Source organism: Ascaphus truei, chromosome 18 (genome assembly GCF_040206685.1).
Source record: "Ascaphus truei isolate aAscTru1 chromosome 18, aAscTru1.hap1, whole genome shotgun sequence".
Taxonomy (NCBI): domain Eukaryota; kingdom Metazoa; phylum Chordata; class Amphibia; order Anura; family Ascaphidae; genus Ascaphus; species Ascaphus truei.
The window spans coordinates 9276201-9348289 of record NC_134500.1 but is presented as its reverse complement, the minus strand read 5'-3'; the positions used below and the strand labels follow the sequence as shown (position 1 = coordinate 9348289).

General features: G+C 49.4%; 2 protein-coding genes across 13 annotated transcripts in view; both read right to left on the bottom strand.

Annotated features, from left to right (window-relative positions):
* PIAS1 (protein inhibitor of activated STAT 1) overlaps positions 1-2246 on the bottom strand; it is a 31181-nt gene extending 28935 nt beyond the window's left edge. For 2 of the 11 annotated variants that reach the window (XM_075575408.1, XM_075575419.1), the window contains exon 1: positions 561-1607. In XM_075575408.1, coding sequence (XP_075431523.1) covers positions 561-632 — 72 coding nt within the window. In that variant the 5' untranslated portion in view covers positions 633-1607. Of the gene's footprint in view, positions 1-560; positions 1608-2139 lie in introns of those variants that run through there. The other 9 variants (XM_075575411.1, XM_075575414.1, XM_075575415.1 and 6 more) reach the window with 9 other exon arrangements.
* Positions 2247-46005: 43759 nt separating this feature from the next.
* SKOR1 (SKI family transcriptional corepressor 1) lies at positions 46006-69731 on the bottom strand. Of its 2 annotated transcripts, none has more exons than XM_075575407.1 (9): positions 69316-69731; positions 64358-65941; positions 60640-60739; positions 59830-59940; positions 58646-58717; positions 56799-56873; positions 55849-55923; positions 54678-54743; positions 46006-46794 (listed from the first exon to the last, which is right to left on the bottom strand). In XM_075575407.1, the coding sequence occupies exons 2-9, from the start codon at positions 65930-65932 to the stop codon at positions 46697-46699; spliced, it is 2172 nt and encodes a 723-aa protein (XP_075431522.1). In that variant the 5' UTR covers positions 65933-65941; positions 69316-69731; the 3' UTR covers positions 46006-46696. The 2 variants fall into 2 exon arrangements, with proteins under 2 accessions (XP_075431522.1, XP_075431521.1); XM_075575406.1 differs by having other exon boundaries at positions 46006-46759; positions 69316-69730.
* Positions 69732-72089: the final 2358 nt, after the last annotated feature.

Genomic DNA, 72089 nt, shown 5'->3' with positions numbered 1-72089 from the left:
ATCTGTGATGTCATGTGGAAAGAAAATAATATTAAGACAAATAAAGTCAGGCATCAATCAGCAAGCGTTGTGTTGTAACTCAAAGTCTGAGGGACAATTAATAATAATAATTAATATCAACATATTCTATACACAGATGAAATTAAATATATATATATCTATACACACACACACACACACACACACACACACACACACACACACTAAGATAGGAGAAAACAAAATAAATTTAAAAAAATAAAAAAGGAAGCAATTGTGAGTCCCTAAATAACATGCAATCTAATGCTATCTGAGGAATAAAGCATCCATATCCAATGTCTAATGCTGTAGTGTAATATCTCCCACTTCAGACTAACATTTCCGCTGCTGGAGGGGTCAACTCCAATGCCCCATCCTAAAGTTCGTCTGTATTTTAATAACGCACACTGCAGCCTCCTGCGCCAGGACACACCTAGTACACGTGCAGCCATCTTTTAATGCGACCATTCTTTCAGAATTGTTGCTTTTTTTTTGTCTACATCCTGAAAAGGGGATTTTAACAAATGTTGCCCTAAACTTACATCAGCAAGTGTGGATCTGCTCTGCTCGTCATTACACCTGTCCCAGGCGTCATCACAGCAGAACTCATACATTTGGTGCGCTCATCCTGAAAATAAATATGCTGCTATATAAGGAATGTACAACAGTAATGGCAGCGGCAACTGCCTACCACTTCTATTTAACAGGACATTTCACTGCAAAAATATACACAAACAGGATTCCTGACCCCCCAATGCACCGCTTACTTTGCATTTTAGTGGTTATAATACTGGGGTAGAGACCAGATGAAGTTTGAACTGCAGAGAAGGGCAAGAAAAGAGCAGGCAGCAATTACAGCGAGAGCTACGTATAAAATTAATGACTTGACAAACAGTAATCGGTAAGGAGGAGCAACGAAAATATAAACCAACAACAGGACTGCCAACGTGTAATTAAAGACAAAGAAACAAAAAATGATGATCAGTGGGAGAGTTCTATCAACAACCTCCGGGTTTCATCCTCTTCAGCACCTGCCTGCAGGAAAACACACCAGTTTCCCTGCACAATGACAAAAAGAAATCCAAGTGACAGGACTGACAGACCATTCACCTGGTATCTGAGAGTCACAACAGCAGATCAAAGGGTCAGAAGGATTATGATCATTACATATGAACTTAGTAAAACACACCTGCTCTGAAGAGTTTACAGGCCTCAATTTTGTGCTTTAAACTTGCTTTGCTCCATAAAATGTATTATAAAAAAAGTTTTGCCAACACCGTTCTGAATTTGAGCAATACTACGGTTTTTACATCAATCCAATAAACACGCATCACAACCTGTAAAGATCACAGAGACGTACAGCCACCACAACAGCATGAGGTAAATGAGAAGCTTTGATTGTACTGACACAACACAAACACAGGGAAGACGTTACATACCGGACAATACAGAGCATCTTCTGAAGCAGCCCAGAGGCCAGACAATAGGGGGCAAACTGTCAGGTATCCTCCCTCTCCCCCCCCCCCTACAACAGAGTCCTGACAGATGGGGGATGGGGAGACCCGTAGGCCTGCTGAGCAGAGGATGGGGGAGGGGAGAGGAGGAGAGTGAAGGAAAAGGGAGGAGTGAGGGGAAAAGAAGAGAGATAGAAGGGGGAGGGGAAGGGTGTACAGATGGGAATCCCCGAGCAGGGCGATAGGACTGTGAATGTGTGAAGGGACCCCCACCACTGAGGAACAGACCCCCAAGGAGGGACATCCTGAGTCCACCCATCAGTCCAATGTCCATAAAGTAGGACCAGACCCCGACACCCCTCAACAGATTGAGACCCCAACCACCTCCAAGTCAGACTCACTACTACCATCGTTCTCCCTCACATCTACCATCGTTCTCCCTCGCATTCCTCACCCAGTGCTCTCCCTCCCATCCCCCTCCCCCCGGGCAGCACCAACAATAACAGCGGCCGCTCTCCTCCTCCCCTCAGAGTTCCCGGCTCAGCTCCCTCCGGACCCCGTCCCGCTCGGCTCCCCGGTCCCTCAGCCTCCAGCCCCGGGTTCCCCCGCCTCCCCGCACCGGGTGCAGGGCGGGATCCCGGGCGGGCAATTCCAGCTGCGCTTTTACCTTCAGTTCCGCACTGTCCGCCATCTTGCCGCTCTGCGCGCATGCGTAATAAAACCTGCCGCGACGTGGCTCCGACGCGCCCCGTGACGTCAGCGCGCAGGATTTGAATAAAGGCGCCAAAATGGAGAGGAGAGGAGAGGAGAGGAGAGGAGAGGAGAGGAGAGGAGAGGAGAGGAGAGGAGAGGAGAGGAGAGGAGAGGAGAGGAGAGGAGAGGAGAGGAGAGGAGAGGAGAGGAGAGGAGAGGAGAGGAGAGGAGAGGAGAGGATAACCCAACAATAAAAAAAATGTGACAAAAGCCTGCGCTGTGCAGTGTTATTTTATACAAGTTTAAAACTCCATTTCATTGTCATGGGCTCAATTACCCGGAAATCATTCCTGTCTCTTAAAATCGCATGTTGGATTAGCTAGGGGTGGGCAACTCCAGTCCTTAAGGGCCACCAAGAGGTTCCATGATGTCCCTGCTTCAGCACAAGTGGGTCGGTCAAAAACTGAGCCACCTGTGCTGAAGCTGGGACTGATTAAGCCACTTGTGCTGAAGCAGGGATATCATGAAAACCTGACTTGTTGATGGCCATCGAGGACTGGAGTTGCCCACCCCTGGGATAAACCCCCATTGTCGTATTCTCCAATCACATTGACGGTTCAATCCCCGATCCTGCATCAAGCGGGTGTATCGCCCTCTGCTGCTACCAGGGAGTGACCACCTCACCCCTCTGCCTCCACCTCACCCCTCTGCCTCCACCTCGCCCCTCTGCCTCCACCTCGCCCCTCTGCCTCCACCTCGCCCCTCTGCCTCCACCTCGCCCCTCTGCCTCCACCTCGCCCCTCTGCCTCCACCTCGTCCCTCTGCCTCCACCTCGTCCCTCTGCCTCCACCTCACCCCTCTGCCTCCACCTCACCCCTCTGCCTCCACCTCACCCCTCTGCCTCCGTCCTCTCTAGCAGATGGATGTGTTGATGGGAATGTCGCTGTTGGATTATCTCGTGCACGCTCCGACCCTGTAACTTGCTGTATCATTCTAATTGCAGATGGGTGTTCACTAATTAGATATGGCTGTGGAGGCGCACCCTATGTAAAAGTGATAGCATAGGCATGGCCATATGTCAATGACTGCACTAGGACAATGAATACAATGTTGCTTTCCTGTAAATGGATGTAAAACATGGCTACTATAGCAACATTGCACACATAGTTACATAGTTACATAGTTATAGTAGATGAGGTTGCAAAAAGACATGCGTCCATCAAGTTTAACCTATGTTAAATTTAGACAGATACTTGATCCTATATCTATACTTACTAATTGATCCAGAGGAAGGCAAACAAAACCCCAGTGTCATATCATCCTATGATATCTCATAAGAGGATAAATAAATCCCTTCCTGACTCCAAGAATTGGCAATCGGATTACTCCCTGGATCAACATCCTTCCCATGGTTACTTATTTGGTATATCCCTGTACACCTTTCCTTTCTAAAAAGATGTCCAACTTTTTTTTTTTTTAACAAATCTATTGTATCTGCCATCACAGTCTCCATGGGTAATGAATCCCACATTGTAACTGCCCTTACTATAAAGAACCCTTTCCTTTGTGGCTGGTGAAATCTCCTTTCCTCTGACCTTAAGGGATGACCCCGTGTCCTTTGTACTGCCCTTGGGATGAATAGTTCTTTTGAAAGCTCCTTGTACTGTTCCGAATATATTTGTATATAGTTATCATATCCCCTCTTAGACGCATCTTTTCTAATATATAGTAAAGGAAAGAAGAGAATATATACATATTTATTTATTTATTTTGCGTGCCCATCCAAACCCTTGTAGTTCCTGTGCTGTCTGAAAGCCTACTGCTGGAGGCAGTGGATCTGAGCACCAATGCATAAGAAATAATTATTGATGAGTGCAAGTTCTTGCTTGGTATACAGATTTATACCTGACATTATTAAGAATTGTTCTGAACATGAATTATTTTAATTAATGTTACTCTGTAATGATAAGAATAGAGCGTCCCAGTGATGTCCTTCAGTGCCTGGTATGCCCCCTGAGGCTCTAGAACTTGTCTTTGAAGATATCCAGCCTAGATAACCATCTTCCTCATTGACATCCATGAGTGTATGCCAACCATCAACTGATCCTCTTTGTCAGTTTAATATAAACAGTGAGCTATGGTTAGGTCCTGAACAAACAATGTCATTCTTTATTGATTGATTGATTGCTACTTAAGACAGGAACCCCATATGTTTTATGAGACAGATCTGCATTGCCAGAAGAAGAAAAAAACTTATTTTATAGAGAAGGTTAACCTCTTGGTTGAAAACAACAAAAGTCAGGGGGTGCCCAATGCTACATCCAATTGACAAAACATATATGGTAATAAGTATAACGTTTAAATACTTCAATAATAATAATTACTTGGTTATTTAGTTAAACCCTTTGGCCAAAGCGTCGTAATCCTGCATACCAAACGACAAGGTATAACCAAATGTGCAAGTCCTACACTACACTGTGAACCCTTCCCGTTACCTCTGTATGCGGGGAAAGAACCATAGTAGGTCCTGTTCTTGCAGCATTTTTTGACATAAATATATATTCATGATGTGGTGGGTGTAGGAGTTTGAGCTAGCCGGGAATGTGTGTTAACCCCTGGGTTGCCAAACTGCACACAAACTTTAACTCTTACATGGCTAAACCGGGACAGGGCTGTCCAACACTTGCTCATTTTATAAATAGGAATACATGAACAGCTGAACAATGTTTCAGAATCTCGGACTAGCATCTTGGCTACTGGAACTCTGCACTTCTATAAATAGCAGAGCAGAGGCAGTATCTCAGTGTAAAAGTATGCACTGATAAAGAAAGGTGATGCTCTCTGTGCAGTGTGTGCAGCTGATTTATTCTACATTTAAGCATTCCAAAACAGAACCGCTATTGCCCAGGACATACTTGAAAACGAGAGGTAACTCTCAATGTATTACTTCCTGGTAACACATTCTATAAATAAAATATTGGCCATAGGAAGAAACAGCCGTTTTTTTTTATATAATCCCCAAATCCAACAAATCTCACTCCTATATTATAAAGATGGGTCAAAAGCAACACAAACAACATTAAAAGGTCAATATGTTTTCATGTGTTTTGACAGGGGCAGGGGTAGCCAACTCCAGCCCTCAAGGGCCACCAACAGGTCAGGTTTTCAGGATGTCCTTACTTCAGCACAGGTGGCTCAGTCAGAATGACCTAGCCACTGATTGAGCTACCTGTGCTGAAGCAGGGACATCATCCCGAAAACCTGACCTGTTGGTGGCCTTTGGAGGGCTGGAGTTGGCCACCCCTGGACAAAGATAGCACTGATTTCCCCTTCAAGAGTTTCTGCTTCTGTACCAATGTTTATCTTCATAGGTAGCTATGGTATCTCCCCCCCATTATCCCTCCCCCCTCTCCCCCCCCCCCCCACACACACAGTGCACAATCTGATCCCAGCATCAGCAGGGCACATCATCCAGGTACCAGAGTTGCCATGGTAACTGTTCCCTGTATACTGCATCCTTTCATCAGGAGCCATTATGTGCTGCTCACAACGGGGGCATTGGGGACCTGGCGAGCCAGAGGGGAGCTGACCAGCAGCTCAATCATTTATCCCACACTGCCCCAGTTTTGTCTGGGGGGGATGGGGGGGTTGAGTGCGTTACATTTTATTTATTTCTACTTTTAAGATCAATTTTTCTAAAACCAAAAGTTTAAATATAATGTATTTTTTATTAGCCAGCAAGGGGCAGAATACGTTATGAGCAGTCACTGGTTTGTCTTCATTTATTCTCACTTTGTGTATGTAAAATAGGATGTATGCAGATAGTGACAGGTTGGAAGAGTGCCTAATGAGGTGGTGGTTAAAGGGTTAACCCTCCTCACCTAGGGGGACCTAAACAACCCCCCCCCCCTCACCTATACTTTACAAACCCATCCACCCCTCTGTAACCAAGACTGCTGAACTGCGCGCCATGGCTGATGAAGGGGGTTTGTAATTAAATCGGCTAAAATATTAGAGAATACTGGCCAAATTATCGAGCAAAATAGCATCATAGATGTTCAGAAGTTATATTATTCTCTGAAAGTACCCGGCGCTGCTCAGGAAATTCTAAGAAATAACCGGAAAAAAAAACAAAAAAAATGGATAATTCTTTTTTTTTATAGTTTCTTAATGTGAAATCCCCCCGCTAAACCAACAACCGCTCCAGCCATGATAGTTTCATTGCCTCTGAGGTCCTGAAGTGTTCGATCGAGCAGTCTAGGACGTTCCAGCGAGGGACAATTCGTCACAATGTCCTCTCCTGCGCCTGGCTGCCATCCGCTGCGCGCCTGACCCGACAAGCCAGGTCTGCCGTACCCGCCCGGTCCAACAACTGCATGTTTAAATGTCCCGCACGGGGCATTTATAGATGTGCGGCGGAGCACCCTGTCTAGGCAGTGTCGCGGTCCCACGCAGGACATTTAAACATGCAGTTGTCGGAGTGGCAGACCTGGCTTGGCTTGTTGGGTTAGGTGTGTGGCGGGCCGGACAAAGTGTGCCAGCGGCATTTTGATGGCGGCGAAACATCCCATGCCGTGATGGAGCGCCACTAATGCGTGTTTGGGAGACACTGCACCCTCATCCCAAACACGGATCTCGCACGCGGGAAGAACTTGGGCTGCTCCTGTATTTTTGCTGATGTTGCCAGTTGGATTTCCAGAGTGACCAGGATTAGGCTAAGGCCCCGGTCACGGCGCTCTAATGCGCGCCCGCGCTTTCGGCTGCGCGTTCCGGCGATTCCCCGGTCTGCAGCTCACTGCAGGAGCAGAGACCGGGGGGGCGTGCCGGAGGAGTGACGGGGGCGCGGCCATGACGTCACCCGGCAGGTTCGCCCTCATTGGCTGAACCGCCGGGGGGCGTGCCTAGCCGCTCGACGCGAGTTCCTGCTCTCAATTCTATTGAGAGCAGGAGTAGCTCTCACGCGAGCGCTGTGGCCCCCCCTCGCAGCGGGCCCGGCGCCGTTGCGGGGAGGGCTCTGGTGAGCGCAGCGTCCGCCACAGCGGACGCTGCAGCATGCAGCGGGGGCAAGGCCTTAAGTGGCAGCTCGAGCGTTGTGTGATGGGATCACGTTATTTGTGAATTGTATCCAAACATAGACAAAAACCTGTTCCTTGATCTCAGGAACCATCCTGCAAAATGTGGTTACGGCATCTTAAGAGGCGTCCAAATGCCCAGCGAACAGACAACTTTCCACAATATGTAGATTACAATTATACAGTGTTTTTCCTCTGGTTCCATGGTGTTTGCTTTTAATAATTGACTTTTAACAAGATTATTAATTCCCAGACTCACGGGCCCTTATTCCTTGCGCTGGAAGAGATTGTAGTCCCACTCAGAGTAGAGCTGATCTCCATTTTTCTTTTTTGTTTTCTGGACAATTTGTTTTATTTATTATTGCAGGAAACGTTTACCGAGATGTAGGGGTGAGCATCAGAACCTACAACCTGGAGTCCGGAGTTTGACATCAGAACCTACAACAATCTTACCTTCCCAAACCAAATACAAAACCAAACCCCTCAACATTTCCAAAACAACAACTCCAAAATGATTTAGAAAGAAAAACAAACAAAAAAAAAAAATACAGGCTTAGCTGATCTCCATTTAAAAAGAAAAATGCTTTGTTAAAGAATATTACAGTAATAAAAGTATATATAAACAAACAGAGGATACAGAAATCTAAATCTAAAAACAGACTATATTCTACATATCTGCAACAAACAATATTAAGAAACCAAGGGGGACACAAACCCAGTGTTATATTTGCTTATCATTTAAACCATTGTTGTAGCTTTTTTGAACGAATTGAATATGGAAGAGATGTCCTGTGCTAACTCTACTTAAACTAGAGCACAAAACACTGCTTTTTGTTCCAAAACTTTCATTTTCTGAATGACGCTTTCCTAAAATGATAAATGAACTATGCACAAAATGTCCTTGTTATCCCTTTCCCAAATGTCGTCAAAACAGCCCACTTGGAATATTACAGTATTTAAATGAATACTAAGCAGAGAACTTTCCATAAAATCGTACCATAACTACAATGAATAATACATTGGTAGGGGCTTCTTTTTTCATTATGCAAACAACTACAATTCTCATTCGCATCACTACAACATTTTATATACATCTTGTAGGGTGAATGTAGCAGGTTATTTTATCGGAAACAAATGTCACTTTATTGGTGAGCAGAAACGTATTACACGAAGACCAAATATTAACCAATTAAACTGAATTTAAATATTAAGCCGAAAACTACAACAGCGGGGGTTAGGTTTTCTCAAGATCTGGTACTTACACTTGTGATTTAAATCTGGGGTGCCCAACTCCAGTCCTCAAGCCCCTCAAACAGGTCAGGTGTTCAGGATATCCCTGCTTCAGCACAGGTGGCCCACTTGTGCTGAAGCTGGGATATCCTGAAAACCTGACCGGTTGGGGGGTGGAGATGGGCTTAGAGGACTGGAGTTGAGCACCCCTGATTTAAATAATACTGATACCCACTTTAATCCCCCGTGTTGGGGAGGTGCTAAGAGAGCGAAAGGCGCCTATTTTCAGAGAAGCACTCTCATGGGTTACGACTGTATTGGTTAGTACACAGGAGTTAAATGGATAGAGTTATAACTTGGCTTTTAATACACAACTTAAAATACAAGTGATAAATATACACAGTGAAACAGTAAAAAGCTGCCTAGCGCATTCTACTATGGACGCGCCCTTAGGGCGACTGCAGAGAAGCCCGTCTCTGACGGTAAGGCTCTTTTATACGTTTGTTTTTTTTAGATTTTTAAGACTGTTGCCCCGTTTTAGGATCTTTTTTGGAGATCCTTGGCTTGTGCTTCAAATTCACTTTGAGTTGAGCAAATTCGTCTCAACCTAGAGGTACTGACCGGCCGCAATACCGGCCAGGAGAGATTGCGGGCGTTGGCTACTCCATGTGAGTAGCTTGTTAGTTGATGTTTTCTTGCCAAACGCTGAGGTCTGTATGTTTGCCTTCCTTATCTTTTGTTAATTGTCAAATCTAAAAATGCTGTGCGATTTGTATTGAATTAGTCTGTAAGGCCTGGTCCCCGCTGGCTACTGCAGTGCCCGCTGTGGCGGACGCTGCAAGGACAAGAGCCCTCCCCCGCTGCGAGGGGGGGCTGCAGCGCTGTGGCAAGAGTTGCTCCTGCTCTCAATAGGATTGAGAGCAGGACTCGCGACGGAGCGCTAAGCCACGCCCCCGGCGGTTCAGCCAATGAGGGTGAACCTGCCGGGTGACGTCATGGCCGCGCCCCCGTCAGGCCCCCGCCACCCCCTGCGGTCTCTCTTCCTGCAGCTCACTGCAGACCGGGGAATCGGCTGCACGCGCCACCAGTCTCGCGGGCGCGCGTGCAGCGGAGGTACTGGGGCCTCAGCCTAAGTTTTAAATTCAAGTTGCTGTTCAGAATCTCAATGAACTCCAATAGCGTGTCTTGGTTGCCACTCCAGATTATCAGAATGTCATCTATCAATCTGATCCTTAGACCAATAGAGCTGGGGTATGTCAGTAATTCATTGGTAACGACCACCGTATCTCCCCACCAGGCCAGGGGTCTCCAAACTCAGTCCTCAAGAGCTGCCAACAGGCCGGCTTTTATGGATATCCCTGCTTCAGCACAGGTGGCTCAATCAGTGGCTCAGTCTTTGACTTTGGAGACCCCTGCACCAGCCTAAAAATAGGTCGGTGTAGGATGGGCCACAAGAGGCGCCTACGGGTGTTCCCTGGGTTTGTAAATAGTATATGTTATTAAATAAAAAATAATTGTGTCTCAGCACAAAGTATAGTAATTCAATGATACATTCATTGCATTGTTCCAGCAATGTGCTTGTAAAATAAAGGTCTACATGCATTTTAGATCAAATTCGTCTTTAATACTTGAAAATATATGTATGTTCGTTTTGTTCTTCAGATTCAATGCTCGTAAGCTCTTTAAATACCATAAGATCCTTGTTGTGGAAAATACAGATTCTGACACAGGTTTCTTGCAGTCCCAACACATTTATTCTTGAGGCAGTTTACAATCCCAGGCTTCAGTTAGTTACAAGTAAGATGTTACAGGTTATAGATGGAGAGCAGTCTTTTTGGTTCGCTATTTCTCATCTGCTGTACGGTTCTACTCCTCAAACTAGGCACGAGAGCGCTTTTTCGTAACTCTGAATTAACCTTTTCATTTTAGGCTTGTTAGTATAAAGAAACATCTGTTATAACAAAGCACAAAACGTATTCATTTTTGAAGGTCGTTTATGGGCTGCCCGTGTACTGTACCCCGGCTTATCTCCCTTCAGTGTGCTACTCCCACTTGTACCAAGCAAAGTTGTTTCATTTTGCACTGTGTGAAGCCCTGTCTCAGCATTTTCCCAGAACATGCCAAATTAACCCCTTAAATGGAAACTTCAGTGTATATACAATACATGTGTATAGTGCATCTACGTCAAGTGTTGCTTGCAGACAGTCCTTATTTGTTGTTATGCCATGTAATCTGTTCAAAGAGGCACTCCAAGCAGTTACAAAAAACAAACAAAAAAAGATTTTTTATATATGCAGCCTTTGATTACCTTTATTGAAAACGAATTACCTAAACTGCTGATCGATTCGTTCTCCCGTGATCGATCAGCAAAGATCCTGCTTCCCAGGGTTCACTAAATGGCTGCCTTTCAGTTTTAAATGAATCACTCAGTCAGACTCAGCAGCTACAATGTATTCTTACATTACTACAGCAACATTATCTGTCGTTACAGTTTTCAGCTTAAACTGCTGGGAATATTGGTAACAAATGATCACAAACAGGAAAGTGTTGCAAAGATCTCGCACCGCTGGGGAGGTGTTTAAAACCTTTCTATAGAAATCAAAGGATTATCAGTATATTAAAACTAATTAAAAATGTAATTAAGAGTTGAATAATAAAAAAAATGCAGTAAGTATTATCTAATATTACAGAACTGACTTATTTATTTTTTAAACCACACATGTAGGCTATTGTTTGAGTTGCTCCTTTAATATCTCTGTTGTGCCCTTGAGGGCAGAGCGGGAACAACAGATCTCAATGTTTTGTCCAAGTAGATACTTGCCTGTTCAGTCAGGCTGCCATTGCCTGATACCCTGTGTCTGCCTGGGGGACTCTTTGTATTCTTATGGATTTTTGGGAACGAATAAAAAGTGTCTGTCATTGGATACTTGACCTCCATGTATTCAAATTCAATTTTGTCAATGAACTTATTGTTCACTCGTTTTGGTTAGGATTGTCGTCGGTTCTTTCTTATAGTTTGCTGGTGGTGTTATTTTGTAGCAGTTTCTGTCACTGAGATTCTCTTCAAAATAGATTGTGGTTTTTAATAGGACTATATTCCCACTTTTATCTGAGAGTCTTATCGTCTTCTGAGTGTTAAAACTGCAGTTCAAGCTGTCGGGTTGTTATTTTTTTTTACATTCAATATGTGCATCAATACAATCTGCACACTGACAAGTGATTAGCTAAATTGCTGATCGATCCGTTCTACTGTAAATCGATCGCTGAAATTCAGCTCGGGGGTTAACTAAATGCATCTTGGGTAATCTTCTGCTGCACTGGCAGCCAAAGTTCTGTGGGGAAGATCATGTGATCAGGCAGGCGCTAGATTCAATTGGTTCACTGAGAGAGCGGGCGGGGCTCAAAAAGGTGATGCTGTTTCAGAAGGGGAAGGGGAAGTGACTTTGTAAATGGTTGCTATAGGAATAAAAATGCTTGTTACATTAGAATAGATAAAAAATGCCTTCACAGTTGTTTTTTGTGTGTTTTTTTTAATGCTACAAGTATTTTCTCATAGTACAGAACTGATTTATTAAAAAAAAAAAAACCCACACATGTAGGATATTCCTTGAACTGCAGCTTTAAATATTATTGCAATGTTTATCCATAAATTAAGTAAATCCCCAAATAAAGTAAGGATCGGACAATAACAAAAGTTTTATCTTGAAAACAGCCCTGCAATAAAAGTAAAGAACCAATTGGAAGATCACAAAAAAAAAAACTGCATACAGTATACCTTCGCTGTACCTGGAGCAGAAAACTCACAGACAAATAACTTTATTTCATATAGCACTTTTCTCCTAATGGGATTTAAAAGTGCTTCACAATTATTAGTGTAGCAGGGCCGCCAACAGGGGGGGGGGGTCTGCCGGTGTTGGCGGCCCGGGCCCCTGCCTGGCTGTGTCCGGTTTATTAAGTTAGGAGTGTTTCTATAATCCGTCCCGACTTTTAAAAGTCGCAAAAGAAGACGCGTTTGCTTTTAAGTTGTAAAACTGTCAGCCCGGGCTGATCGATGACAGGGGTTTCAATGGGGAAAAAAATAGTACATACAGTGAGTCTCACCAAGGTAATATGCAAATCAGAATTCAACAAGAGGTGTGTTTTGGTATCAGACACGTGAATTCTCTTCTGCGCCAGTGACCTCGCTGGGAAAGGGCCTATGATATATGGTATCGTGCTGTATAGGGATTTCTGTTTGTTTATCCTTTTATTTATTTATTTTATTTATAAAATGTGTTACCAGGAAGTAATACATTGAGAGGTTACCTCTCGTTTTCAAGTATGTCCTCAGCACAGAGTTATGATGACAGATAGATGGTTAGAAATACATGGTTACATAGGAGAACAGGGTTATACATTATATATAAAGACACTGCATTACATTAGGTGAACAGGGTTATACATTAAATATTAAAGACATTGCATGAACAGTTGAAAATAAAGTCTGTTATAGGCGTATGTAACAGTTACAGACCACATAAAAATGTGAGACAGCTTTAGATGGTCTGCATTTATTATAACTGTATGTTCTTGTAATAATCTTTTTCTGTAACCTGTATTTTTTTATCTATTAAAACAAACCTTTAATAAGTGATGCCTGTGCTCTGAATGAACTGTTGCACGCTTTGTAGAGAGTATTTATATTTTCGGACACCTTTTAGCTACAACAGATTTTTGTGTGTTGAGTGCATAGTTTTTTCTTTAATAAACAGACCAGAGGCTCTGTATGTTTTTTTAATATATTTTACCTTTGGGGGTGGCAGCGGATCGATATCATTGTAATCGAGTAAGGGGTAAATATTAACTCATTGAAAGTACAGGAGACAGGTGAGTTGGCTAGAGTAGCCGTGTGTGTTAACCCTGGCTGCATATCTAAGTTGTGAGCTGTTCGTGACAGATGGTATATTGGGACGGAGTGAGGGGGAGATAGTATTCATTTGAGGAACTTTTGAAGAAGGTGGAAAGTGGGTCAGCTAGAGAGCTGGGTATTAACTAGTGTTGTACCGAGTCCTGAGGATTGCCGGGTACTGGGTCTATGGGCCAATTTGCAGGCCGGGTACCCAGCCTGGTAGCATTAGCTTACCTGCAGCCGGCGGTGGAGGGTGAGGAAGACCGCCGCGGAGTGTGAGGACCGCAGCGACATCGTTGAAGCAGCAGCAGACGTCCTGGTGGCGGTGGCAGCAGCAGCAGAAGTCCTTGTTCAGCCGGCGGGAGCAGCGGAACCCAGCACACAGCTAATGCTGGTGGGAGCCGGGGAACCAATGTACAGCCGGGAAGGAGCTCCCAATAGTAACGCTACTGCTCTGGTCACATGGTTCTCCGGCTCCCAACAGCATTAGCTGTGTGCTGGGTTCCGCTGCTCCCGCCGGCTGAACAAGGACTTCTGCTGCTGCCACCGCCGCCAGGATGTCTGCTGCTGCTTCAACGATGTCGCTGTGGTCCTCCTAACCCTCCGTAGCGGTCTTCCTCACCCTCCATCGCCGGCTGCAGGTATGTGTTGAAGTCTTTTTCAGCTGCACTGAAATTACCCAGCGCCGGTTCTGACCTGGTGCCGGTCCCAGCCCCCTGTTGCCGGGTCCTGGTAAGTTCCGGGTAGCGGAAAAAGCGCCGGGTACCGGGTAATTTCCCGGGTACTCGGTACATCACTAGTACTAACCCTTGTCGCATATGCAGGTCACGTGCTCACAGGTGTGCTGTACGTCAGGGGAGCGCAAAGTGGGGAGCGCAAAGTGGGGAGCGCACCCCCCCCCCCTGATATTTTCGAGGGGTGGGCACGGCGGTTACAGAGGCCCTGTCCTTCCCTGAAGGCATCTAAATTAAATGCGGGGGATCGCATGAGGCCTCTGTAAAAACTGCCTTACCATCCAGCGACGCATCGTCATGGCAACGTGATGTCACATGACCCCGCGGCATCATTTGACACCGGAGCCGAGCAATGGGGGAGAGCAGGCAGGGGGGGGGGGGGGGCGCAGGGAGAAAACTTTGTGCACCCCTGCCCTACGTGAAACAGATACCTAGAAAACCAATCATTGTATTTCTTTCTCCTCTCCTGCCCGGCACTGTACCTGGGGCCTGGTCTCTAGTGATGTGTGTCTTGTATGATAAGGCACATTGGTCATTAACTCCGGGAGAGGCCTGAAGTGTGCTCACCTGATGGGCCTCCATGGCTCTTACTTCAAAACACTACCACCCAGTGGCCAATTGTGAGATGACAGGACTATTTCATGCACATAGGATGCAAAGGCTTCAAGTTTTGAAATCTGTAAAAAAAAAATATAATATATATATATATATATTATAGAATACTAAGTGCGCAAAAAGATACAATTTACATCCAAAATATTAACAGTTGCTGCCTAATGTTCAGCTACACACAATAGCATATATATGGGGAAAGGGGGGAAACAACGGCGCAAATGACTGCTAACTATATAATAAATTTGAGCATAAGTAGAATTTAAGCTATATTTATATCCCAGCACCAACAGGAAAATTGTTTTAATATGCATCTAAAGTTTTTAACTCTATAGTTTGTGTTTCACAGGAGGGGGATCTGGTGAGGGGGAGTGGGGTTCTGCATTTCATATTGCACTATTCTCTACTAGAGACTCTTAGGCATGTGGAGTGTTACTAGGCATAGCTATATATTGCGGCATGGTTCTTTATCGGGGACGACAAAATCCTTCCTTAATTTCTCTGTTGACTGTATGTGTGGTAGTAACTTGAGAAAGGGACTGTCACCTTGTTACATCGGTATTAGGAACTAACAAAACACGTTACAGGAGTGAGATACTGTAACAAGCTGTGTGTCACAGAATGTCACAGCTACACACAATGTATCTGATAAGGCCCAGTGTGTGCGGACAAGTGGCAACTGTAATATGTGACATTTTAACACTGGAGCCAGTTAGAACAACGATTCTGTGCTCTGATACAACACTGATCATGTTCGCAGGAAACAATCAAGTCTCGCCCACACAGCTTACACTTTAATATTTCCTGTGTAAGACAAAGATAGCTACATCAACTTGCCCAAGGTCAAGAACTGCCACGGGGTGTTAGAATCTCCCACTTCAGCAGCTTCTCTTTCTGCACTGGCATATCGCAGGATTATCTCGTGTTTAGATTTGTGACGGATTTCACATCGCTTCCCTTCTCCAGTCCCAATCACGTCAATTAATTCCTAGCCTGTGTGATAGCTCCCTAATTTCTAGGATATTAAGCACTTAATAAGTTGTGTCATTTTCAAATCACATATTAAGTTTGGTAAAGTGCCTTTTAATGAGAGTTAAGTGATGTGAGGATGGCAACACCACAGACTGAATTCTTGCGTGCTACACATTGTCTCTGGCACTGAGCTTGTGCAGAGCCTGCACTCCCTGGTACTTGGATGTAAGCTGTGACAGCGGTGGCGTGTCTGAAGGGAAGAGAGCAGGGCAACTTTTAGACATGGGGCAAATACAAATGGTCCATGCCCTCGCTTTTCCAAGGGGACTTATATTGGTTCAGCGCAGTGATGCTATCGCAAATGCCATTAACCCTATTTAGCTGTGATGCTTTATCACGGGGTTAATTGTAGTTGTCATATTATGACAGGAGTGAGTATAACAAGATCTCTTAACCCTTTAATTACCAGCTGATGGCGTGGCTGAGATGAGACTTGTAATGTGGGTTACTTAGACACTGGTTGATGTTTTAGCCAGTGGTCTGGAGCCGCAGTTCTTAACCTTTTGCATCTTACGTCCAGTCAACCATTTTATTAAAAAAAAACCTTGTCCCACCACGAGGAAAACAAAACCCCACTTTTTCCAAGTAGTGTATTTTTAAGTTTCAATTTTTAAAGACATCAGTGCCATCAAAACCCCCTCTCCCCCCCCTTGCTCTCCTTCCCCTTATTACGCCCCCACCTTCTCTCCCCCCCTTGCTCTCCTTCCCCTTATTACACCCCCCACCTTCTCTCTCTCCCCCCTTGCTCTCCTTCCCCTTATTACACTCCCCACCTTCTTTCTCTCTCCCCCTTGCTCTCCTTCCCCTTATTACACTCCCCACCTTCTCTCTCCCCCCCTTGCTCTCCTTCCCCTTATTACACCCCCACCTTCTCTCTCCACCCCCTTGCTCTCCTTCCCCTTATTACACTCCCCACCTTCTCTCTCTCTCCCCCTTGCTCTCCTTCCCCTTATTACACTCCCCACCTTCTCTGTCTCCCCCCCTTGCTCTCCTTCCCCTTATTACACTCCCCACCTTCTCTCTCTCTCCCCCTTGCTCTCCTTCCCCTTATTACACTCCCCACCTCTCTCTCCCCCTTGCTCTCCTTCCCCTTATTACACCCCCACCTTCTCTCTCCCCCCCCCTTGCTCTCCTTCCCCTTATTACACTCCCCACCTTCTCTTTCTCTCCCCCCTTGCTCTCCTTCCCCTTATTACACTCCCCACCTTCTCTCTCTCTCCCCCTTGCTCTCCTTCCCCTTATTACACTCCCCACCTTCTCTGTCTCCCCCCCTTGCTCTCCATCCCCTTATTACACTCTCCACCTTCTCTCCCCCCCCTTGCTCTCCTTCCCCTTATTACACGCCCCACCTTCTCTGTCTCCCCCCCCTTGCTCTCCATCCCCTTATTACACTCCCCACCTTCTCTCTCCCCCCTTGCTCTCCTTCCCCTTATTACACTCCCCACCTTCTCTCTACCCACCTTGCTCTCCTTCCCCTTATTACACCCCCCACCTTCTCTCTCTCCCCCCCCTTGCTCTCCTTCCCTTATTACACTCCCCACCTTCTCTCTCCCCACCTTGCTCTCCTTCCCCTTATTACACCCCCCACCTTCTCTCTCTCCCCCCCTTGCTCTCCTTCCCCTTATTACACTCCCCACCTTCTCTCTCTCTCCCCCTTGCTCTCCTTCCCCTTATTACACTCCCCACCTTCTCTGTCTCCCCCCCCTTGCTCTCCATCCCCTTATTACACTCCCCCCTTCTCTCTCCCCCCTTGCTCTCCTTCCCCTTATTACACCCCCACCTTCTCTCTCCCCCACCTTGCTCTCCTTCCCCTTATTACACCCCCCACCTTCTCTCTCTCTCCCCCCTTGCTCTCCTTCCTCTTATTACACTCCCCACCTTCTCTCTCTCCCTCCCCTTGCTCTCCTTCCCCTTATTACACTCCCCACCTTCTCTCTCCCCCCTTGCTCTCCCCCTTATTACACCCCCACCTTCTCTCTCTCTCCCCCCCCCTTGCTCTCCTTCCCATTATTACACTCCCCACCTTCTTTCTCTCTCCCCCCTTGCTCTCCTTCCCCTTATTACACCCCCACCTTCTCTCTCTCCCCCCCTTGCTCTCCTTCCCCTTATTACACCCCCCCACCTTCTCTCTCTCCCCCCCCTTGCTCTCCTTCCCCTTATTACACTCCCCACCTTCTCTCTCTCCCCTCCTTGCTCTCCTTCCCCTTATTACACCCCCCACCTTCTCTCTCTCCCCCCCTTGCTCTCCATCCCCTTATTACACTCCCCACCTTCTCTCTCTCCCCCTTGCTCTCCTTCCCCTTATTACACTCCCCAACTTCTCTCTCTCCCCCCCTTGCTCTCCTTCCCCTTATTACACTCCCCACCTTCTCTCTCCCCCCCCCTTGCTCTCCTTCCCCTTATTACACTCCCCACCTTCTCTCTCTCTCCCCCTTGCTCTCCTTCCCCTTATTACACTCCCCACCTTCTCTGTCTCCCCCCCTTGCTCTCCATCCCCTTATTACACTCTCCACCTTCTCTACCCCCCTTGCTCTCCTTCCCCTTATTACACTCCCCACCTTCTCTGTCTCCCCCCCTTGCTCTCCATCCCCTTATTACACTCCCCCCCTTGCTCTCCTTCCCCTTATTACACTCCCCACCTTCTCTCTCCCCACCTTGCTCTCCTTCCCCTTATTACACCCCCCACCTTCTCTCTCTCCCCCCCTTGCTCTCCTTCCCCTTATTACACTCCCCACCTTCTCTCTCTCTCCCCCTTGCTCTCCTTCCCCTTATTACACTCCCCACCTTCTCTGTCTCCCCCCCCCTTGCTCTCCATCCCCTTATTACACTCCCCCCTTCTCTCTCCCCCCCCTTGCTCTCCTTCCCCTTATTACACCCCCACCTTCTCTCTCCCCCACCTTGCTCTCCTTCCCCTTATTACACCCCCCACCTTCTCTCTCTCTCCCCCCTTGCTCTCCTTCCTCTTATTACACTCCCCACCTTCTCTCTCTCCCCCCCCCCTTGCTCTCCTTCCCCTTATTACACTCCCCACCTTCTCTCTCCCCCCTTGCTCTCCCCCTTATTACACCCCCACCTTCTCTCTCTCCCCCCCCCTTGCTCTCCTTCCCATTATTACACTCCCCACCTTCTCTATCTCTCCCCCCTTGCTCTCCTTCCCCTTATTACACTCCCCACCTTCTCTCTCTCTCCCCCCTTGCTCTCCTTCCCCTTATTACACCCCACCTTCTCTCTCTCCCCCCTTGCTCTCCTTCCCCTTATTACACCCCCCACCTTCTCTCTCTCCCCCCCCTTGCTCTGCTTCCCCTTATTACACTCCCCACCTTCTCTCTCTCCCCCCCTTGCTCTCCATCCCCTTATTACACTCCCCACCTTCTCTCTCTCCCCCCTTGCTCTCCTTCCCCTTATTACACTCCCCAACTTCTCTCTCTCCCCCCCTTGCTCTCCTTCCCCTTATTACACTCCCCACCTTCTCTCTCCCCCCCTTGCTCTCCTTCCCCTTATTACACTCCCCACCGTCTCTCTCTCCCCCCCTTGCTCTCCTTCCCCTTATTACACCCCCGACCTTCTCTCTCTCTCCCCCCCTTGCTCTCCTTCCCCTTATTACACTCCCCACGTTCTCTCTCTCCCCCTTGCTCTCCTTCCCCTTATTACACTCCCCACCTTCTCTGTCTCCCCCCCCTTGCTCTCCATCCCCTTATTACACTCCCCCCCTTGCTCTCCTTCCCCTTATTACACTCCCCACCTTCTCTCTCCCCACCTTGCTCTCCTTCCCCTTATTACACACCCCACCTTCTCTCTCTCCCCCCCTTGCTCTCCTTCCCCTTATTACACTCCCCACCTTCTCTCTCCCCACCTTGCTCTCCTTCCCCTTATTACACCCCCCACCTTCTCTCTCTCCCCCCCTTGCTCTCCTTCCCCTTATTACACTCCCCACCTTCTCTCTCTCTCCCCCTTGCTCTCCTTCCCCTTATTACACTCCCCACCTTCTCTGTCTCCCCCCCCCCTTGCTCTCCATCCCCTTATTACACTCCCCCCTTCTCTCTCCCCCCCTTGCTCTCCTTCCCCTTATTACACCCCCACCTTCTCTCTCCCCCACCTTGCTCTCCTTCCCCTTATTACACCCCCCACCTTCTCTCTCTCCCCCCTTGCTCTCCTTCCTCTTATTACACTCCCCACCTTCTCTCTCTCCCCCCCCCCTTGCTCTCCTTCCCCTTATTACACTCCCCACCTTCTCTCTCCCCCCTTGCTCTCCCCCTTATTACACCCCCACCTTCTCTCTCTCCCCCCCCCTTGCTCTCCTTCCCATTATTACACTCCCCACCTTCTCTATCTCTCCCCCCTTGCTCTCCTTCCCCTTATTACACTCCCCACCTTCTCTCTCTCTCCCCCCTTGCTCTCCTTCCCCTTATTACACCCCACCTTCTCTCTCTCCCCCCCTTGCTCTCCTTCCCCTTATTACACCCCCCACCTTCTCTCTCTCCCCCCCCTTGCTCTCCTTCCCCTTATTACACTCCCCACCTTCTCTCTCTCCCCTCCTTGCTCTCCTTCCCCTTATTACACCCCCCACCTTCTCTCTCTCCCCCCCTTGCTCTCCATCCCCTTATTACACTCCCCACCTTCTCTCTCTCCCCCCTTGCTCTCCTTCCCCTTATTACACTCCCCACCTTCTCTCTCTCCCCTCCTTGCTCTCCTTCCCCTTATTACACCCCCACCTTCTCTCTCTCCCCCCCTTGCTCTCCTTCCCCTTATTACACTCCCCAACTTCTCTCTCTCCCCCCCTTGCTCTCCTTCCCCTTATTACACTCCCCAACTTCTCTCTCTCCCCCCCTTGCTCTCCTTCCCCTTATTACACTCCCCAACTTCTCTCTCTCCCCCCCTTGCTCTCCTTCCCTTTATTACACCCCCACCTTCTCTCTCTTTCCCCTTATGCTGACTTTATAGTAATGGCGACGCGACCTCGTGACATCACACGTCGCCGTCGCTATAGCGATTGTTGCACTAGGTGCAGGAGACCTCGGGAGGGCGTGGCGTCACCCGAGCAGTTCGCCCTCATTGGCTGAACCGCTCACGTGACGCTGCCGTCGCTGTCCAAAAACCAAAATCCTTGGCTTCAGCAATTTTGGCCGCCATGTCGCCGCGCCGTCGCGTTCACGCCCACTATGGGCACCCACGACGTACTTCAAGTGCTTGTGACATCGCTGTGCGCCGTCGCCAGTATTATAAGCGCAACCTGAGGTCTCCTGCACCAAGTGCAACAATCGCTATAGTGACGGCGACGTGTGACGTCACGCGGTTACATCGCCGTAGCCATTACTATAAACTCAGCCTTACTCTTCTCCCTCCCTTCCCACTTCCACTCCCTCCCTCCTCCCCACACTCACTCTCCCTTCCACTCACCCCAACCCCCAACATTCTTACCTTGGGGTGAGGAGGTCTCCGCTGCGCTGATCCGGTGCAGCGACTCCGCAGCTCCATCATCCTCCAGCCAGGCAGAAGCTAGATCCAACTTCCAGCGCCGACAAGAGAAGGGAGAGGATTCCTGTGACCGCCGGACGGCTGCTGCTGCTGCATGGGGATCTGGGGATCTGGGGATCCGCTGGGACCGCTATCATAACACCAGCCAAACAGCCTATCACCAGCAGCACTGAACGCCTGATAGGCCAACCCGCCACTGCGTCTGACCTTCACGACCTTTGCGTCCCACTGGTTGAGAAACACTGGCCTACAGCGCCTGTGTGGGTGAATGTCCCCTGCCGCGCTCCTACTGCACCCCGGCTAATATGTTTTACCGTCCTTAACCCTTTGGTGTCTACAACATAGAGCCAGCGACCAAATTCCGGGAGAAGAATCCAGGGTGTGTGATAGAGCCGTCATTCCCGGGGGTCCGACCCTGGCTGCCCGGGACAGCAGCCGGCGAAACAAGTCCGGCCCCCGGGGAGTTACACGGGAAGGTGCCTGGTATGTATGTGAGAAACACGGGGGCCTGGGGAGTTACACGGGAAGGTGCCTGGTATGTATGTGAAACACACGGGGGCCTGGGGAGTTACACGGGAAGGTGCCTGGTATGTATGTGAGACACACGGGGGCCGGGGAGTTACACGAGAAGGTGCCTGGTATGTATGTGAGACACACGGGGGCCCGGGGAGTTACACGGGAAGGTGCCTGGTATGTATGTGAGACACACGGGGGCCAGGGGAGTTACACGGGAAGGTGCCTGGTATGTATGTGAGAAACACGGGGGCCTGGGGAGTTACACGGGAAGGTGCCTGGTATGTATGTGAGACACACGGGGGCCCGGGTAGTTACACGGGAAGGTGCCTGGTATGTATGTGAGACACACGGGGGCCCGGGGAGTTACACGGGAAGGTGCCTGGTATGTATGTGAGACACACGGGGGCCAGGGGAGTTACACGGGAAGGTGCCTGGTATGTATGTGAGAAACACGGGGGCCTGGGGAGTTACACGGGAAGGTGCCTGGTATGTATGTGAGACACACGGGGGCCCGGGTAGTTACACGGGAAGGTGCCTGGTATGTATGTGAGAAACACGGGGGCCTGGGGAGTTACACGGGAAGGTGCCTGGTATGTATGTGAGAAACACGGGGGCCCGGGGAGTTACACGGGAAGGTGCCTGGTATGTATGTGAGAAACACGGGGGCCTGGGGAGTTACACGGGAAGGTGCCTGGTATGTATGTGAGACACACGGGGGCCCGGGGAGTTACACGGGAAGGTGCCTGGTATGTATGTGAAACACACGGGGGCCCGGGTAGTTACACGGGAAGGTGCCTGGTATGTATGTGGGACACACGGGGGCCCGGGGAGTTACACGGGAAGGTGCCTGGTATGTATGTGAGACACATGGGGGCCCGGGTAGTTACACGGGAAGGTGCCTGGTATGTATGTCAGACACACGGGGGCCCGGTAGTTACACGGGAATGTGCCTGGTATGTATGTGAGACACACGGGGGCCCGGGGAGTTACACGGGAAGGTGCCTGGTATGTATGTGAGACACACGGGGGCCCAGGGAGTTACACGGGAAGGTGCCTGGTATGTATGTGAGACACACGGGGGCCCGGGTAGTTACACGGGAAGGTGCCTGGTATGTATGTGAGACACACGGGGGCCCGGGGAGTTACACGGGAAGGTGCCTGGTATGTATGTGAGACACACGGGGGCCCTGGTAGTTACACAGGAAGGTGCCTGGTATGTATGTGAGACACACGGGGGCCCGGGTAGTTACACGGGAAGGTGCCTGGTATGTATGTGAGACACACGGGGGCCCGGGTAGTTACACGGGAAGGTGCCTGGTATGTATGTGAGACACACGGGGGCCCGGGTAGTTACACGGGAAGGTGCCTGGTATGTATGTGAGACACACGGAGGCCCGGGGAGTTACACGGGAAGGTGCCTGGTATGTATGTGAGACACACGGAGGCCCGGGGAGTTACACGGGAAGGTGCCTGGTATGTATGTGAGACACACGGGGGCCCGGGGAGTTACACGGGAAGATGCCTGGTATGTATGTGAGACACACGGGGGCCGGGGAGTTACACGGGAAGGTGCCTGGTATGTATGTGAGACACACGGGGGTCCGGGGAGTTACACGGGAAGGTGCCTGGTATGTATGTGAGACACACGGGGGCCCGGGGAGTTACACGGGAAGGTGCCTGGTATGTATGTGAGACACACGGGGGCCCGGGAGTTACACGGGAAGGTGCCTGGTATGTATGTGAGACACACGGGGGCCGGGGAGTTACACGGGAAGGTGCCTGGTATGTATGTGAGACACACGGGGGCCCGGGGAGTTACACGGGAAGGTGCCTGGTATGTATGTGAGACACACGGGGGCCCGGGGAGTTACACGGGAAGGTGCCTGGTATGTATGTGAGACACACGGGGGCCCGGGTAGTTACACAGGAAGGTGCCTGGTATGTATGTGAGACACATGGGGGCCCGGGTAGTTACACGGGATGGTGTCTGGTATGTATGTGAGACACACGGAGGCCCGGGTAGTTACACGGGAAGGTGTCTGGTATGTATGTGAGACACACGGAGGCCCGGGTAGTTACACGGGAAGGTGTCTGGTATGTATGTGAGACACACGGAGGCCCGGTTAGTTACACGGGAAGGTGCCTGGTATGTATGTGAGACACACAGGGGCCCGGGGAGTTACACGGGAAGGTGCCTGGTATGTATGTGAGACACACGGGGGCCCAGGTAGTTACACGGGAAGGTGCCTGGTATGTATGTGAGACACACGGGGGCCCGGGTAGTTACACGGGAAGGTGCCTGGTATGTATGTGAGACACACGGGGGCCTGGGGAGTTACACGGGAAGGTGCCTGGTATGTATGTGAGACACACGGGGGCCCGGGGAGTTACACGGGAAGGTGCCTGGTATGTATGTGAGACACACGGGGGCCCGGGTAGTTACACGGGAAGGTGCCTGGTATGTATGTGAGACACACGGGGGCCTGGGGAGTTACACGGGAAGGTGCCTGGTATGTATGTGAGACACACAGGGGCCCGGGTAGTTACACGGAAAGGTGCCTGGTATGTATGTGAGACACATGGGGGCCCGGGTAGTTACACGGGAAGGTGCCTGGTATGTATGTGAGACACACGGGGGCCTGGGTAGTTACACGGGAAGGTGCCTGGTATGTATGTGAGACACATGGGGGCCCGGGTAGTTACACGGGAAGGTGCCTGGTATGTATGTGAGACACACGGGGGCCCGGGGAGTTACACGGGAAGGTGCCTGGTATGTATGTGAGACACACGGGGGCCCGGGTAGTTACACGGGAAGGTACCTGGTATGTATGTGAGACACACGGGGCCCGGGAGTTACACGGGAAGGTGCCTGGTATGTATGTGAGACACACGGGGGCCCGGGGAGTTACATGGGAAGGTGCCTGGTATGTATGTGAGACACACAGGGGCCCGGGGAGTTACATGGGAAGGTGCCTGGTATGTATGTGAGACACACGGAGGCCCGGGGAGTTACATGGGAAGGTGCCTGGTATGTATGTGAGACACACAGGGGCCCGGGGAGTTACATGGGAAGGTGCCTGGTATGTATGTGAGACACACGGGGGCCCGGGAGTTACACGGGAAGGTGCCTGGTATGTATGTGAGACACATGGGGGCCCGGGGAGTTACACGGGAAGGTGCCTGGTATGTATGTGAGACACACGGGGGCCCGGGTAGTTACACGGGAAGGTGCCTGGTATGTATGTGAGACACATGGGGGCCCGGGTAGTTACACGGGAAGGTGCCTGGTATGTATGTGAGACACACGGGGGCCCGGGTAGTTACACGGGTAGGTGCCTGGTATGTGAGACACACGGGGGCCTGGGTAGTTACACGGGAAGGTGCCTGGTATGTATGTGAGACACACAGGGGCCCGGGGAGTTACACGGGAAGGTGCCTGGTATGTGAGACACACGGGGGCCCGGGGAGTTACACGGGAAGGTGCCTGGTATGTATGTGAGACACACGGGGGCCCGGGGAGTTACACGGGAAGGTGCCTGGTATGTATGTGAGACACACGGGGGCCCGGGGAGTTACACGGGAAGGTGCCTGGTATGTATGTGAGACACACGGGGGCCCGGGGAGTTACACGGGAAGGTGCCTGGTATGTATGTGAGACACACGGGGGCCCGGGGAGTTACACGGGAAGGTGCCTGGTATGTATGTGAGACACACGGAGGCCCGGGTAGTTACACGGGAAGGTGCCTGGTATGTATGTGAGACACACGGGGGCCCAGGTAGTTACACGGGAAGGTGCCTGGTATGTATGTGAGACACACGGGGGCCCGGGGAGTTACACGGGAAGGTGCCTGGTATGTATGTGAGACACACGGGGGCCCGGGTAGTTACACGGGAAGGTGCCTGGTATGTATGTGAGACACACGGGGGCCCGGGTAGTTACACGGGTAGGTGCCTGGTATGTGAGACACACGGGGGCCCGGGTAGTTACACGGGAAGGTGCCTGGTATGTATGTGAGACACACGGAGGCCCGGGGAGTTACACGGGAAGGTGCCTGGTATGTATGTGAGACACACGGGGGCCCGGGGAGTTACACGGGAAGGTGCCTGGTATGTATGTGAGACACACGGGGGCCCGGGTAGTTACACGGGAAGGTGCCTGGTATGTATGTGAGACACACGGGGGCCCGGGTAGTTACACGGGAAGGTGCCTGGTATGTATGTGAGACACACGGGGGCCCGGGGAGTTACACGGGAAGGTGCCTGGTATGTATGTGAGACACACGGGGGCCCGGGGAGTTACACGAGAAGGTGCCTGGTATGTATGTGAGACACACGGGAGTCCGGGGAGTTACACGGGAAGGTGCCTGGTATGTATGTGAGACACACGGGGCCCGGGGAGTTACACGGGAAGGTGCCTGGTATGTATGTGAGACACACGGGGGCCCGGGGAGTTACACGAGAAGGTGCCTGGTATGTATGTGAGACACACGGGAGCCCGGGGAGTTACACGGGAAGGTGCCTGGTATGTATGTGAGACACACGGGGGCCCGGGAGTTACACGGGAAGGTGCCTGGTATGTATGTGAGACACACGGGGGCCCGGGTAGTTACACGGGAAGGTGCCTGGTATGTATGTGAGACACACGGGGGCCCGGGTAGTTACACGGGAAGGTGCCTGGTATGTATGTGAGACACACGGGGGCCCGGGGAGTTACACGGGAAGGTGCCTGATATGTATGTGAGACACACGGGGGCCCGGGTAGTTACACGGGAAGGTGCCTGGTATGTATGTGAGACACACGGAGGCCCGGGTAGTTACACGGGAAGGTGCCTGGTATGTATGTGAGACACACGGGGGCCCGGGGAGTTACACAGGAAGGTGCCTGGTATGTATGTGAGACACACGGGGGCCCGGGGAGTTACACGGGAAGGTGCCTGGTATGTATGTGAGACACACGGAGGCCCGGGTAGTTACACGGGAAGGTGCCTGGTATGTACTGTATGTGAGACACACGGGGGCCCGGGTAGTTACACGGGAAGGTGCCTGGTATGTATGTGAAATACACGGGGGCCCGGGGAGTTACACGGGAAGGTGCCTGGTATGTATGTGAAATACACGGGGGCCCCCGGGTAGTTACACGGGAAGGTGCCTGGTATGTATGTGAGAAGAAAAGCCTATAATATGGTACTTGAAAGAAACCACAATAACAGTTCAAATACTTGATTGCAGAGTCCTGCCGTATGAACTCCCTGGTGGGAGGGTGAGGGATATTAACCCATAACATGTAGAACAATCACAACTCCATTATAACCCGACTAGTGGACTAGGGTCCCCACAAGCAATGTAGTAAGGGACCTCACAATAAAGTGACCCAACATTTTATATCGGAATGGAGAATAAGCAGGTGATGCAAATGACTCGCTCTGAGGAGTATGTGTACTCAAGACTGTCCAGTCCTCATCCACAGCAGGGGGTGCGCTTCCGTGTTTTCTGGGGTGCTGACAAGAGAAACAGTAGGAAAAAGCAGGCAGCAGTAACACAGGAAACAAAAGATAAATGAAGGATATCCAAGGGAGCGTGTGCCCATTAAAAAGTGAATTTAATGGAATCTGCAAAAATAACAGCAGCATTACGGGGTACAGGGCCCCCCACCAACGCGTTTCGAGCGCAAGCTCTTTTTCAAGAGCACACGCTCCCTTGGATATCCTTCCTTTATTTTGTGTTTCCTGTGTTACTGGTGCCTGCTTTTTCCTACTGTTTCTCTGGTAACTCCCGGGAGTTACACGGGAAGGTGCCTGGCATGTATGTGAGGCACATGGGGGCCCGGGGAATTACACGGGAAGGTGCCTGGCATGTATGTGAGGCACATGGGGGCACAGGCATCAACTGCTAGTGCGGGTTATCTCGCCCGTTCCGGCGTTAGGTCCCATTCAAGGAATTTTTGAGCCGACGCAGAAACCGTGCGGTACCCCACACTGCCCCCTAATGCACGTGCCCCCTAATGCACGTGCCCCCTAATGCACGTGTCCCCTAATGCACGTGTCCCCTAATGCACGTGCCCCCTAATGCACGTGTCCCCTAATGCACGTGTCCCCTAATGCACGTACCCCCTAATGCACGTGTCCCCTAATGCACGTGCCTCCTAATGCACGTGTCCCCTAATGCACGTGTCCCCTAATGCACGTGCCTCCTAATGCACGTGTCCCCTAATGCACGTGCCCCCTAATGCACGTGTCCCCTAATGCACGTGCCCCCTAATGCACGTGTCCCCTAATGCACGTATCCCCTAATGCACGTGTCCCCTAATGCACGTGTCCCCTAATGCACGTGTCCCCTAATGCACGTGCCCCTAATGCACGTGTCCCTAATGCACGTGTCCCCTAATGCACGTGCCCCCTAATGCACGTGTCCCCTAATGCACGTGTCCCCTAATGCACGTGCCCCCTAATGCACGTGTCCCCTAATGCACGTGTCTCCTAATGCACGTGCCTCCTAATGCACGTGCCCCTAATGCACGTGCCCCCTAATGCACGTGTCCCCTAATGCACGTGCCTCCTAATGCACGTGCCTCCTAATGCACGTGCCTCCTAATGCACGTGTCCCTAATGCACGTGCCCCTAATGCACGTGTCCCCTAATGCACGTGCCCCCTAATGCACATGCCTCCTAATGCACGTGTCCCCTAATGCACGTGTCCCCTAATGCGCGTGCCTCCTAATGCACGTGTCTCCTAATGCACATGCCTCCTAATGCACGTGCCCCTAATGCACGTGCCCCTAATGCACGTGTTCCCTAATGCACGTGTCCCCTAATGCACGTGTCCCCTAATGCACGTGTCCCCTAATGCACGTGCCCCTAATGCACGTGCCCCCTAATGCACGTGTCCCCTAATGCACGTGCCCCTAATGCACGTGTCCCCTAATGCACGTGTCCCTAATGCACGTGTCCCCTAATGCACGTGTCCCTAATGCACGTGTCCCTAATGCACGTGTCCCCTAATGCACGTGTCCCCTAATGCACATGCCTCCTAATGCACGTGTCCCCTAATGCACATGCCTCCTAATGCACGTGTCCCCTAATGCACGTGCCTCCTAATGCACGTGTCCCCTAATGCACGTGCCTCCTAATGCACGTGTCCCCTAATGCACGTGTCCCCTAATGCACGTGCCCCCTAATGCACGTGTCCCCTAATGCACGTGCCCCCTAATGCACGTGTCCCCTAATGCACGTATCCCCTAATGCACGTGTCCCCTAATGCACGTGTCCCCTAATGCACGTGCCCCTAATGCACGTGTCCCTAATGCACGTGTCCCCTAATGCACGTGCCTCCTAATGCACGTGTCCCCTAATGCACGTGTCCCCTAATGCACGTGCCCCCTAATGCACGTGTCCCCTAATGCACGTGCCTCCTAATGCACGTGTCTCCTAATGCACGTGCCTCCTAATGCACGTGCCCCTAATGCACGTGCCCCCTAATGCACGTGTCCCCTAATGCACGTGCCTCCTAATGCACGTGCCTCCTAATGCACGTGCCTCCTAATGCACGTGTCTCCTAATGCACGTGCCTCCTAATGCACGTGTCCCTAATGCACGTGCCCCTAATGCACGTGTCCCCTAATGCACGTGCCCCCTAATGCACGTGCCTCCTAATGCACGTGTCCCCTAATGCACGTGCCTCCTAATGCACGTGCCTCCTAATGCACGTGTCTCCTAATGCACGTGCCTCCTAATGCACGTGCCCCTAATGCACGTGCCCCTAATGCACGTGTTCCCTAATGCACGTGTCCCCTAATACACGTGCCTCCTAATGCACGTGTCCCCTAATGCACGTGTCCCCTAATGCACGTGTCCCCTAATGCACGTGCCCCTAATGCACGTGCCCCCTAATGCACGTGTCCCCTAATGCACGTGCCCCTAATGCACGTGTCCCCTAATGCACGTGTCCCTAATGCACGTGTCCCTAATGCACGTGTCCCTAATGCACGTGTCCCTAATGCACGTGTCCCCTAATGCACGTGTCCCCTAATGCACATGCCTCCTAATGCACGTGTCCCCTAATGCACATGCCTCCTAATGCACGTGTCCCCTAATGCACGTGTCCCCTAATGCACGTGTCCCCTAATGCACGTGTCCCCTAATGCACATGCCTCCTAATGCACGTGTCCCCTAATGCACGTGTTCCCTAATGCACATGCCTCCTAATGCACGTGTCCCCTAATGCACGTGTCCCCTAATGCACGTGTCCCCTAATGCACATGCCTCCTAATGCACGTGTCCCCTAATGCACGTGTTCCCTAATGCACGTGTCCCCTAATGCACGTGTCCCCTAATGCACGTGTCCCCTAATGCACGTGTCCCCTAATGCACGTGTCCCCTAATGCACGTGCCCCCTAATGCACGTGCCCCCTAATGCACGTGTCCCTAATGCACGTGTCCCCTAATGCACGTGTCCTCTAATGCACGTGCCCCCTAATGCACGTGTCCCCTAATGCACGTGCCCCTAATGCACGTGTCCCCTAATGCACGTGTCCCCTAATGCACGTGCCCCTAATGCACGTGTCCCCTAATGCACGTGTCCCCTAATGCACGTGTCCCCTAATGCACATGTCCCCTAATGCACGTGCCCCTAATGCACGTGCCTCCTAATGCACGTGTCCCCTAATGCACGTGTCCCCTAATGCACGTGCCCCCTAATGCACGTGTCCCCTAATGCACGTGCCCCCTAATGCACGTGCCTCCTAATGCACGTGTCCTCTAATGCACGTGTCCCCTAATGCACGTGTCCCTAATGCACGTGTCCCCTAATGCACGTGTCCCCTAATGCACGTGTCCCCTAATGCACGTGTCCCCTAATGCACGTGTCCCCTAATGCACGTGCCCCCTACATGCCTCCTAATGCACGTGTCCCCTAATGCACGTGTCCCCTAATGCACATGCCTCGTAATGCACGTGTCCCCTAATGCACATGCCTACTAATGCACGTGTCCCCTAATGCACGTGTCCCCTAATGCACATGTCCCCTAATGCACGTGTCCCCTAATGCACATGCCTCCTAATGCACGTGTCCCCTAATGCACATGCCTACTAATGCACGTGTCCCCTAATGCACGTGTCCCCTAATGCACGTGCCCCTAATGCACGTGTCCCCTAATGCACGTGTCCCCTAATGCACGTGTCCCCTAATGCACATGTCCCCTAATGCACGTGCCCCTAATGCACGTGCCTCCTAATGCACGTGTCCCCTAATGCACGTGTCCCCTAATGCACGTGCCCCCTAATGCACGTGTCCCCTAATGCACGTGCCCCCTAATGCACGTGCCTCCTAATGCACGTGTCCTCTAATGCACGTGTCCCCTAATGCACGTGTCCCCTAATGCACGTGCCTCCTAATGCACGTGCCCCCTAATGCACGTGTCCCCTAATGCACGTGTCCCTAATGCACGTGTCCCCTAATGCACGTGTCCCCTAATGCACGTGTCCCCTAATGCACGTGTCCCCTATTGCACGTGTCCCCTAATGCACGTGCCCCCTAATGCACGTGTCCCCTAATGCACATGCCTCCTAATGCACGTGTCCCCTAATGCACGTGTCCCCTAATGCACATGCCTCCTAATGCACGTGTCCCCTAATGCACATGCCTACTAATGCACGTGTCCCCTAATGCACGTGTCCCCTAATGCACATGTCCCCTAATGCACGTGTCCCCTAATGCACATGCCTCCTAATGCACGTGTCCCCTAATGCACATGCCTCCTAATGCACGTGTCCCCTAATGCACGTGTCCCCTAATGCACATGCCTCCTAATGCACGTGTCCCCTAATGCACGTGTTCCCTAATGCACATGCCTCCTAATGCACGTGTCCCCTAATGCACGTGTCCCCTAATGCACATGCCTCCTAATGCACGTGTCCCCTAATGCACGTGTTCCCTAATGCACGTGTCCCCTAATGCACGTGTCCCCTAATGCACGTGCCCCCTAATGCACGTGTCCCTAATGCACGTGCCCCTAATGCACGTGTCCCCTAATGCACGTGCCCCCTAATGCACGTGCCCCTAATGCACGTGCCTCCTAATGCACGTGTCCCCTAATGCACGTGCCCCCTAATGCACGTGTCCCCTAATGCACGTGCCCCTAATGCACGTGTCCCCTAATGCACGTGTCCCCTAATGCACGTGCCCCTAATGCACATGTCCCCTAATGCACGTGTCCCCTAATGCACGTGTCCCCTAATGCACGTGTCCCCTAATGCACATGTCCCCTAATGCACCTGCCCCTAATGCACGTGCCTCCTAATGCACGTGTCCCCTAATGCACGTGCCCCCTAATGCACGTGTCCCCTAATGCACGTGTCCCCTAATGCACGTGTCCCCTAATGCACGTGCCCCCTAATGCACGTGTCCCCTAATGCACGTGCCTCCTAATGCACGTGTCCTCTAATGCACGTGTCCCCTAATGCACGTGCCCCCTAATGCACGTGTCCCCTAATGCACGTGCCTCCTAATGCACGTGTCCTCTAATGCACGTGTCCCCTAATGCACGTGTCCCCTAATGCACGTGCCTCCTAATGCACGTGCCCCCTAATGCACGTGCCCCCTAATGCACGTGTCCCCTAATGCACGTGTCCCCTAATGCACGTGTCCCCTAATGCACGTGCCCCCTAATGCACGTGTCCCCTAATGCACGTGTCCCCTAATGCACGTGCCCCTAATGCACGTGCCTCCTAATGCACGTGTCCCCTAATGCACGTGTCCCCTAATGCACGTGCCCCTAATGCACGTGCCTCCTAATGCACGTGTCCCCTAATGCACGTGTCCCCTAATGCACGTGTCCCCTAATGCACGTGTCCCCTAATGCACGTGTCCCTAATGCACGTGCCTCCTAATGCACGTGCCCCCTAATGCACATGTCCCCTAATGCACGTGTCCCCTAATACACGTGTCCCCTAATGCACGTGTCCCCTAATGCACGTGCCCCCTAATGCACGTGCCCCTAATGCACGTGTCCCCTAATGCACGTGCCCCCTAATGCACGTGCCCCTAATGCACGTGTCCCCTCATGCACATGTCCCCTAATGCACGTGCCTCCTAATGCACGTGTCCTCTAATGCACATGTCCCCTAATGCACGTGTCCCCTAATGCACGTGCCCCCTAATGCACGTGCCTCCTAATGCACGTGTCCCCTAATGCACGTGTCCTCTAATGCACGTGTCCTCTAATGCACATGTCCCCTAATGCACGTGTCCCCTCATGCACGTGCCTCCTAATGCACGTGCCCCCTAATGCACATGTCCCCTAATGCACGTGTCCCCTAATGCACGTGCCCCCTAATGCACGTGCCTCCTAATGCACGTGTCCCCTAATGCACGTGTCCCCTAATGCACGTGCCTCCTAATGCACGTGTCCCCTAATGCACATGTCCCCTAATGCACGTGCCTCCTAATGCACGTGCCCCCTAATGCACGTGCCTCCTAATGCACGTGTCCCCTAATGCACGTGCCCCTAATGCACGTGCCTCGTAATGCACGTGCCTCCTAATGCACGTGCCTCCTAATGCACATGTCCCCTAATGCACGTGTCCCCTCATGCACGTGCCTCCTAATGCACGTGCCCCCTAATGCACATGTCCCCTAATGCACGTGTCCCCTCATGCACGTGCCTCCTAATGCACGTGCCTCCTAATGCACGTGTCCCCTAATGCACATGTCCCCTAATGCACGTGTCCCCTAATGCACGTGCCTCCTAATGCACGTGTCCCCTAATGCACGTGCCCCTAATGCACGTGTCCTCTAATGCACATGTCCCCTAATGCACGTGTCCTCTAATGCACATGTCCCCTAATGCACATGTCCCCTAATGCACGTGTCCTCTAATGCACGTGTCCTCTAATGCACATGTCCCCTAATGCACGTGTCCCCTAATGCACGTGTCCTCTAATGCACGTGTCCTCTAATGCACATGTCCCCTAATGCACGTGTCCCCTAATGCACGTGTCCTCTAATGCACATGTCCCCTAGTGCACGTGTCCTCTAATGCACATGTCCCCTAATGCACGTGTCCCCTAATGCACGTGTCCCCTAATGCACGTGTCCCCTAATGCACGTGTCCCCTAATGCACGTGCCTCCTAATGCACGTGTCCCCTAATGCACGTGTCCCCTAATGCACGTGTCCCCTAATGCACGTGCCTCCTAATGCACATGTCCCCTAATGCACGTGTCCCCTAATGCACGTGCCCCTAATGCACGTGTCCCCTAATGCACGTGCCTCCTAATGCACATGTCCCCTAATGCACGTGCCCCTAATGCACGTGTCCCCTAATGCACGTGTCCTCTAATGCACATGTCCCCTAATGCACGTGTCCTCTAATGCACATGTCCCCTAATGCACATGTCCCCTAATGCATGTGTCCTCTAATGCACGTGTCCTCTAATGCACATGTCCCCTAATGCACGTGTCCTCTAATGCACGTGTCCTCTAATGCACATGTCCCCTAATGCACGTGTCCCCTAATGCACGTGTCCTCTAATGCACCTGTCCCCTAATGCACGTGTCCTCTAATGCACGTGTCCCCTAATGCACGTGTCCTCTAATGCACGTGTCCCCTCATGCACGTGTCCCCTAATGCACGTGTCCCCTAATGCACGTGTCCCCTAATGCACGTGCCTCCTAATGCACATGTCCCCTAATGCACGTGTCCCCTAATGCACGTGTCCCCTAATGCACGTGCCTCCTAATGCACATGTCCCCTAATGCACGTGTCCCCTAATGCACGTGCCCCTAATGCACGTGTCCCCTAATGCACGTGCCTCCTAATGCACATGTCCCCTAATGCACGTGCCCCTAATGCACGTGTCCCCTAATGCACGTGACCTCTAATGCACGTGTCCCCTAATGCACGTGCCTCCTAATGCACGTGTCCCCAAATGCACGTGCCCCCTAATGCACGTGCCTCCTAATGCACGTGTCCCCTAATGCACGTGCCTCCTAATGCACATGTCCCCTAATGCACGTGCCCCTAATGCACGTGTCCCTAATGCACGTGTCCCCTAATGCACGTGCCCCTAATGCACATGTCCCCTAATGCACGTGCCCCTAATGCACGTGCCTCCTAATGCACGTGCCTCCTAATGCACGTGTCCCCTAATGCACGTGTCCCCTAATGCACGTGCCCCCTAATGCACGTGTCCCCTAATGCACGTGTCCCCTAATGCACGTGTCCCCTAATGCACGTGTCCCCTAATGCACGTGCCTCCTAATGCACGTGTCCCCTAATGCACGTGTCCCCTAATGCACGTGTCCCCTAATGCACGTGTCCCCTAATGCACGTGTCCCCTAATGCACGTGTCCCCTAATGCACGTGCCTCCTAATGCACGTGTCCCCTAATGCACGTGTCCCCTAATGCACGTGTCCCCTAATGCACGTGTCCCCTAATGCACGTGTCCCCTAATGCACGTGTCCCCTAATGCACGTGTCCCCTAATGCACGTGCCCCTAATGCACGTGCCTCCTAATGCACGTGTCCCCTAATACACGTGCCTCCTAATGCACGTGTCCCCTAATGCACGTGTCCCCTAATGCACGTGTCCCCTAATGCACGTGTCCCCTAATACACGTGTTCCCTAATGCACGTGTCCCCTAATGCAGGGGTGCGCAAATTTTTCTCCCTGCCATGGCGACCCCCGGGGTGTCACTGGACGCTTCGCTGGAAGCCAATGTGTTACAGAGGCCTTGCGCGGTCCCCATCATTTAATTAAAAATGCCTTGGGGGAAACGCGGGGCCTCTGTAACCGCCGCAACCCCGCCCCCAGAAAATCTCACGCCCCCCTGCCGTAATGCATGTGTCCCCTAATGCAGGGGTGCGCAAACTTTCCCGCTGAGCCCCCCTGCCTGCTCTCCCTCCTTGTCTTCGGTGTCAAATGACATCACGTTGCCATTGCGCCCCCTGCCCTAATGCCTGTGCCCCCCTGCCCTAATGCATGTGCCCCCCTGCCCTAATGCATGTGCCCCCCGTCTCACACGCATGCGCTTCTTATCTATAATGTAACAAACCTTTATTAGCTTTCTCTGTTGATTGCAAATTCGGCACAGATCCACTAGGTGTCAGCATAAGAGTGCAGAATGGAGCAATATCTTACAGGCGGTCCCGGGAATCCCACGGTCCATTTCCCGTCGAACCGTTTATCCAGCGCCGCACAATGCAGCCCGCTGGACGCATTATCCGACGTCGCAACCGCGTATCCGCCGCAGATTAACATGGACCCGCAATCCGCCGGTCCATTATCCGGATAAGCGAGGACCGGCTGTAACACAAACACACACACAGACATACACACATTAACACACACTAACACACACACACACACACGCACACGCACACGCGCACACACACGCACACACACACACACACACACACACTAACACACACTAACACACACACACTCACACACTAACACACTAACACACTCACACACTAACACACACACACACACACACACACTAACACACACACACACACACTAACACACACACACACACACACACACACACACACACACAACACACACAAACACACACAAACTAACACACACACGTGTGTATTTGTGGATGTGTCAGTCTTGCTTATCTGGACTCCAGTTTGTCTGTAATACCCCAACATCACTATGGGAGTCATCCCTTATTCCTCCTCTATTCCACAGTCTCTCCCAGCTGCCCCCGTAACCAGCCTCACCCAGCTGCCACCGTAACCAGCCTCACCCAGCTGCCCCCGTAACCAGCCTCTCCCAGCTGCCCCCGTAACCAGCCTCTCCCAGCTGTCCCCGTAACCAGCCACACCCAGCTGCCACCGTAACCAGCCTCTCCCTGCTGCCCCCGTAACCAGCCTCTCCCAGCTGCCCCCATAACCAGCCTCTCCCAGCTGCCACCGTAACCAGCCTCTCCCAGCTGCCACCGTAACCAGCCTCTCCCAGCTGCCCCCATAACCAGCCTCTCCCAGCTGCCACCGTAACCAGCCTCTCCCAGCTGCCACCGTAACCAGCCTCTCCCAGCTGCCACCGTAACCAGCCTCTCCCAGCTGCCACCATAACCAGCCTCTCCCAGCTGCCACCGTAACCAGCCTCTCCCAGCTGCCACCGTAACCAGCCTCTCCCAGCTGTCACCGTAACCAGCCTCTCCCAGCTGCCCCCATAACCAGCCTCTCCCAGCTGCCACCATAACCAGCCTCTCCCAGCTGCCACCGTAACCAGCCTCTCCCAGCTGCCACCGTAACCAGCCTCTCCCAGCTGTCACCGTAACCAGCCTCTCCCAGCTGTCCCCGTAACCAGCCTCTCCCAGCTGCCACCGTAACCAGCCTCTCCCAGCTGCCACCGTAACCAGCCTCTCCCAGCTGCCACCGTAACCAGCCTCTCCCAGCTGTCACCGTAACCAGCCTCTCCCAGCTGTCCCCGTAACCAGCCTCTCCCAGCTGCCACCGTAACCAGCCTCTCCCAGCTGCCACTGTAACCAGCCACACCCAGCTGCCACCGTAACCAGCCTCTCCCAGCTGCCACCGTAACCAGCCTCTCCCAGCTGCCACCGTAACCAGCCTCTCCCAGCTGCCACCGTAACGAGCCTCACCCAGCTGCCACCGTAACCAGCCTCTCCCAGCTGCCACCGTAACAGCCTCTCCCAGCTGCTCCCGTAAGCCTCTCCCAGCTGCCCCCGTAACCAGCCTCTCCCAGCTGTCACCGTAACCAGCCTCTCCCAGCTGTCACCGTAACCAGCCTCTCCCAGCTGTCACCGTAACCAGCCTCTCCCAGCTGCCCCCGTAACCAGCCTCTCCCAGCTGCCACCGTAACCAGCCTCACCCAGCTGCCACCGTAACCAGCCTCACCCAGCTGCTCCCGTAACCAGCCTCTCCCAGCTGTCCCCATAACCAGCCACACCCAGCTGCCACCGTAACCAGCCTCACCCAGCTGCCCCCGTAACCAGCCTCTCCCAGCTGCCCCCGTAACCAGCCTCTCCCAGCTGCTCCCGTAACCAGCCTCTCCCAGCTGCCCCCGTAACCAGCCTCTCCCAGCTGCTCCCGTAACCAGCCTCACCCAGCTGCCCCCGTAACCAGCCTCTCCCAGCTGCTCCCGTAACCAGCCTCTCCCAGCTGTCCCCATAACCAGCCACACCCAGCTGCCACCGTAACCAGCCTCTCCCTTCTGCCCTCGTAACCAGCCTCTCCCAGCTGCCACCGTAACCAGCCTCTCCCAGTTGCCACCGTAACCAGCCTCTCCCAGTTGCCACCGTAACCAGCCTCTCCCAGCTGCCACCGTAACCAGCCTCTCCCAGTTGCCACCGTAACCAGCCTCTCCCAGCTGCCACCGTAACCAGCCTCTCCCAGCTGCCACCGTAACCAGCCTCTCCCAGCTGCCCCCATAACCAGCCTCTCCCAGCTGCCACCGTAACCAGCCTCTCCCAGTTGCCACCGTAACCAGCCTCTCCCAGCTGCCACCGTAACCAGCCTCTCCCAGCTGCCACCGTAACCAGCCTCTCCCAGCTGCCCCCATAACCAGCCTCTCCCAGCTGCCACCGTAACCAGCCTCTCCCAGCTGTCCCCATAACCAGCCACACCCAGCTGCCACCGTAACCAGCCTCACCCAGCTGCCCCCGTAACCAGCCTCTCCCAGCTGCCCCCGTAACCAGCCTCTCCCAGCTGCCCCCATAACCAGCCACACCCAGCTGCCACCGTAACCAGCCTCACCCAGCTGCCCCCGTAACCAGCCTCTCCCAGCTGCTCCCGTAACCAGCCTCTCCCAGCTGTCCCCATAACCAGCCACACCCAGCTGCCACCGTAACCAGCCTCTCCCTTCTGCCCTCGTAACCAGCCTCTCCCAGCTGCCACCGTAACCAGCCTCTCCCAGTTGCCACCGTAACCAGCCTCTCCCAGCTGCCACCGTAACCAGCCTCTCCCAGTTGCCACCGTAACCAGCCTCTCCCAGCTGCCACCGTAACCAGCCTCTCCCAGCTGCCACCGTAACCAGCCTCTCCCAGCTGCCCCCATAACCAGCCTCTCCCAGCTGCCACCGTAACAGCCTCACCCAGCTGCCACCGTAACCAGCCACACCCAGCTGCCACCGTAACCAGCCTCTCCCAGCTGCCCCCGTAACCAGCCTCTCCCAGCTGCCACCGTAACCAGCCTCTCCCAGCTGCTACCGTAACCAGCCTCTCCCAGCTGCCACCGTAACGAGCCTCGCCCAGCTGCCACCGTAACCAGCCTCTCCAAGCTAACACCGTAACCAGCCTTTCCCAGCTGCCACCGTAACCAGCCTCTCCCAGCTGCCACCGTAACCAGCCTCTCCCAGCTGCCACCGTAACAGCCTCTCCCAGCTGCCACCGTAACCAGCCTCTCCCAGCTGCCACCGTAACGAGCCTCACCCAGCTGTCACCGTAACCAGCCTCTCCCAGCTGTCACCGTAACCAGCCTCTCCCAGCTGCCCCCGTAACCAGCCTCTCCCAGCTGCCACCGTAACCAGCCTCACCCAGCTGCCACCGTAACCAGCCTCACCCAGCTGCCACCGTAACCAGCCTCACCCAGCTGCCACCGTAACCAGCCTCTCCCAGCTGTCACCGTAACCAGCCTCTCCCAGCTGCCACCGTAACCATCACACTCAGTGGCACATTTCCTATTAGCCAGACAGGCTCTCTTCCCCACTGATTGCCGGGGGAGAGCGTGGGGCCTCTGTAAAGGTCTCTTAGCTTCTCTTTCTCGCCGCCCTCCTCCTCCTGCAGCATTGCAGCGTCAAATGACGCTTCGACACCACATGGTGACACGTTGCTGTGACAATGTGGCGTCATTTTTAACGCCGCGACACTTCAGGGGAAGGAATAAAATTCAGCCAAGGTCAGTAATCTGTACACAGGGGCGGGATAACGTTCAGCATGGGGCAGTAATCTGTACACAGGGGCGGGATAACGTTCAGCATGGGGCAGTAATCTGTACACAGGGGCGGGATAACGTTTAGCATGGGGCAGTAATCTGTACACAGGGGCGGGATAACGTTCAGCATGGGGCAGTAATCTGTACACAGGGGCGGGATAACGTTCAGCATGGGGCAGTAATCTGTACACAGGGGCGGGATAACGTTTAGCATGGGGCAGTAATCTGTACACAGGGGCGGGATAACGTTTAGCATGGGGCAGTAATCTGTACACAGGGGCGGGATAACGTTTAGCATGGGGCAGTAATCTGTACACAGGGGCGGGATAACGTTTCGCATGGGGCAGTAATCTGTACACAGGGGCGGGATAACGTTCAGCATGGGGCAGTAATCTGTACACAGGGGCGGGATAAATTTCAGCGTGGGGCAGTAATCTGTACACAGGGGCGGGATAACGTTTCGCATGGGGCAGTAATCTGTACACAGGGGCGGGATAACGTTCAGCATGGGGCAGTAATCTGTACACAGGGGCGGGATAACGTTTAGCATGGGGCAGTAATCTGTACACAGGGGCGGGATAACGTTTCGCATGGGGCAGTAATCTGTACACAGGGGCGGGATAACGTTCAGCATGGGGCAGTAATCTGTACACAGGGGCGGGATAACGTTTAGCATGGGGCAGTAATCTGTACACAGGGGCGGGATAACGTTCAGCATGGGGCAGTAATCTGTACACAGGGGCGGGATAACGTTCAGCATGGGGCAGTAATCTGTACACAGGGGCGGGATAACGTTTAGCATGGGGCAGTAATCTGTACACAGGGGCGGGATAACGTTTAGCATGGGGCAGTAATCTGTACACAGGGGCGGGATAACGTTTAGCATGGGGCAGTAATCTGTACACAGGGGCGGGATAACGTTTAGCATGGGGCAGTAATCTGTACACAGGGGCGGGATAACGTTCAGCATGGGGCAGTAATCTGTACACAGGGGCGGGATAACGTTCAGCATGGGGCAGTAATCTGTACACAGGGGCGGGATAACGTTCAGCATGGGGCAGTAATCTGTACACAGGGGCGGGATAACGTTCAGCATGGGGCAGTAATCTGTACACAGGGGCGGGATAACGTTTAGCATGGGGCAGTAATCTGTACACAGGGGCGGGATAACGTTTAGCATGGGGCAGTAATCTGTACACAGGGGCGGGATAACGTTCAGCATGGGGCAGTAATCTGTACACAGGGGCGGGATAACGTTTAGCGTGGGGCAGTAATCTGTACACAGGGGCGGGATAACGTTTAGCGTGGGGCAGTAATCTGTACACAGGGGCGTGATAACGTTTAGCGTGGGGCAGTAATCTGTACACAGGGACGGGATAACGTTCAGCATGGGGCAGTAATCTGTACACAGGGGCGGGATAACGTTTAGCATGGAGCAGTAATCTGTACACAGGGGCGGGATAACGTTTAGCATGGGGCAGCAATCTGTACACGGGCGGGATAACGTTCAGCATGGGGCAGTAATCTGTACACAGGGGCGGGATAACGTTTAGCGTGGGGCAGTAATCTGTACACAGGGGCGGGATAAAGTTCAGCATGGGGCAGTAATCTGTACACAGGGGCGGGATAACGTTCAGCATGGGGCAGTAATCTGTACACAGGGGCGGGATAACGTTTAGCGTGGGGCAGTAATCTGTACACAGGGGCGGGATAACGTTTAGCATGGGGCAGTAATCTGTACACGGGCGGGATAACGTTCAGCATGGGGCAGTAATCTGTACACAGGGGCGGGATAACGTTTAGCGTGGGGCAGTAATCTGTACACAGGGGCGGGATAACGTTTAGCATGGGGCAGTAATCTGTACACAGGGGCGGGATAACGTTCAGCATGGGGCAGTAATCTGTACACAGGGGCGGGATAACGTTTAGCATGGGGCAGTAATCTGTACACAGGGGCGGGATAACGTTTAGCATGGGGCAGTAATCTGTACACAGGGGCGGGATAACGTTTAGCATGGGGCAGTAATCTGTACACAGGGGCGGGATAATGTTCAGCATGGGGCAGTAATCTGTACACAGGGGCGGGATAACGTTCAGCGTGGGGCAGTAATCTGTACACAGGGGCGGGATAACGTTCAGCGTGGGGCAGTAATCTGTACACAGGGGCGGGATAACGTTTAGCATGGGGCAGTAATCTGTACACGGGCGGGATAACGTTCAGCGTGGGGCAGTAATCTGTACACAGGGGCGGGATAACGTTCAGCGTGGGGCAGTAATCTGTACACGGGCGGGATAACGTTCAGCGTGGGGCAGTAATCTGTACACAGGGGCGGGATAACGTTTAGCATGGGGCAGTAATCTGTACACAGGGGCGGGATAACGTTTAGCATGGGGCAGTAATCTGTACACAGGGGCGGGATAACGTTTAGCATGGGGCAGTAATCTGTACACAGGGGCGGGATAACGTTTAGCATGGGGCAGTAATCTGTACACAGGGGCGGGATAACGTTCAGCATGGGGCAGTAATCTGTACACAGGGGCGGGATAACGTTCAGCATGGGGCAGTAATCTGTACACAGGGGCGGGATAACGTTTAGCATGGGGCAGTAATCTGTACACAGGGGCGGGATAACGTTTAGCATGGGGCAGTAATCTGTACACAGGGCTGGGATAAAATTCAGCGTGGGGCAGTAATCTGTACACAGGGGCGGGATAACGTTCAGCATGGGGCAGTAATCTGTACACCGGGGCGGGATAACGTTTAGCATGGGGCAGTAATCTGTACACGGGGGATAACGTTCAGCATGGGGCAGTAATCTGTACACAGGGGCGGGATAAATTTCAGCGTGGGGCAGAAACCTACATTGAGGCGGGATAACGTTCTCTGTTCATTTAAGGAAGCTGGAGATCGTACAAAGCCACATCCGCCTAACACTCACACTGTGCAGTGATTGGTGCGAACGCATCTCTAAAAAACACAAACATTTTCTTCCCTGTCCTAAACTTCCTTGGATCTGTGGAAAGAAAATCCTCTAAAAATCCCTGCCGGGGATAGAACAAAATGGCAGGTAGTAAACTGCAGAGCAATATAATAATACTAAGAGATATAATAACACGCAGAGCACTATAATAACATATATAAATATCACACACACACAAAAGGGAGTAAAGGCGTGCGAAAGCTTTGCACCCCGGTGTGATATAAGAAGCGGGGCAATGGGTAGCGCAGAAGAATGGAGGCGCAGGAAATAAATGTTTGCCGAGATCCTACAGGCGCCGCGCTGCACATCACGATAACGGCGGCGGATCTCAGCCCATATATTTACTGTACATGACTTTAATTGTATAGAAAAGGAATAGTGTCATCTTTAGAGCTGTTAATGTTTAATCAATGAGTTGCAGGATAGAGATAAGTCGCTGGAAGCTTGAATTTCCAAGTCTTTATTTCTTAATGAGATGTGGGAAATACTATTAAAAATGAGAATACATTACAGATAATGGAGCGATGCCCAAATGATTAGTTAGGCCCCAGGATTCTTATTAACCCTTCCGTGTCAGGGGTGCTTCTGGATTCATTCTTTCATCGCTCGGGTGTTGTTGAATCTCCGTGGAAAACAATGCAAATTTGTAACAAAACGCAAACCTAGAGAATTGGCTCAGAATGACAAATCTGATGTGCCCCGAAGCTCCAGGGCGATGCGACGCGTAGGGAGGAGCGGGTTTGCGTGGGATACGCCACCATTTTTCAGCAGGGCTAAATCATCTCCTAATTATTCCTCTCTAGGTCAGGGGTGCTCAACTACTGCCCTCAAGATCACAACGCACCCCACCCCCCCCCCCTCAAACAGGTCAGGTTTTAAGGCTATCCAAGCTTCAACACAAGTGGCTTAAAACCTGACCTGTTGCGGGGTCATGAGTTGAGCGTCAGTACTCTACAACACGAAAACAAAAATTATCGTTTTAAGGGATTATAAAATATGGCCTTTTGGGCTTCCTCTAGTGATGGAAAACATGTACCCCCCCCCCCCCCCGACAATTATACACTGTAGAAAAAAGTAGATTAGAGAATTTCCATTGAGTTCTCCTCTGACGGACAGAGTGCAAGCTCATGAGCAGAGACTTCTACTGTTTGTCTCCACTTCCTATGGGCCGGGGTGGGAAACTCCAGTCTTCACGGGCCACCTGCAGGTCAGGCTTTCAGGATATCCCATGACTGAGCCACTTGTGCTGCAGCAGCGATATCCTGAAAACCTGACCTGTTGGTGGCCCGTGAAGACTGGAGTTGCCCACCCCTGCTATATAATGAGGTACTATACCGAGCAGCGAGTGCTTGATGGCTTTTCAAATATTTATATTTGTTATGTTATTCAGGCTCGTTAAAAGATCACGTTACTGACGGTGGGGAGGGCAAATTAATGAGCTGGTGTTTTACCCTGGAATAATGTAATAAATGTCTGCAATATAAAGTGACGCCGATATGTAATACAGTGTTGTGTTTTTTTTTTTTAACCTTTTTTTTGGTTAAGGAACCCTATAATTATATTGTGAAATTCTGAGGATCCTTAACCCTCTCTAATAGCGCGTCTGAGATCAGATGCATTGTAAGGAACCCCAACCCTCTCTAACAGCACGTCCGAGATCAGATGCACTGTAAGGAACCCCAACCCTCTCTAACAGCACGTCCGAGATCAGATGCATTGTAAGGAACCCCAACCCTCTCTAATAGCACGTCCGAAATCAGATGCATTGTAAGGAACCCCAACCCTCTCTAATAGCACGTCCGAAATCAGATGCATTGTAAGGAACCCCAACCCTCTCTAATAGCGCGTCTGAGATCAGATGCATTGTAAGGAACCCCAACCCTCTCTAACAGCGCGTCTGAGATCAGATGCATTGTAAGGAACCCCGACCCTCTCTAATAGCGCGTCTGAGATCAGATGCACTGTAAGTAACCCCAACCCTCTCTAACAGCATGTCTGAGATCAGATGCATTGTAAGGAACCCCAACCCTCTCTAATACCGCATCTGAGATCAGATGCATTGTAAATTCTTCTGTATTTGGTAACATTTTCAAATTACCTGAAAATTGCAGGGAACTTTTTAGGGGTGCTTGGGGAATCCAATGAAAAACAGATGCAGTATGTAGATTATTTGGTGTATTTCGGCATTCAGTTACATTTCTTGCGAGTACGTTTTAGGCCCCTATTTTATACAAGCTTTATAGACTTTGATGGGGATTTTTAGCTGAAGAACCGAAAGGCCGTGACTGCATATAATTATTTAGTAGGGGGGTCTGTTGGGCACACACTATGCCCCAGAAAAGGGGGTTCAGGCGGTGAGCTGGACCAGTGACCATGCAGGTCCAAGGGTCTCCAAATGTTATCCGTTGATGCCGAATATCAGTGTTAGAATCAATAAAGTGATGACAGTGCCAAAGAAGATAGCCGCACATCAGGGCTGTACCCCCTGACCAGCTGTGTGCTAAATTTATTGACTTTAACATGGGTGCAGAAACAAATGAGCACCAAGTTTTTTTTTGGGGGGGGGGGGGGTGAGGGAGAGAGGCAAGAGTACACCCAACACAGACCAGCAACGGGTGCTACATGGCCGAATACACCTTAAAATAACAACACCCCGGGAGTGCCACGTTTTCCTCCTACCTCCCCTTGCGGGAATGAAGACCCCTGCTTGTTACCCGGTGAATCCTGATAGGGGACATTACAATTCCGCGGCATATTAACAAGTCCCTGGAATGGTAATAAGGCACCCCCTGGGACTCCCGACAAACCCAGATGGGATTGCAGTGAAGCGGATCACACAATAGAAGTACCACGTTTCCTGTGCCCCGTCCTTGTCCGCTATCTCTGGTTTTAATATCATACAAGGTGAACTCTCTTATGAAATAGTTTTGGGGACACTGCAGAACAAGGAGCTGCAGCTAATTCAGTCACAGGGAAGACATGGGTCACTGGGTGTAAGCTGCTCTGGGCTGTATCATTAGGCAGAAATCTACACTCTGCTGCTTAGATCCAAGACGTTTTTCAGATCACGACGCACAGGGTAATTTATAAAAAGAGAGATACCACAGGAAATCAAAATGAATGTTTCAAACCACCTCCCTGTCAGAGGCCTGGTGCACACTGCAGTGGAGGGACCCTGTTATTATTATAGGGAGGAGCCTGTTATTATTATTATAGGGACCATTTATAAAATCTATGCATGTTCCCTACCCGTCATAAAGGAAACTGGACTAAAGGGCAGAGAGGGAGGTCACACGTGGAAGGCGAGGTCGGGTTTCAAGGTTACAATGTTTTAACGAAGGGTTTCACACATTTGAAAACGTCTCTGTTTACCACTAATCACTCAGAGCAGAAACTGACCACGTGACTCGAGGTTGGTTTATTTAAGAACAAAATTCACTTATACAGAGTTTTTTTTTTCTTCTCAGAACAAATTGAGAACAAATTGAGTTTTTGTTTTGTACACAAGTCGGCGGATTCCTCCTTAAAGTGCTGTTATTACATCATCCAAAATACAAAAGATGATCAACGCAAAACAATTTATAGAAAATAATTCAAATAACTTAAAAAAATACTGTTTTTAATAAGAATCACAGTACAGGGACCCCCACCGTCTCGGTTTATAACAACCGTCTTAACCCGTTCACTGCCAGAGGGGTCTGCAATATACCTCTAACATTCTGGCAGTGAAGGGGGAAAGTGGTGACACAGGGTATTAATTAAATAATAAAACCATGAATACATAGGATTTTTTTTTTGCTTGAGTTGTTTTTCTATATATATGTATATATATATATATATTTTATATATATGTATCGGTTATTCACAATGCCTTATTATACACGGCTGATATCTTGGCTCAGATTTCCCTCGGTGCTCCAACGTCCTGATCGGTATTGTACAATATTTACAAGTCCACCTGTGGTCGGGAGGGGTCTCTCCCCGGGTTCCAGATTGTGTTCACGCTCCCACGGGGGCCGAGAATGGCTTTGTGCTGTGGTTCCTCACGGGGCTGGGGGATACAGTAGCTTCCGCGGAGCCCAGATGTAGCTCAGGGGGGCAGGAGTGGAGCTTTGAAGGAACAGCTCCCTGTGCAGTGTCTTGGTGTCAGCATCTTACAAGAGAAATGATGGAGAGCGTCATGGGCTTCTGAAGGAGAACAGAGACCAGCCATGTATTACTGAGCCTCTCCACTGCTCTCCAGAGCCAAACACATGTGCATCACCTGCTGTGACCGACCATGTACCCAATATACAATGGGGTGACCTGCCTCCTATAATGATGGGCAGTGTTTCACTGTGCACCCCCTGCTAGAAAACCCATGTTCTGGTAGCCCCTAATTAATCTTATTGCTGACTCAGACTATCGCTAACAAACCTGTGTGACCGGTCCCAGGCAGTATAGTGTCCTGGAGTGCTTAATAAGACCCCAAACCTCCCCTCCGTGTGTGCGGGCAGCATGGGTGGTATAGCCGTCACTCACTGTGGGCGCTTCCAAAGTCACGTCCCGCAATGGCTTGCTTCTGTGGATGCAAAGCTTTGTGGGAACCTCATGTTGTAATTGACAGCTATACCACGCATGCTACGCATGCAGTTTGGGGGTCTTACTAAGTGCGCAGTACCCCACAAGGGCTCAGGAACCCCACTATAATGCCTGGGATCTGAACCCCACTATAATGCCTGGGATCTGCCATTGCATATGTTTTGGCGAACCCCTAGTTGGGTATCACTGGTCTAGTGGTATCACAATATTTGAAGTGGTACCCAGTGTAAATCTCTATCAGACCGGGTACTATCTCCCTGTACCCCAAGAAATATCAGCTGTCCCAATGATAATGTAGGAAAAGGCTGATTCATTGGCTCTGCCACCGCAGGGGGGGATGCCTGTGTTGCCGACACTGAAACAGACAAATCCTGCGTGATATTACCCAGAGATCCCGCATGATATTACCCAGAGATCCCGCATGATATTACCCAGAGATCCCGCATGATATTACCCAGCGATCCTGCATGATATTACCCAGCGATCCTGCATGATATTACCCAGAGATCCTGCATGATATTACCCAGAGATCCTGCATGATATTACCCAGAGATCCTGCATGATATTACCCAGCGATACTGCATGATATTACCCAGAGATCCTGCATGATATTACCCAGCGATACTGCATGATATTACCCAGCGATCCTGCATGATATTACCCAGCGATCCCGCATGATATTACCCAGCGATACTGCATGATATTACCCAGCGATCCTGCATGATATTACCCAGAGATCCTGCATGATATTACCCAGCGATCCTGCATGATATTACCCAGAGATCCTGCATGATATTACCCAGCGATCCTGCATGATATTACCCAGAGATCCTGCATGATATTACCCAGCGATACTGCATGATATTACCCAGCGATCCTGCATGATATTACCCAGCGATCCTGCATGATATTACCCAGCGATCCTGCATGATATTACCCAGCGATCCTGCGTGATATTACCCAGCGATCCCGCATGATATTACCCAGAGATCCTGCATGATATTACCCAGAGATCCCGCATGATATTACCCAGCGATCCTGCATGATATTACCCAGCGATCCTGCATGATATTACCCAGCGATCCTGCATGATATTACCCAGCGATCCTGCGTGATATTACCCAGAGATCCCGCATGATATTACCCAGCGATCCCGCATGATATTACCCAGCGATCCCGCATGATATTACCCAGAGATCCTGCATGATATTACCCAGAGATCCCGCATGATATTACCCAGAGATCCTGCATGATATTACCCAGCGATCCTGCATGATATTACCCAGAGATCCTGCATGATATTACCCAGAGATCCCGCATGATATTACCCAGAGATCCCGCATGATATTACCCAGCGATCCCGCATGATATTACCCAGAGCTCCCGCATGATATTACCCAGCGATCCCGCATGATATTACCCAGAGCTCCCGCATGATATTACCCAGAGATCCCGCATGATATTACCCAGCGATACTGCATGATATTACCCAGCGATCCCGCATGATATTACCCAGCGATCCCGCATGATATTACCCAGAGATCCCGCATGATATTACCCAGAGATCCCGCATGATATTACCCAGCGATCCTGCATGATATTACCCAGCGATCCCGCATGATATTACCCAGAGATCCCGCATGATATTACCCAGCGATCCTGCATGATATTACCCAGAGATCCCGCATGATATTATCCAGCGATCCTGCATGATATTACCCAGAGATCCTGCATGATATTACCCAGAGATCCTGCATGATATTACCCAGAGATCCTGCATGATATTACCCAGAGATCCTGCATGATATTACCCAGAGATCCTGCATGATATTACCCAGCGATCCTGCATGATATTACCCAGAGATCCCGCATGATATTACCCAGAGATCCTGCGTGATATTACCCAGCGATACTGCATGATATTACCCAGCGATCCCGCATGATATTACCCAGCGATCCCGCATGATATTACCCAGAGATCCTGCGTGATATTACCCAGAGATCCCGCATGATATTACCCAGCGATCCTGCATGATATTACCCAGCGATACTGCATGATATTACCCAGCGATACTGCATGATATTACCCAGCGATCCCGCATGATATTACCCAGCGATCCCGCATGATATTATCCAGAGATCCCGCATGATATTACCCAGCGATCCTGCATGATATTACCCAGCAATCCTGCATGATATTACCCAGCGATACTGCATGATATTACCCAGCGATCCCGCATGATATTACCCAGCGATCCCGCATGATATTACCCAGAGATCCCGCATGATATTACCCAGCGATCCTGCATGATATTACCCAGCGATCCCGCATGATATTACCCAGCGATACTGCATGATATTACCCAGCGATCCTGCATGATATTACCCAGCGATCCTGCATGATATTACCCAGCGATACTGCATGATATTACCCAGCGATCCTGCGTGATATTACCCAGAGATCCCGCATGATATTACCCAGCGATCCTGCGTGATATTACCCAGCGATCCTGCATGATATTACCCAGCGATCCTGCGTGATATTACCCAGAGATCCCGCATGATATTACCCAGAGATCCTGCATGATATTACCCAGAGATCCCGCATGATATTACCCAGCGATCCTGCGTGATATTACCCAGCGATACTGCATGATATTATCCAGCGATCCTGCGTGATATTACCCAGCGATCCTGCGTGATATTACCCAGCGATCCCGCATGATATTACCCAGAGATCCCGCATGATATTACCCAGCGATCCCGCATGATATTACCCAGCGATCCTGCATGATATTACCCAGCGATCCTGCATGATATTACCCAGCGATCCTGCATGATATTACCCAGAGATCCTGCATGATATTACCCAGCGATCCCGCATGATATTACCCAGCGATCCCGCATGATATTACCCAGCGATCCTGCGTGATATTACCCAGCGATCCTGCATGATATTACCCAGCGATCCTGCATGATATTACCCAGCGATCCTGCATGATATTACCCAGCGATCCTGCATGATATTACCCAGAGATCCTGCATGATATTACCCAGAGATCCCGCATGATATTACCCAGCGATCCTGCGTGATATTACCCAGCGATCCTGCATGATATTACCCAGCGATCCCGCATGATATTACCCAGCGATCCTGCGTGATATTACCCAGAGATCCCGCATGATATTACCCAGAGATCCTGCATGATATTACCCAGAGATCCTGCATGATATTACCCAGAGATCCTGCATGATATTACCCAGCGATCCTGCATGATATTACCCAGCGATCCTGCATGATATTACCCAGCGATCCTGCGTGATATTACCCAGCGATCCCGCATGATATTACCCAGCGATCCCGCATGATATTACCCAGAGATCCCGCATGATATTACCCAGAGATCCCGCATGATATTACCCAGAGATCCTGCATGATATTACCCAGCGATCCTGCGTGATATTACCCAGCGATCCCGCATGATATTACCCAGAGCTCCTGCATGATATTACCCAGCGATCCTGCATGATATTACCCAGCGATCCCGCATGATATTACCCAGCGATCCTGCATGATATTACCCAGAGATCCTGCATGATATTACCCAGAGATCCTGCATGATATTACCCAGCGATCCTGCGTGATATTACCCAGCGATCCTGCATGATATTACCCAGAGATCCTGCGTGATATTACCCAGCGATCCTGCGTGATATTACCCAGCGATCCTGCGTGATATTACCCAGCGATCCTGCATGATATTACCCAGAGATCCTGCATGATATTACCCAGAGATCCTGCATGATATTACCCAGAGATCCCGCATGATATTACCCAGAGATCCTGCATGATATTACCCAGCGATCCTGCATGATATTACCCAGAGATCCTGCATGATATTACCCAGAGATCCTGCATGATATTACCCAGCGATCCTGCATGATATTACCCAGCGATCCTGCGTGATATTACCCAGCGATCCCGCATGATATTACCCAGAGATCCCGCATGATATTACCCAGCGATCCCGCATGATATTACCCAGCGATCCCGCATGATATTACCCAGAGATCCTGCATGATATTACCCAGAGCTCCCGCATGATATTACCCAGCGATCCTGCATGATATTACCCAGAGATCCTGCATATTACCCAGCGATCCCGCATGATATTACCCAGAGATCCCGCATGATATTACCCAGCGATCCTGCATGATATTACCCAGAGCTCCCGCATGATATTACCCAGAGATCCTGCATGATATTACCCAGCGATCCTGCATGATATTACCCAGAGATCCTGCATGATATTACCCAGAGATCCTGCATGATATTACCCAGAGATCCTGCATGATATTACCCAGCGATCCCGCATGATATTACCCAGCGATACTGCATGATATTACCCAGCGATCCTGCATGATATTACCCAGCGATCCTGCGTGATATTACCCAGAGATCCCGCATGATATTACCCAGCGATCCTGCATGATATTACCCAGAGATCCTGCATGATATTACCCAGAGATCCTGCATGATATTACCCAGCGATCCCGCATGATATTACCCAGAGATCCTGCATGATATTACCCAGCGATCCTGCGTGATATTACCCAGAGATCCCGCATGATATTACCCAGCGATCCTGCATGATATTACCCAGAGATCCTGCATGATATTACCCAGCGATCCTGCGTGATATTACCCAGAGATCCCGCATGATATTACCCAGCGATCCTGCATGATATTACCCAGAGATCCTGCATGATATTACCCAGCGATCCTGCGTGATATTACCCAGAGATCCCGCATGATATTACCCAGCGATCCTGCATGATATTACCCAGCGATCCCGCATGATATTACCCAGCGATCCTGCATGATATTACCCAGCGATCCCGCATGATATTACCCAGCGATCCCGCATGATATTACCCAGAGATCCCGCATGATATTACCCAGCGATCCTGCATGATATTACCCAGAGATCCTGCATGATATTACCCAGAGATCCTGCATGATATTACCCAGCGATCCCGCATGATATTACCCAGCGATACTGCATGATATTACCCAGCGATCCTGCGTGATATTACCCAGAGATCCCGCATGATATTACCCAGCGATCCTGCATGATATTACCCAGCGATCCTGCATGATATTACCCAGCGATCCTGCATGATATTACCCAGCGATCCCGCATGATATTACCCAGAGATCCTGCATGATATTACCCAGAGATCCTGCATGATATTACCCAGCGATACTGCATGATATTATCCAGCGATCCTGCATGATATTACCCAGAGATCCTGCGTGATATTACCCAGAGATCCCGCATGATATTACCCAGCGATCCTGCATGATATTACCCAGCGATCCCGCATGATATTACCCAGAGATCCTGCATGATATTACCCAGAGATCCTGCATGATATTACCCAGCGATACTGCATGATATTACCCAGAGATCCTGCATGATATTACCCAGCGATCCTGCATGATATTATCCAGCGATCCCGCATGATATTACCCAGAGATCCTGCATGATATTACCCAGAGATCCCGCATGATATTACCCAGAGATCCCGCATGATATTACCCAGAGATCCTGCATGATATTACCCAGCGATCCTGCGTGATATTACCCAGAGATCCTGCATGATATTACCCAGAGATCCTGCATGATATTACCCAGAGATCCTGCATGATATTACCCAGCGATCCCGCATGATATTACCCAGCGATACTGCATGATATTACCCAGCGATCCTGCGTGATATTACCCAGAGATCCCGCATGATATTACCCAGCGATCCTGCATGATATTACCCAGCGATCCCGCATGATATTACCCAGCGATCCCGCATGATATTACCCAGCGATCCCGCATGATATTACCCAGAGATCCTGCATGATATTACCCAGCGATCCCGCATGATATTACCCAGAGATCCCGCATGATATTACCCAGCGATCCCGCATGATATTACCCAGCGATACTGCATGATATTACCCAGAGATCCTGCATGATATTACCCAGCGATACTGCATGATATTACCCAGAGATCCTGCATGATATTACCCAGCGATACTGCATGATATTACCCAGCGATCCCGCATGATATTACCCAGCGATCCCGCATGATATTACCCAGCGATCCCGCATGATATTACCCAGAGATCCTGCATGATATTACCCAGCGATCCTGCATGATATTACCCAGCGATCCCGCATGATATTACCCAGCGATCCCGCATGATATTACCCAGAGATCCTGCATGATATTACCCAGCGATCCTGCATGATATTACCCAGAGATCCTGCATGATATTACCCAGCGATACTGCATGATATTACCCAGCGATCCCGCATGATATTACCCAGCGATCCCGCATGATATTACCCAGAGATCCTGCGTGATATTACCCAGCGATCCTGCATGATATTACCCAGCGATCCTGCATGATATTACCCAGCGATCCCGCATGATATTACCCAGCGATCCTGCATGATATTACCCAGAGATCCTGCATGATATTACCCAGCGATACTGCATGATATTACCCAGAGATCCTGCGTGATATTACCCAGCGATCCTGCATGATATTACCCAGCGATCCTGCATGATATTACCCAGCGATCCCGCATGATATTACCCAGCGATCCTGCATGATATTACCCAGCGATCCTGCATGATATTACCCAGAGATCCTGCATGATATTACCCAGAGATCCTGCATATTACCCAGAGCTCCTGCATGATATTACCCAGAGCTCCTGCATGATATTACCCAGAGCTCCTGTAATGCTAGAAACATATCAACTCGCCTTATTCTGCAGCAACACCAACAGCCACACCCTGCATTATATTAATCCATGCATTAAGCTCTAATGAGCCAGCATCACAATTCCTAATAGATTATCGAGTTTGTAAAAGACCTTTGGAGACCTCAAAAGTCTGAGTTTCTGTGTGCTGTCAGGCTCTATCTGAAGAAGAGACTAGTGAGGCCTGGAAATCTCAAATACAAACTGCATGCATCAAGAACTCTCACTTTGAACCACTAAAAAGGTATCACAACCGGCAACAGACTCACCGTTTACTAAACCTTATTATAGCGACATTCGGATATACTGTATGTAACCTGCTGTGTGTTCTAGTTCTGTGATCCCTTGAAAGATAATTATAATCCAATATTTGTACCGTCTCGCAGGAGAGTCATGGAAATGTTTTAAACTGCTTTGCTTTCTAAACTCTTCTAGTCGGGTTGGCAGTTGACAAAGTGCTCCCTGATTACAAGGGTGTGTGTGTGTGTGTGTGTGTGTGTGTGTGTGTGTGTGTGTGTGTGTGTGTGTGTGTGTGTGTGTGTGTGTGTGTGTGTGTGTGTGTGTGTGTGTGTGTGTGTGCGCGGGGACACACACGTGGACTGATGCTCTGTGTAATCGTGCACTGTGACACACTTTCCCTCTCGACTCCTTTGCTAATACCTTTTAATTTCTGCTGGATGGCATAGCGAGCTTTCCTCTCCTGATCCAGTTCATTACACAGGGTGTCTGGGGAAAGAAAGGAGACTGAGTTTCTTGTTCAATGACAGACTCTTCTCTTATTGCTTAAGTCCCCCTCTGCCAGACAGGACACATTGCTCTGCGTGTCGTTACATTGCCCACAATCTGCTTCGTGCTCATTCTGCTCATCAGCTGGGAGACCATTCAAATAAAAGAACTCCAGAAAGATGGCAGCGTGTTCTAACAATAACAGGAACGTTCTGATCCGTGCAATGGATATTCCAGGCAAAAGGTGACACATTGTGTGCTCATTTGCATGTCATTTCCCAGAACCCCTTGCTGCAGTGGGAGCACTGTATGCTAGGTGATAACGGTGAAAGGTAGGGTTGCAGACCTGTCTAAGACAATGTGCTCACAAGTGATATTCTTTATTGGCTACATGCTAACGGTGGAGGTTTTTTGTTGCCTTTTTCACATAATAATTATATATATAATATATATATAATATATATATATATATATATATACACACACACACACATACATACACACACACACTGTGTGTGTGTGTATATATACACACACACACAGTGTGTGTGTGTCTATATATACATACACACCTGTGTGTGTATAGAGATGTTTGTTGTATATACAGCTCTCTCTTGACACAAGTCCCCTGTACATGTGGAGTGATGTTTGCACAGGGGCGATGAGGTGCTCCGTGCGCTTGTCAGCAGGACGGCAGCGGTTACACGAGACCTCTCCTGCAATCCTTGTAGCAAATCAGGAGCAGTTTGTTAGACGTGAATTACAGTAAGGAAGCTGCGTGGGATTTGCGCTCCGAGGCAGATGGATACGAGCAGAATTAAACACAATCGGAGGCATTAACACGCAGGTAATTTTACGCCACGATTTTTAATTTAGAAACCCGTACAAATTAGTGTGCAGAGGAGTTCAATCACTGCTTTGTAATGGTGCCTGCGAGGCCTCGGAGAGGCTTGTTTGCTGTTTTCAGGCTAATCAGAGGATATTAAATAAGAAAAAATAATTGTTAAATTACCTTGCATTTAAACCTAAGCGACAGAGCTCATTGTAAATGCAGCCACACAATGGCAGAGGGGGTCTCTCTCTGACAGGGGAAGGGATTTCCTACCTCTCACAATCTGCAGCTGCTGGACCATCTCCTCTCTGTAAGATAATTCCCTCTTCATCTGGTCCTGGAAATTGTCTGTGCAAAAAGGAGCCAGTTTTAGGAGGACAGCTATGATTATACAATCTGGGTCACTCTCCCAAACCAGCAGGAAAAAAAACAACAATGTGTTAAGTTGGAGATGCTGTTTGATCTTTGGTGCTTAAACATTCAGCTCTTAGGAGCATCCTGTATCTGTGCTTCACGTCATGAAAGAATTCCAAGGAGAATTGTCTGATTATTAACCTTCACAATATATAACAACGTGAAGAATGGGAAATATAATCACTGATTTCCCTTTCACCTCTGATGTGTGTGATATATAGATATATATATATTTTTTTTTTAAAGATGTGCGTCTTTTGATAATTAGGATATAAACAAACAAGAACCTCACAGGATACTGGGGAACAGATGTGCAAGGTTGTGTGGTCAGTCTGCTACTGTGTCAGCTCCTCTGGGCACTTGCCCCTGTCTCATAGGACGTCCCCTCTTGTACTGATACGGTGTCTCTGAATTCAGTGTTTGGATTTCACTTTGTAAAGAGCCGAGTACTTTTGTCAGCTTTACAATAGGATTTATTGATAGTAACTTTGGACTCTTAATTTATTAATTGAATATACAAATATAAATCATTCAATGCTGAGCTCTATATCAATGGGAGCCAAAGGCTGCTGTATAAAAGAACCGATGGGTGTGTGTGTGGGGGATTTCTAATAAATGAGTTAATGGAAGTTGAGCTGTTTTATTAAATAATCGTTCTTATCCTGTGATGGAGGGATGGGTGTAATTGTCAGGGATATGGGTTGTGAACGATCTGTGTTATGTGGGGGGCAGGGGTGGTGCAATGTGAGGTGTGTGTGATATAATGGAAGAGGGGGGGGAGAGAGCGGTTGGGGGCTGCAGCAAGATACCTTTCAGGCTCTGGAATTCTCGTTCCAGTTTTTTCCTTAGGTCCATCTGTTCCACTAACAGCTTCTGCAGTTCATCTGTTGGAAACATTATCTGTCAGAGAAGGGAACCCTCCCGCCTTCCCCACAACACCCCCCTATGTACATAGCCACATTTACCTTGTCTAACACACTCAAGCACTTCCAATTAGCCCTATTGAGTATTATATAAAGGTGCAATCCCACATAGTCAGCCAGTTGAATGTCTTAGTTTTTTTTCTCTTATTCCCACCCTGTCCTTATCAGAGAACCAATACAGATAAGGGAGGGGGGGGGACGGACTCTGGCTGTACAAGCGCTAGCTGATCACACAGTGACATCACACAGTGACATCACAGTGACAACACACAGAAGGGAGCAGCCAGAGGGAATAAAACCTCTCAAGTATAACTTTAAATAAAATAAAAGTCCCACTTGTGAGCACATTCACACGACTAACAGGTCTGCACCCCTTCCCCTCCCCATTATCTCTTTGCATACAATCCCTCCACTGCAGCCAGGGATTCTGGGTAATGACGTGCAAAAAGTGACACTGCTCATTTGCTTCTTGTCCATTTTAAACATAGGGCACTATAACCTTATGCCTGCCGCATCACACAGCTTCTCCAGCACAGCCTGGGTTAAATAATACATTAAACATATAGGTGTCAGATTTCGGTACAAAAGGGCAATCGCCCAGGTGAAACCCTTAAACACGTCACCGGATCTCTCTGTCAAGAACACATCCACCGTGGACAATGTTTGTCAAATTCATGTTATGGTTCTATAAACGTAGACATTGTAACTACCTGAAATAACGAGAGTACTGCTCGCAGCAAACTGAATACAAATAACGTACCTTGCTTAGACGTTAAATGTAACTATGCTTACTCTCTGCATCGCAGGAAGACTTGTACTACATGCAGGTCTCACTATGTAACACTTCGGCCCAGGCTTGTTTTTGCGCGACTAAAATATTTGTTGGTTTCCTTGTTTCGCTTTTTGGGTTAATTTAAAAGATATTACAAAAATAGGGGGTCTTCACAACCCCTTGCCTACATTTTTAGTGTATACATATGACTACTACAGTCGTTGAAATAACTGGTCATATGTTGCCAGTTATGTGTATATACAGAACCTTATGTATTGTTGTGATACCTGCCAAACAAACGTTAAAAATACAAAACCCATCACTGGGATTGGCTCACTTTGGTCCTATGACACACACACCACACACACCACACACACAGTAACACTGTATCTGTTATTACTTATTAATCCCGGGTGGGTTATTTCTTTGTCTGTGACAGACACACAGGTTCAGTTCTCCTGGGAACTCTGCACGAGGACACACGGCTGTCACCTACATGTGCTCAGGGAGGGGACACAGGCCACCACAGCCACACACACACACACGTATATGTATATATAACCATATATATATACACTTGTAATGATACACACACGGTTGGTTTTTCCAAATCACTGTGAAATAATTTTGCAAGAGGCAGTGTTGGCCTGTTATTTGGAAGCTGAGCAGCATTAAAAGAAAGCTATTATTATTATTTATTAATAATAATAATAATGTTGTCTATGCTCTCAATCAGTTTAATCCTTAAGTACATTGCAGACTTGTTCATTTTGAGCCCAGACCATTTTGTATGTACTGGTAACACCCCGAGTGCTGAATGTGCATAGTTACATGTCCTGAGTGTTTACATACAAACCACACCGATTAACCCTTTCAGTACACGTGGAGACAGTAACACGGGGGTTACGGATCAGGACTTTGCACTGCCAATGTCAGAGTGTATTAAAGACGCTCCACCCACCTTTTGCCATGTTCTCAATGTCTTTTTCTACAAACTGCGTCCCAGTGACATCGATCGGGCTGTCTTCCTCCCCTGCGAGTGAACAGCACGAACAGTGAGACGGAGTATTACTCCAGGGAAAGGGTGAAGTCCCATTTATTGTAGGACACTGTGAGCCTCAGAGTAAGGCGTTGGTGTGACATCACCAGGCAAAAGCTGCGCAAAGATCATTCCACGGACCTACCACAGGGGGGAGGGGGGATGGGGGGGAATCTCCCTGCGCAGTTCGTGGTCACTGAAATATTCTTGTGCTCTGGGTAGCTCTCGATTGCAAAACGGGGATGGACTTTGTTTCCGGTTTTGCAGTCGACATCTGCCTCTGCAGAGCGAACCGCCGCTGAACCCCTGCTCACACACCCTCTGAAAATGTTACAAAGCTTACCGGCCAGCGACCGCAAACCAAAGTGGGACTTCAAACCCATATAATGGGATGCTGACTGATTTGGGATAATATACTGTATATGTGCCTGGGTTTTATCTGTAATTAGGAGTGATTAAATGCATGGCACTCCGTGACATGCGGCACTTGCCAATGTCCCTTTCCTGTCACGATATGAGATCTTTTTAATATAGAAATGTAACCCCTTAATATCTGAGGTGCCACGTTGCCAACCCTTAAGGAGCCCAGTCCAATACTGTGTGATGCTGCAAACACAAAGGAAGATACATGCATAATATTTCCAATTCTGCACATGTACAAAACAAGAGATATACAAATCCGTTCCTAGGATTAAGTTTATTTCCGAAAGAAAATCCAGTATTCAAAAATAAAAGAAAGATACATTGTAATGCGAAGGACATTGCTTAAACAGTTGAGTCGGTTATTTAAATATTTATTTGGTGAAAGCTGGAGGGGACAGCCTTTTTACTGTTGATTTAAATCTCCTTCTCTCTATTCTGAATAAGAAGTGCCAAAGAATGTTTTATTAATGCGGACATTAAACAGAAGGATAGGGGAATGTGTGAGTTTTATAGAACGGGGCATTGGAACACAAAAAAAACAAAACTGCCCTGTTTATTACACAAGTGGGAATGAAACATTCCTAATCCGCGAAGAACAAGCAAAGAACAAATTAGTGTGCAGCTGCAGAAACAACAGTGACATTAGCACAGTATACTGCATGGGGACAGAGATGTCACCTTACCTCTGTCAGTGTGTAAGGGACTTGTGTGAGATAAGTGACCCCTTTGGTCATGGAAAGGTTTCCTGCTTTCCAAATCCTCAGCAGCTGAGTGGCTGTCTTCTGAGTCTTGCTCTTAAAAAGTAATAAACCGATTTTCAACTCTTAAAAAGTAATAAACCGATTTTCAACTCTAAGCACCCACAGAAACGGCACCTGCAGAACATGTCATTACAATGGGCCACCCTCACGGTTGTCATACGTGAGGACGGTGTCGCTGTGTGTCCTTAGCTCTGGGATGCATGGGGCATGATGTTAAACTGCTAAATCTGGATCAAGGAGAGACAGAGCTCAGGAGAAGATAAGGGGAGATAAGACCTGCATGGCAGAGATACTTTGCAAAGCATGGGTGGGAAGGGGGTTAAGGAGCTATGGGGGGGGGGCACTGGTCTTGTGATGCCCCCGTCTTCGGGGGCTTAACCTCTCAAATAGCTGAGGAGCCAGCAATGCACTGCTGATCCTGTCCTGCACTAAATGACACTGCAGTATATGTAATAAAACACACAATCCGTTATTAACACATAGCAACTGACAATGTAATAAATTATCAAACCACCCCCCCAATCAACAAAAAAACAAACAATGTGTCACAAACTCGTCAGCATCCGAGTGACACGGATCAGAAGACCCCACCAGGTAAAACAAACATACAAGTCACGTGTGTGGGGGACACGGGGCAGCTCTGCAGTTGGACAAAGTCTTCGGTCTCTGACTGCCCGGGAGGAAGAGGCAGTTCTCCTCGGGCAGGCGCACAGTTTGGTTCTCAGTTCTTACCATTTGGATCCAGGTTGCAGAGATAAGAGGCGGCGGGGCCCTGGTGCGAGGAGTTGCTCTTCAGGCCGTGAGGGAGCTCTCTCCTCTCCTTTGCATAAACCTGTCGGATACAACGTCATGTTATGTCAGGCCTGCACAATTTCAGTCCTCGAGGGCCGCAAACAGGGCAGGTTTTCAGGATATCCCTTCTTCAGCACAGCTGTCTCAATTAGTGGCTCAGCCTGTGTTATGTAGCACTGTGATGGATTCAATGTGGCAAAGATCTGTTCAGTGCAGGGGTGGGCAACTCCAGTCCTCAAGGGCCACCAACAGGCCAGGTATTCGGGATATCCCTACTTCAGTACAGATGGCTCAATCTTTGAGAAGCCACCTGTGCTGAAGCAGGGATATCCCTAATACCTGGCCTGTTGGTGGCCCTTGATGACTGGAGTTTCACAACCGTGTTTTAGATCATATAGGTAGTGCAACCGTATAACATCAGGGACAAGATCAGACAGTCCTGGGTTTATAGCATGTATATTTCAAGGGACAGTAATGGCTCACAGAATACAGAACCAATTCAATGGGTTGCAATGCAGAATAAGAACATGCATAGCAATTACATTTTTTTGTTTTGGTTTTAATGTAGCCTTCTCTGGGGCCCCTGAATGGGGAAGTGTTTCCTACCCTTATCAGAAAGACAATACAGATAAGGTGGAGAGGGGATTTTACCTGTGCAAACTCTTGTTAAAACACACAGTCACATCACACAAAAGGGAGCAGCCAGCGGAAATCAAACCCCTGCCAAGTCTAACCTTAACAAATAAATTAAATATACTTATAGATGGCAGATTTGGGCAAAAAGATATCTATTACCCAGATGAGAGCCCTTAAACATGTCACTGTAATTAGTTCACTATGGTCCTTGGGGGGGATTACCCCTGAGAAGGTTTCCCCGTAGCTATTTTTGGCCCTGTTTTGCAGCGAAGACCTGCTCAGCTCTACAAATACACAACTATCTTCAATAGAGGCCCACACTTCATGGATTTGGCAGACCCCCATTTATTTGTTTGATATGGGGTTCTCAACTCTAGTCCTCCAGACCCCCCAACAGGTCGGGTTTTCAGGATATCAAAGCTTCAGCACAGGGGGCTCAATCAATCACAGCTTCAGCACTGGTGGATTCAATTCAGCCACCTGTGCTGAAACAGGGATATCCTGAAAACCCGACCTGTTGGGGGGGGGGGGGACTTGAGGACAGGGCGTTGAGCCCCCCCGTGTTAGATGATCAGGCAGATGCTGCACCTTGAGATATGGGGTATTAATAACAGATCTATTGCAGGACAAACGGTTTATTCTATGTAATTATTGGTACTTCAGAGAAAATTACCCCCATTAAAATGCGGCACAGTATGAGAGGGAACTCTTCAAAGCACGCAGCCCCAGCGCCCTGCACCTCGGAGCATGAAAGGGCTGCTTCTAATCAGGATAATTAGTTATATTTTAATGTGTTTAGATGGAAATTTACAGGTGTTCCCAATATACAGAGGGAGAAATGTTCAACAAAAAGAAGGTTTAACTCCTGGGGTCTCTCTTGCTCTTTATATTTAAGGTAAAAGTTATTGTCCTGTCATTATTTGCTTTTCAGAATGGAAGATCTTTTGTTTGAGAATCACAAAAAGCACTAGACAAAGAAAAAAGCAGGAAAATATTCAAATGCATGTTTTTTCCCCTGCAATCTTTTGCTCTTAGAATGATATACTTGGAAATGTTTGGATAGAAGTAACACGGTTCAAACATTCTCTTCCAGGAGCTGCGAAGGACCCGAAAATCCAGCATGTTACAGGTAAGAAAGTGACCAGGTATATCACAAGGATTCCCAAATCTCATTATCCTCCTCCCAGGAACCACATGATGGAAACGGTGCACAGATACAAGCATGAAGATTAAACATGCTGAACAGACACTGGTCATTGAAATGTGTGAGTAACTAATACACAGATCTATAGAACCACAACAGGTAGTGTGTGTGTGTGTGTGTGTGTGTGTGTCCATACAAACACACTACTTTTATACATCGTCCATATTTGTGTGTTGGGGAAATATCGTTGTTGTAGAGGTAAAACTCATTAAGTGCATTTTTTGCCAAAAACTAACTCAATGCTCTTCCTGACTTGGAATATTAATATTTCTATTGAAAAACTCAAGTGTCTATTTAGTCATAGTTCAGTTTTCAAAACCTAAAACTCATGATTTTGAAATAAATATCAAAAAGAATATTTAATCGCCTTTTCCTCAGTACTCAAAGAATGTATTAGTTAATGTCTTACCTCTACAGCGACGATATATACATACATTATCTCTCGCTTTATGAAATATATATATATTTCATATTTTAGATATATAATAGATATAGTATGTGTGTGTGTGTGTGTGTGTGTGTGTAATATATATATATATATATATATATATATATATATATAAAAATCAGGCACACGCATAACAAATTGCTCACTTCTAAATGTGGGGTGCAGACTGCCTAGATACAGTTAGGTATCGATCATAGGACGAAGAGGCAGGCGCCACATATTGTTAAAAAGCGCACGTTTAATTCGACATTTTGGCTTCCAGTGAGCCTCTTTCAACAACTGCACAAACACCATGAAGGAACCCTTACACCCCTGTGAATGCTGCGTAAAAAACATTTATATAAAGTGATGTCATCATTCATACTATTAATGATATCATCACTTTTTGTAGATTCTTTTTCCGCCACTCTCACAAATTGGGGGGGGAGGGGGGAAGTTATTAAGGGGTTTACAAGGGTCCCTTTGCTGTATTTGTGCTGCTGTTAGCGGCTCCCATTGGAAGCCGAAACGGCATAAACATGCACTCATTTTGCCGCACTTTAGCAGTGTTTGTTGTGATATAATACAAATGTTAGTGTATCACAGGATGAGTGTGGATGATGTGTTGTATATGTCTGTGTGTGTACTTCTGTATCAGTGTGTGTGCCTTTGTATCTTCAGGTCCTGATGTATATCATTCAGTGTGTTTCTATGTGTAAGGAAAATGGCAAAAATAGAAATCGCACAACACCAGCCATACAGAAAACGTGTATTACAATGTCGCCTTGTGAATATCTGTGTTAATACATCACTATTTGGCTATATATTTCTGAATATAAAGCTTATCTTCTACCTGTGTGAATAATTACGTTTGGGCATGTGTGTGTAAGTATAACAGTGTGTCTAATTTTTGTGCATTTCACCTGCATAAACTTTGTGTATGTTACAGGGTCATTGTGGATCACAATATGTTTAAACATCTGTGTTGTGTGTAATATTTGTACATATCTGTGTATCGGTATATTTTTAGATATCTGCATACATTTGTGTTGGAATTTATCTGTGTGTACATTTATATTATAAAAAAATATATATAGAGAATATATAATATAATATATGTAGAGAATATATATATTATAATATAGTGAGAAAATCTTTGTACATTTAGATAATATATATATAGAATATATTATACTTAGAAATATATATATATATATATATATATATATATACTGTGTATATGTTTTTACCTCTGTATACCACTACAGTATGTGTATATATATCTGTGATAATGTCCATGTATATTGGAATATATACAGACCCCAGCTCGCCCATGTGTGTGCAGTACAGTATATATATATGTCCCTGTCCCTCCCCCTGCGGTTCCTCACCTCGCACCCGGCCGCGCTCCTCCTCGGGCTGCCCCCGGGGCTCTCCTCCCTCCTGCCCTCCGCCGGCTCCCGGGCTGATCCGGGGGATGACACAGAGGAGCTAGGCCGCGGCCCCACCTCCCCGCCGCCTCCCGGGCCGCCCTCCTCCTCTTCCTCCGGGTACCGGCTGCACTCCACATCCACCTCCGGCTCCTCGGCGGTGTCCGGTCCCCCCGGCGAGGCGGAGCGGTAACTGGACGTGTCGCTGAGCCGCTCCGGTGACGGGGTGCTGTGCCCCGCCGGGCCGTACAGCTCCCGGCTCCCGTACAGCTTGGCCAGGCTCTCCGCGGCCTTCACCACCGGCCGGAAAGCGGAGATATACCGGAGCTTCCGCGGGGTCAGCGGCTCCCCGGGCCGCTCCTCCCCATCCTCCTCCTCCGCTGCTCTCTCCTCCCCCCCGCTCTGCTGCTCCTCCGCCTCCCCCGAGGCCTGCGCCAGCCCCGGGTAGGCCTGCACCGGTAACCCTCCTCCCGCCGGCCAGAAGACGGGAAAAGGCGGGTACACCGCGTCCTTGGAGGCCGCCGCTGCCGCCGGCCAGAACACCCCGGCGGGCAGGGCCTTCCCGGCCTCCTCATCCTTCTTCGCGCACAGGCCGAAGGCGGGAAACCCGTACGGCGCCGAAGGCGGGAAAAGCGGCGGCGCCATCTTGTGCAGCACCCCCGCGAAGCCTTTGCTGGGCACCGGAATGAGCGGGAAACTGCGGGCCGCGGCCTGCTCCATCCCCGCCGGCCTCTCCTCCTCCCCTCGCAGGCTCTTCACCGGCGGAGGCGGCGGCTGAGGCCGGGAAGAGGACGAGGAGGGGAAGGCCCGCTTGCGCGTCCCGCCGTTGAACATGGCCTTCACGTCCTCCCACGAGTGGCTCAGCTCGTCCGTGGCCGCCGCGTCGCCCAGCCGCAGGTGCCGCCGCCAGCTGTTGAAGTTGGCGGCGTCCGGTTGGGTGTACTTGGAGTCCGGGGCCCGGTGGGAGTGGAAGATGAACTTGTTGGGGGAGAAGTACAGGCCGCAGTAGCCGCACTTGATGCACTTGGCCCGGCTGCTGTTGTAACGGGCGGGGATGAAGCTGCCCCGGCAGCCCCACGCGCACTCGTGGGCCACGTGGAAGGCGAAGTTCTCGGGCAGCTTGGGCGGCCGGTGCTCGCCCAGGAAGGACTTGCACAGCCGCTCGGCCTCGCGCTTGGTGATCATGCCGCAGCGGCGGGAGGAGATGGGCATGGCCCCGGCCCGCCGCAGGATCTCCAGCTGCACCGGGGTGCACTGCACGCACGTGATGCCCAGCGCCACCCGCCGGTTGTGGATCTCGTTGTAGCTGTAGCTCTTCAGCAGGGTGTTGGAGATCTGGGCCAGGCACAGCCGCTCCTGGCCGTCGATCACCAGCGACACGATGGGCACCCCGTACAGGGCCGTCTCGCCCACCTGGTTGGGTTTCAAGGGGGGTCCCGGGAAGGGTGGGGGTTCCTGAGGAGGAGGAGGGGGTGGTTGGTGTTGCTTGGTGCCCGGGGAGGAGCCGGGGTCTCTCTGGGTGCTGATCCCTTCCATGTGTGTCACCTAGAAGGGGAGACAGAGGGGTGGGGGGGGGGGGGGTATTGGGGAGAGGAAGTAGAATTAGATATAATTCATAATATAGACAGAGGGGGGTGAGGTTATAGTGAGGGGGTAATAGGGTGGAGGGGGAATAGTGGGGTCACCTACAAAGGTGGTGGGGTGGAGGGGGAGTAGGTTGGGGTGGAGGGGAAATAGTGGGGTCATCTACAAAGGTGGAGGGGGGATAGGATGGGGTGGAGGGGGAATAGTGGGGATACCTACAAACGATGGGGGGGGGCAGAAACTGGAGGGGCACCCACAAACAGTGGTGGGGGGACACACGCAGATTTGAGGGGATGGGGGCAGGAAAGTATGTTACATTATAGTACAGTGATGTGAGGGAGAGTAGCCCAGTGATGGATGGAAATGAGGAAGAAGAGGGAATGTTACATTCAATAACACGGGAGGGAGTTTGTACATAATAACTAATGGCACACCGAATATAAAACATGGGGAAATGCACCGGGGGGTACAGGCAGGGTGTGGGGTCCCGGGGGTGGGCGGGGAACACATGTTAGTTTGTGGGGGGGGGGGAGATAAAATGGACATGTACAGGAGAATTCAGCAAGTGGGGGGGGGGGGGGTTTGGGGGGGGATGTGGGGACCACGGGGAGAAGGAAATATACATGACATATAAAGTGCGGGGTACAAGTAAATGTCACAATCCGCGCAATGAAACGAGGGGACGTGGGGGCGCCCAACGTGTTCCAGCTTCAACATAACGAAAGTCATCTAATAAAACTATTTTAAATAAAATTTAAAAAAAAAAACGAACGTTTCAGATTTAAAGGGGGAGAAAACTAATAAAAAATTAAACAATCGCGATTTACAGAGAGAGAGAAAAAAACCTGAAAACGGTCAAATTAACACCCGGGCGTCTATAAAATGTCTATAAATAGGGGAAATAATGAGAAGATTCCTCACTAATGGATGATACTTTTATTATTATTTTTAATACTGTTCAAACACTTCGATTTCTTTCCTGACACAATCCCCCTTTTATATGTTTGATGGAAAGTGCAAAGTCCCTGCCTTTGTTTGGCTGTTTTCCATGGTGTATTATTGAATATATATTTATTTTAGCAGTTATTCCTCCCCTGCGGTTTCCCTGAATTAAAATAAATAAACATTTTCTACCTTTTCTGTTTGAGTATTGTCTTTTTTTTTTTTTCCTGTTTGGGTGATAATTGTACGTTTTTGGGGATTTTCTTTTTTTTCTGTTGGACATTAAAGCTTTGGGAATTCTGTGTGTTTTAAAATACGAAATAAAGTCATTTTACATAGTAAAAATAGCGCATTTTGTGACTTCATGTCTGTAATATTTATATGAATATAAGTCGAGCTCTGGCTGATAAATAACTTTAATCAGATAAGGAGTATTTTCCATGACAGGTAACGGATTCATTTAAACTGTTTTATATTTGATTAAATAGCAGCGAAAACTCGGATTAAATTATTATTTTTTAATATATATATATATATATATATATATATATATATATATATATATATATATATATATATATATATATATATATATATATATATATATATATATATATATATATATATATATATATATATATATATATATATATATATATATATATATATATATATATATATATATATAGAATACATTGACAACTCTTCCCTAAACGAATGTAAATGCAGATTTCTTCGGAAATAGCTGGATCTGTCCGGGGTTATTTCACAGATATAAACCTCACGATAATCACCCAAATGCAGCATGTCCTGAGATAGGGCGAGATAATGTCGCTGTGTTTAAATCGCTTTCCCTTGGAAGTGGTTTTATGAGACCCCAAATTGTAGCGCTGCGTGACCTTAATGAGATGCGATTCTCTCCACATATCTCAGGCTGGAACATGTTAGAGTGTAAGCTCTTGGCACCAACAATTATTCTACGTGTGTCTCACGCGGTGCAAATAATCACACGGGGAATTATTAATATCGGTTAGTCTGGTGGTAAATTAAATGGTGAGGTCTAGTCTTTACAGCTCACGCTGCAGTGTAAAGAAACATTACGTATGATGGTAGCACCTGTCGCGATCCCTGCACCTGTCGCGATCCCAGGCACACACATCGCTACTCCGGGCTGTGTTTGCGAGCAAACACATTGTAATTGATCTGACATGACACGTGTCACCCGTACACTGTCACAAACCGCGAATATAATATTACATTTACACCAGGAAATAATTATATATATATATATATATATATATATATATATATATATATATATATATATATAATATTTTAACTATAAAACGAAATTGCGGATTCTTCGCTAAATCCCACGATATTATTTTAAGAATATTCGATGTTTTTTTAATGTTTTCGTTTTGTTTGGAGCGACTTTCACCTACTGTACAATTTTTGGTAAAAAAAACCGCGGATTTCCTCTGCTGATCCGAACTCCAATCCAGATCAACAGAACCAGACAATTCTTTAAATAAGCCCCCCCCCCCCCCCCCCCAAATACACCGAACTACCCGCGAATTTACCTCCCTTCGAATCTTTTATCTTTCATCGAAAACATTTGACCAGATACTAAAGCGATTTGTCTTCTTAAACAAGTCAGGTATAAAACCGAATTAAGTGTTCTGCTGTTGTTTTGTTTTGTTTTTGTTTTTTAAAACAAATACACACCCCACTTGTTTTAGAAACGGCTATTTATTTGCCCTGAGTGGGTATTTTTCTCTGCTCTTTTTTTTTAATCCTTTTTGTGGCTGCTTTTGTGTCATTGCAAATCCAGCTCTTCGTCCTCTGAAAGTCTTCACGAGGGATTATCCCAGACGAGATTAGTTTATTTACTGTACCCTTTATATATATATAAAACAGAAATGTCCCATCCGGATAGAGACAGGGGGAGATTCGGCCAAATAAAGGAGCTTATCCTAAAGAGATCACACAATTACAGGGGATTTAATTGTAATTACACAGAATTACACGCGTGTGCAGGGCAGGGGCAGAGCTCACACTCCCCCTTGCCCTGTTCTCATGCTCACTATGTGAATAAGGATCTGAGACTTGTTCCCACGCGTGGGGTTTTTTTGTTTGTTGTTGTTGTAGTTAAGAACATTTAGAAGAATGGAAATAACGATGAAACGGATGGAGAGGTGCAAACATACACACACAAAGAGAAAAAACAAACAAAAAACCCTCTCCGGGGATTAAAACCTAGGGGGTAATAAACGAAAAACGCAGGTAAAATACAAATAAAAAAGGTATTTCGTTTAAAAATAAATATAAATAAATAAATTAAACGATGAAACCCCAAATAGATCAGGGGGGGGGGGGGGGCAGCTTCTTACCGCTTTGTTCAGTGGCTTCTGCTTCTCTCCCCAATTCTAGGGTTTGTCTTCCACTGTTCCCCAAACGCGACCTTATGGTCCCTGCGCCCCAGACATGGAGGCTCAGCGCTGAGGGGTCCCCGGTATGTGTAGGGGGTGTCGGGGAGACGGGTCCCGAGCTCCCGGTGTCCTGCTGACCGCTCGGAGATGTCCTGGTTCTTTAGTTGCACATTGATCCAGCGACAGCCCCAATAATAAGGCAACTCCCACTTAGCGCTCACATATTTACACATTAACCGCTTGCCTGCCGGCTGCGGGGTGGGCTCGCCCGCCACCCTGTGCCCAGCTCTCCCCCCAGCAGGGTGGGCTTCTGTCATCAGGGAGATAAATAACAAGGTGGGATATCTTAGGGGAGGAAAGAGTCAGATAAGCAGAAAATCCGAGGAGGTAAGTGGGGGGGGGGGGGGAGGATACACCTGTAACTGGTTATCACCTGTGCCCCCCACCCCCCTTCCTAGATCAGACCCCCCCCCCCCACCCTGAGGGGCTGCACCCTGCAAGACGTGGGGTGGAGGTTATATATGTATTTATGGGATGTTCTGTGGAAGATGCACGGTGTGTGTGAGAGAGGTAGTGGCGTGGGACCCTTTAAATCTTGTGTGTGCGAGAAGAGTGATCATGATGATAATAATTATTCCTAATTAATTGCTTGTTTAACATAAGAGGGTTCGATATGTATTTCCCGGGTCTGTCTGCGACATGGGGGCGAAGGGACAGACATAACAGCGACTGGTTTCAGGCATGGGGCAGGTCTAAGGGGGGGGGGGAGTTGTGGTGGGGCAGGGGTAAGAACTGGGGCAGGAGATCACTTTAACAAAATAGGAATAAATACAAACACAACACACACACACACACAAGTTACACATTGCAGATATACACACACATTACAGATACACAAACACACACATTACACAATGACACCGGCCATAGGAAAGTTTCCCATTCCTACAAATGGAAGATGTAATTCTAGAATTAGGGGGGGGGGGGGTAGAATTAATATGTGGGAATAAAGGGTTTATTCTGTATAAGGATGAGGCCAAATAAATAATCTTGTTTAAGGTAAAGATGCCAAGAAATTCTGCAGCGGCTTGTCCCAGAGTATCACCTAATAACCAGGAGACACATACACAGACACACACACACACACACACACACACACACACACACACACACACACACACACACACACACACCGGTGTGCCCTTACATATTCTAACAACCCGGTGTGCCCTTTCACACGCACAGCCCGGTGCACCCTCTGTCACACACACACAGCCCAGAGTGCCCTCACATACACAAACACACACACACATACACACACACACACACACACACATCACTGTGTGCTCCTCTCAGCCTGCGTTAAACACTGATAGATTTGGGCAATACTCTGAGAAACTGTAACACAATCTTGTTTGCATTAACTATTTATAAGATGATCAATAACCATCCCCAGAGCTGCGGCACCTCCTCAGTTACCTCCTCCCTAACGCCTGGCACTGCCCTGAATCCATACACAGCGCTGGCACTGGGGCGAGCTTTATTAGCGGTTATAATTGATTCCCCAACACGTTCAATGTTTGTTGAAGATCATAAGAAAATAAATCTTTTTTTATTTTAATTTGTGCAATTCTTTAGAGATTTGGGGATCCCTGGAATATTATCTGCAGATTACAGAGATATCAGCAAAACCCGAAACTGTGGCCTGTTATTGGAAATACAACGAATGCTAAAGTTATGTGAATATAAGCACCAGGATGCAGTTACACATGTACACATGTGATGTTTGATAAGCGTGTAATTAAATGTATTTGCAGCATGAATTCCCTTTGTTGAGATGTCAGAATCCCATATACACATCTCCCAGATATTTACTTTTCCTGCAAACAAAGCAGAATATTGCCCCCCCAAATACCCCACAAAATCCTCCAGCAATTTCAAGACCAACCTCATGTTTTCATAAGCCTGCAGCCCGGGGCGTTTTATAAAACATTGTGGCATTAAGTGCTCTTAATGGACACGTTAATTAAACTGTAATTAATCATACTGTCCGGAGTAAATTTGAACAATTACACTAATCAAACAGAAGTTAATACCGGTCAGAATACAGCCCCGGGCTCTCACTTCTGTTAAACAGTCTCTCATTCAGCCAGAACTGCTGCCACAGTAACACATGTCACATATTAGTCACATATTACATGTATGCTGCGTTATGATGGGAATGTGACCACATTCTATGTCTTCTCCTCAGATCGGTTTTAGTGTTTGTTTTTTAATTATTTTGTGGGTTGTTTTTTTAATCATGTGTGAGACCTGCACACACCCAGTTTTTTTTATTAATTTTTCTTACAAATAAATCCCCTTTTCTCTATTTCTTTGTGTTACAATCAGAAGGAGAATCTCATTATTGGGGACTCGGGGGGAAGTTTGGTCTAAAATCATTGCTATATTATCCAGATAAATGGGGTAATTCACTAAAGGCAATCTCAGGGAAATCTGCTTATTTTCTTAATAAATTAGGAATAATGGGGGCTTTAAAAGGTCGAATTCATGTTGCAAAAATAATCGGTAACAATTGGAGTCCCAATTAGTGTGATACACATTAAGACAGCCTGGTCATTTCGCTGGATAGAATATAACATCTTTCTTTCTCATTTCTGGTGTCCTGTATATAAGTCGCTTTATCGTGATGTCTCCGCAGCTGAGATATGGGGATGTCCTGTGATGATTTAAAG

Bases quoted from the DNA above. Each gene is read 5' to 3' on its own strand.
- SKOR1 (XM_075575406.1), bottom strand. From the start codon at position 65,932: ATGGAAGGGATCAGCACCCAGAGAGACCCCGGCTCCTCCCCGGGCACC. The intron at 55,924-56,798 runs GTATCTTGCTGC...CTTTTTGCACAG, and splicing joins AGAATTCCAGAGCCTGAAAG to ACAATTTCCAGGACCAGATG. The intron at 54,744-55,848 runs GTAGGAAATCCC...TTCTTTCCCCAG, and splicing joins GCAGCTGCAGATTGTGAGAG to ACACCCTGTGTAATGAACTG.